The 70,757-nt window shown below is 44.9% G+C and overlaps 2 protein-coding genes and 1 long non-coding RNA gene across 3 annotated transcripts; all 3 read left to right on the forward strand.

Annotated features, from left to right (window-relative positions):
* The first annotated feature begins 4,328 nt into the window (after positions 1-4,328).
* On the forward strand, positions 4,329-17,350 carry AQP3 (aquaporin 3 (Gill blood group)). Its single transcript, XM_042862420.1, has 6 exons — positions 4,329-4,530; positions 13,031-13,157; positions 13,342-13,479; positions 14,269-14,387; positions 14,791-15,008; positions 15,687-17,350. The coding sequence occupies exons 1-6, from the start codon at positions 4,423-4,425 to the stop codon at positions 15,853-15,855; spliced, it is 879 nt and encodes a 292-aa protein (XP_042718354.1). The 5' UTR covers positions 4,329-4,422; the 3' UTR covers positions 15,856-17,350.
* Positions 17,351-21,567: 4,217 nt separating this feature from the next.
* LOC122175027 lies at positions 21,568-35,808 on the forward strand. The gene is made up of 4 exons (XR_006177295.1): positions 21,568-21,698; positions 22,060-22,117; positions 22,201-22,354; positions 35,663-35,808. It is a non-coding gene; the product is annotated as an uncharacterized LOC122175027 (long non-coding RNA).
* A 9,903-nt stretch (positions 35,809-45,711) lies between these two features.
* Positions 45,712-49,608, forward strand: LOC122175012 (phospholipase A2 inhibitor and Ly6/PLAUR domain-containing protein-like). Its single transcript, XM_042862386.1, has 5 exons — positions 45,712-45,870; positions 47,078-47,194; positions 47,432-47,581; positions 47,721-47,861; positions 49,269-49,608. Exons 1-5 carry the CDS (start codon positions 45,822-45,824, stop codon positions 49,490-49,492), a joined length of 681 nt encoding a protein of 226 aa, XP_042718320.1. The 5' UTR covers positions 45,712-45,821; the 3' UTR covers positions 49,493-49,608.
* The last annotated feature ends 21,149 nt before the right edge of the window (positions 49,609-70,757 follow it).

A 70,757-nucleotide genomic window follows, 5' to 3' on the forward strand; every position in this document is an offset into this window, starting at 1 on the left:
GGAAAGTTCTCGTCATTGTCCTTGACTCACACTTGGAGCTGGCTGGGTTTCATCCCATTTTTGTGTCTTCTTCCTTCAAGGTCTTTGAACTCTCCTGTTGTGGTGCTAAGCAGTAGCAGTGTCTCCAAGCCTTGACAGGCTCTGCAGCTCTCAGAAGAATGACTGTCTACACAGAGTAGCATATGGGAGAAGGTGCTGCCAAACACCCTATTTTGGGAGACCTCTTTGTAATAGCTTTCCTTTTAGATGTGTTATTAAAAAGCTTTCTTCTGGAGCAACTGGTACTTTTCCAGTGTACAGTAGTTCCTTGGTATGCAACTACTTACTCTGGAAAATGGCTTCTCTGTGGGAACAGCTTGTCATAAGCGATGTTTATTCCTTGTAAATAGGGACCAGCTTTGTGATGAGAGTTAAATCAGAGCAACAAGGAACTGCCATTGGCAACAGGCTATGTTCCTCAAAGTAACTCTGGGGGATTCAATCCTATGAAACTTTTCTGAATGATGTGATGTACGGAGACTCAGTTCAAGGTCACATTTTGGTCCACTTGGCCCTCAGCTCTAGACTTCATGAAAAGAACTTTTCACAAATTTTAAATATTTTTCTCATTGTTATATTGTAGTTCAAAGTCCAAACCTAGTTTTCCAGCTTCCACACCTCCCCTAGATGTCTGAGGAACCTAAATTAGAATTACAGTTTCACCTTAAGTTTCTCCAAACACAAACGCTGTCAACAGCTTTCAGCTCTGTAGACTGTTTCCTGGAGGAATTTCTCTGATTTCTAACTCATGAGAGAGTGCTAAGTAGGCACAGACATGAAACAAATACCTGGCTCTGTAAACCTGGAGATCCAAGTCAGGATGTTGAAACTATTGCACTCAACCCTCCAGTTAGAATCACTTATAAGGCTTACAAACTTCCTACTCACTCACTTCCTACCCTGCCTTGCTAGGCAAACTATAATTTTTATTTTTAATGAAATCTTTTGAACAGGTCACCATATTGCTGTCAGGTGGTTGATGGGAAGAAGGTGGTCAGAGGTGTCTTACAAAGGCAGATTTCACTGAATCCTGTCACACTTTGACCCAGTGACCTCTCTTGGCATAACGGCTTTTGCACCAGGTGACCCAGGCACCAGCACAATGACTGACTCATTGCCGATTTGTGTGATTCATGCTTTTCTCCTTACTGGATTGCACCACACATCCTGGAATGGATGAATGAATTTGGCTTGGAGAAGATGTGAAACCCATTGATCTGAGATTGTCCATTCAGCCGATTAAGGAAAAGTCAGGTTACTCTGTTAAACTAAATTTTTAATAAGAAAATTACACTGCTGGAGGCTGATTCAGCGCTTTGCAGAAGTCAAAGAGTTTACAAGTCTGAGTTCATTCTGTGTCAGTAGAGCCAGCAGGAAAACAGCCAAAGGGAAGCAGCTAGGGATCGAGTTCTTCCTTTAAAATTTCACCTGTGTCTCTCCCCTGGAGCAGAGTGAGGAGGGAAGGAGCCAAGCCCAAAACAAACAGCAAATGTGGAACTCATGTGTTGGTTTTGGATCACGTCTAGAAATAACAGCCTGAGCACAGAGAGTATCTCATGGCATGTAGCAAGGTTCTGCAAGAGAGAAAGTAAGGGAGTGAGAAAGTGACAAACATTATGGACAGGTTTTCTCTTGGACTGCAGCAGAAGGAATAGGTTCAGATCTTGCTTTATCTTAGCTACTCCCATACTTTTGGGCAATAGAAAATATTGGAATGGAAGACTGAGATTTACATAGTGAACTCAGTGGAACAATGTTGTCACTGATTTCCCTGCTGAGGTGAGTTTCCTTTTTCTCTTTGAGCTTTCCCCCGGGTAATCAGCGTTTTCCACAAATTAAAGCAATATATTGCTCTTCCAGTGCCTTGATTTTTGACGCTGTATGGATCAGAAAGGGTGGCTCACTCTAGTTCACTTGATGCTTGAATCGTGCCATTACTGACAATGGAAGACCCTTGCTAGGGCTTCAGCACATGTGGCAATAACACCAGGAGGTCAGGCATGACAGAGTTTTGGAAATTTACCTTTTTTTCAAATCCCTGTGCTGTGAAAGTGTGGTCTTGAATGTCCATGCAAGGCAATGCTGACGGTGTGGTCATCTTGCTATGCCCAACACTAGGGGATGGCCAGCAGCTCTCAGAATATTCTATGCCATCAGTCTTACTTCTGCATCCTTCTCTGTTTACTTCAACTGATTCAAAGAAGTGTGTCCGTACATTATCATAGAATCATAGAATGGCTTAGTCTGAAAGGGACCTTAAAGACCATCTACTTCCACCCCCCTGCCATAGGCAGGATTGCCAGCAGTCACCAAGCAAGATGGGCTTTTTTAAAAAAAATGTGGCTGCCAATGCACCTCTTACGTTGTTCTGTGCTTGGATTTTGTGCCCCTGGAATCCAGCTGTCCTGGTGTGGCAGGGAAGCTGCTGCCTTGGCGCATCTCCAGAATTGGCCCCTTTCAGGTCTCATTCACACTTTGATTAATTATTGCTTCTGAAAACATCTTCCACTTCTTCCAGCATTGCCTCACTATCTCTTCCTCAAGCTCTCAGTTAATAACCTGGCTCTTGGGAAAGCAATTGCATAAGAGTCTATGGCTCATTTTAAGTTGCCGGATCCTGGGCTGCGGTGAGTCACGCCCACAACGCCCTGGGAAGGGAATCCAATGCCACTCTCTCCAATTTATGGATGGAGAAGTTTTTGAGGTGTGGAAATGTACAGGATTTGCTCAGGGTCAGGTAGTGAGTCAGGCATAGTGGCATAATGTCGGAATGCCCATTCCATCCCAGCTCCTCAGGCTCTCATCTGTCTAGACTTTTCCATGTACCAGCTTTGATGCTGGTGTTACCACTATCTTTTGTCATTGCCCTGGGAGCCCAGACATCTCCTCTCCCTTCACCAGTCACGACAACATTTCTGTAGTCTTGAAAATGACTTGTTGCCAGTAAGGATCAGATGCTGCATGGAGGGGAACTGTGTTTCTGCTTATATGAAGAGCATCACATCTCCATGTCCCTGTTGTTCATCTCTTGGCTCTCTCTGGTCTTCCTGCTTGCTCCCAGCACAGTGGCCCTGTCCCTGCCATCAGGAAAAGAACAGGATCTAGGATCCTATGTAAGTAAATCTCCATAAACCTACACTACAGCGTCTCCCCACTGACAGTTCAACAAATGGCAAAAAAAAGCCATAGATCTTAGCTTAGGAGCTGCCAAAAGAAAAAAAAGAAAGACACCACAGCTTAATTTCTGGCTGTGGTGTCTTCTAAACCATGTCAGCGTTTAAAGCACAGAGGGGAGTATAAAGGAAGGTGAGAAGTGCAGGATGAAGTGGAGTGGTGGCCCTTCCATTCCTTGGGTGAGGCACAGTGAAATAGACAAAGACAAAGGAGAGAGAAAGGAGAAGTTGCTGACCTTGGCTCTGGTTGGCAAACCCCTTGCAGCTGCAGTTTGGAGGACCTCACTGATGTTGGTTAAAGCAAACCAGACCAAAGCCCAAAGAAATGAGGGATGTTTCCTGTCCCTGCAGTTGTGTTTGGACCTAAATGTTTCCCTGCATTTGATTCCTTGCACGTTATTGCTAGCTGCATTCCTGACTTGACTCCTCAGGCTGGCTGCGGCTCCTGTGGGGAATAAGAGCCAATTTATCACCACTCTGTTTTTCCAGCGGGAAAGCTGGTGGTTAAACAAGGGGAAGAAGAGAGGCTAGGAATCTGTGGTTTTGCAGAGGAGTCAAGGAACAAATCTTGGAAGGGGGTCCATCCATCCCATGCATTCACCCACTGCATTGCGTCAAGCCTGGGGAATTTTTACTGCTGTCTTAACAGAAACCAGACACCACAAGTGGCACACATCCTGCCAACAGCCCCAGGGCCACAGACGGGGACAGCTTTTCATCCAGGCAGTCTCATCCTACTGGTGGGCAGCAATGCCTCTGCCGTGCTGCGGTGGGCTTTAGAGGGAGTGCAAGCTGAAAGCTGGGTAGTGTGATACTACAGACGGGTAAAGATGTTGTTTGGTCCACAGGTTTGGCTTTTTGGACCTTGGTTAAAGCTGAGGAGAGGCAGTCACAGCCTCATGCAATTGGTGGGATTTGTGTTTGGGTGGATATCTCTGCCACGTTTAATTCCTCCTTCTGAAAGTCTCTTGCTCACCTACATGGGCAATAAGGACAAAGAAGAAAACAGCCCAGCCCAACTCATGCTGAAAAGGAGGAGGAAAAAAGTGTTTTGAATGGTGTGGAAGGGGTGTGGTCACTGGGTGGGGGTGTGTCAGGCACCGCAAAACTTACTTATAAGCAAGAGCTGCTCTGCTGGAGAAGAAACCTTGCTGAGGCTTTGTCAGCTACTGCTGGTCCCTGACACCACTGGGAGGACACATCTGCTGCGATGGGGAGGCAAAAGGACGTGCTTGCTACCATCGAGGAGCACCTGAGGATCCGAAATAAGTTGGTGCGGCAAGCGCTGGCTGAGTGCCTGGGGACGCTGATCCTGGTGGTGAGTCTGTGCTGGGGCGTGGGGACATCGTCCTGGTGCAGGGACTGTGCTGCTCCTGGCACTGTGCTGCTGCTGGGAATTGCAGGTGAATGAGCCCAGCTCCCGTGCAACCTGCCTGTTGGCATAGCCGTTATCCATACAGGATAACCTTGTGCTGTAGGGTGAGCGTTAGGGCTGCTGGCAAGGAGTGGGCTCTGCAGAGCTCAGCAGGTGTTGCAGAGCTGTAGTGTGTCTGTGTGTTCACAAAGCACAGAGAGCAGACTCAGCACTGGAGCAAGTGTTTTGCTAGAGATCATGCAAAACTTCCTTCCCCACTCTGCCTTGGGGTATTGTCTTGGCACTGAAATAGTTTAAGTGTTATCATCCAGGCAGTGAAAACCTCACTTTGTTTTCTTTGTGCATCCTGTGAAGAAGAAACAGGCAGAATTTAAGCTGTTCCAGCAAAATTTTTTACTGCCTGCTGCAGGTCCCCAAGGGTCTTATCAGCAGGGCTGCATGCCACCAGGACAGCCTGTGCTGGCAGCTGATCCCGCCTGCGTGAAAGTGCAAGGCTGTCACTCCCACTACAAAACACATCATTTGTAAATGATGACTGCAACAAAACTCTGCTGCCCTGTACTCAGCTGTACTGCTGGATTTCCAAAGGGACAGGATATAGGGGTAGATATCTTTGACGCTGAAGCCTGATCTGAGCAGGTAGGACAGCAGTGAAGGATAGGGATCACACAGTAGTGCAGCAACACTGCGGTGGGGGTATCTCATTTTGGGTGTCCAAAAATGCAGGACTATGCAATGCCCAATGATTTGGTGGTAGCACAGCCAAAGTGTGCAGGTGAAACTTCATCTGAAGTGGTGTAAACCCATGTGGCAGAGTGACTGTGGGTTTATGCCCTCTGTAACTGGTTGTCTGAGGAGAGCACTGATGGACTGAGGGACTGAGGGGCAGAGGAAGGCTGATGAAGCCACATGTGCTCCTGGGGGTCTGACACACTGTCTTGTGCTTTACTTATGGGGAAGAGGGGACTACTGAGTCTTGCACAGGGGGAAAAACATGACAATAAAATGCTACCACTCCTAAAAGAAAGCAGCTGTGCACAGTGCAGTGGCCTCATTTCCAGAATGACCCAGCTCTGATGATTTTCAGGATGTGTTCTGTTGGTTTCCTAGGGAAGAGTTACTTGGGATAAAGGCGATAAGAAGCTGATGGGAATGCAACCAGCAGAAGGTCTCTGCAGTGAGTCTCAGGATAGATGCAAGGTAGTGCTTGGGGGAAAGATAATGTCTCCTGCTAGCCAGGTTAGTTCTGTTAGTTCTACTGGAGAAATGAGGCACATCTTCAGCTGTGCAAGCTTTCAGAAGGGCTTGTGGTTAAAAAATAAATTATTCTCTCTGCTGACACAATTTTCCCCTATAGTCTCACTGCTTTGAGGCGGAGAGGAATCAGGGTGTGCTCAGAGCCCCAGGAAAGGTTTGGTCCCACTGCTTATCCAGACTCCAAAATGAGAGTGGGCACCATTAGCTTCAGGGAGCATCACACTTGCTCTGTTTTCATGTTTGTGTGCAAAAGCAGTTTCATCACCTTGTCCAGGACTCCCTGAGCTGGTGCCTGGGAACAAAGAAAATGCTGCTTTTATTGGTGCTCTCAACTCTGTCCCAGAGTGATCCAGGATCTCTTCAGCTCCTATGCAGTGGGACCTCTGTGCTGTATGGAAGCAGATGCAGAGGGAGAACTGGGAAGTCCCACGCATGTCGAACCCTGCCTGGCTGTTAGCATGGAATACAGAGAGGGAAGTTCGTTCCTTGCAGCTGTCCCAGTCTGTTCTTCTGCTAGTAAGGAGCTACATACTTTATTAAAAATTAAAATAAATATAGTACATATATATATAATTGCTCCCTATCACCCATATTCCTCTGTATCTGTTTTATTTCATCAATTGCCCTGAAAGCAGAAGCAAAAGCCTTGAAGTTGTCTTTTTCCTTATCAGAAGACCTTGATAGTGGATTAAGCCAGATAATCCCAGGATAGAGATCCTGATCCTGCCTGGAGGGAAAATGGACATTCCTATCCTGCAGAAGTCCCAACAGGCTGACCTGAGAATGAAAGCGTTCACTTGCAGCTGAGCCCAGCAAGCACCTCTTGTGGGCTTCAGAAAATGGAATCTATGAAGCTGCTTTTGTGGGATATGGTGTTGGCTGCATATGAATTTCTTTAGAACTAGGCAATATTGGGGATGGATTTAAGGCTTGGTATCATTCACACCAAAGTCAACTTCCTGAGTCCAATGTTTAAGGTTTGCAGCTTATTTAAGATTGCACTGTGTAATGTAGAACTTGTCCCGCTGTGGATATTGGAATGGCTTCAGCTTCTTCCCTCCTCCCCTTCAATTGCATAATGGCAGCTCTCTAAAGCTCTTCTACAGCAAAGCCATTTCAGAACCCCACAGTTCTTACCTGCTGGTAAGAGTTATAAAGGCAGCAGAGTGTTGCCTAAGAGAAAATACTGCCTTTTTGTTTAAGGTAAGAAAAATAATCCAACTAAGCAGCCAAACCTTGAAGAGCACAAAGGAGTTGCAGTTGAGTTGCTCTTGCTATGTGCCTTGCACAACAGAGCTACACTCTGTTGCTTGCGACCCTCCTGTTACAAGAGTTTAGCGCTTCTTCTGTTTCCTTTGATAGTGAAGATGGCAGTCCCCTTCCTCTCCCCCCAACATACACTTTCAGACATGTTAGGTTTGAACTTTCTATCCATGTCAGAAGCACCTCTTGCTGGAAATAGTTAAGCAATGCAAACACTGAAGGCATTTTCCGACTCACTTGCTGTTTGTGTTATTGCTGTAGCAACTCACTAAAGCGAGATTTCCAGCAGCAGGTCTCCATGCTTTCCTTAAAGGCTTGGACTGTTTGTCTTTGTCTGCTGGCTGCAAATACCAAAGCTGTCCCTGTTCAGTTTTAACGTTTGCAGAAGTAATTTGCTATTGTAACTGATTTCCAAGTCAGACTATGATTCACTGCTGCTGAGGCACAAGGAAGGAACAAAACAATTCCTAATTGCTTCTCAGCCAGGCTGTCCTGCCTTTGCGGCCAGGTGGGAACTCTTTAGAATCTGAGTGTGCTGCTAACCACAGAAGCCAACACAGTAAGGTGGCTGGGATGATCAAGGCAAGGGGAACCTCATCTAACTGCTGACACTGCTGCTGCTTTCCACCACCTCTTCCACCAGAAGAGCTCAGAGCTGTTTGTTAACCACCCAAACTATAGCCTTGTTGCTCCAGTGCAGGAGCAGGGAGATTTCTCCTTCGCACAGAGATGAAAGCTCAGGCACTACAACTTGCCCTGATGGGACACAGCTTTCTCCAGCAATGCCCAACACTGTGAGTGAAGCCCAGGTCTTTCCAAGAGATAAGGCTTCCTTATCTGATGGACATCAGGGATATCAGAACGTGTTCTTGCTTCAGTACACATGAGGACGGAACAAACTAAATAACATCTCCCCGCCAATGCCCAACTACTCTGCTGTAGGTTGCTCAGCTTTTTTTTTTTTTTCTTCACTGAGCTCTTTGAAGTGTTGTTGTAGCCCACAGTGTACATATGATGTAGCTTCCCTCAGCCCCTCTTATCTCCCCACTCCTGCTGCCTCACTTGGCTCCAAGACAGCTCTCGGTGCAGAGGGAGCTGTAACATTACAGACCATCTGAGCCTGGCTTTTGTTCCTACCGAGACTGGCTGGTAGGTGGAGCTGGTAGGTCCAGCAAGGCTGTGGAATATGATATTTCTCTCCTGTTTAGCAACCTCTAACTCACGACCCACCTATTTGTTCAAGAGGTGCTGCAGAAAGGCATAAATGTTTCTCCTTGCACTGCCCCTGTGGCTTTTGGAGGTCCCCTGGATGCACGGGCTTTGAGGCTGAGGAAGGCCCATGCACACTGGGCTCCTCTCAGGGTTCCTTCCCCTGGATTATCCCCAGGATCTGATTGCCCTTATGTCACCTTTGCTGTCCACCGGAGGGCAGCAGGGGCTGAGCCGCTCTTCCCATGCACTTGTTTGCTTGTTTTTTGCAGGCTGAAGGGTAAAGTTGCAACTCAGGTAATAATAGTCCTTCTGGGCTATGCCAACCAAGTTTTCCTGTCTTGATTTGGATCAGTTGGTCTGAAATCCAAGAACAAATCCATTCAGGCCTTTTGTGTTTGTTGAAGGTGTGAAAGAGCACCAACAAGGGAAAGAGGGCAGGAGAGGGAGGGAACCTGGCTGCTGTGCTGTCTTCTGCCTGAGTTCATGAACAGAACTGTTTTGGTCAGGATTTGTCCGTGAACCCAGTAACCCTTAGTTCTTCATTAGCTCTTTCACCATGTTTGTGTCCTTCAAGGCCCCCTCCTAAGAGCTGTGACTAACTCCAGGGCTTCTCTGCCAGGGAAGCTGTGGGTGGAAAAGCCACATGGCCTATCTCAACCACAACCTGGACGCAGGGAGGTTGAGTTTTTCTGAGTATGAAGTTACACCCAGCAACATGCTTCTGGCTATCTCCTCCCTTTTTCGACCCCTGGAGTCTTCCAGCCCCTTCATCCCTGAACCAGTTCAACTCACTGATCCTGCAGAACATGGTATGTTCCTATTGATTTTCTGCAGTCTATCAAGTTGGATCAGCTCAGGAGGAAAGAGGAGATGAGAAGCTTTCCTGTTGGCCATGAGAACCATTAGATCTGCTTGAGACAGTAAGATGAAATTAGGGAGCTGTTTTCCATTAACGTGGTTAATGGTGCATCGACCTCAACTCCTGGAAGAATAGCTTTTATATGTCTGAGTAATGGCTTGTTGCAATCATTTTATTAGTACTTAAAAAACACTTGTCTAATGGGTCATGGGGATAAAACAGCTGACGGCTGCATGCTGCCTTGTGAGGGACTCACCTGAGTTTTTGCTGGTTGAGATGTTTTTCTGGTAATGTAAAAACTATGTGTTGGCAGCAGATTATTAAAACCAAGAATGAAGGATCATATTTCCTTGGGTGTGCACCACTCATATCCATTGCATGAGCTTAGGTCCATGGATTTAAATTGAACAAATGCTGCTGTATTTTATATAATCTTCCTTGCCTTGCAACTCAAGCTAGATGCTCCTGAACACTGTAAGTAGTGGAAAACGAAGACTTAAGAAAATAGAATGGTCAGGGTATCCTGTCTTGTATGGCCTGAGAGAAGAAATTGGAGGGAAAGCTAACAAAGAGTGGAATTGGAAATGGCGCGATCGTAAGTTTTATGTCACTTATGTCACTTATGTGGTCATTTACCACAACCAAACAATAGGCACCTGGCAGCGCAAAGATTTGGAAAAGTGGATCATGCCAAAATCTGTCACAGAGGATGGTGAACTTTGAACTGTGTCCCCATGAGCAGCATGGTAGATCACAGTGACACGTGGCGTGCTTCAGGTATGTCATCCAGGCTCTAACATATCTGTCACTGCTGTCTTTTTAGGGGTCTTGAAAGATAAAGGAGAGTGTTACTGAGTTGATGGGATTTGTTCTGCCTAAATGTAGACAGGAAAGTTCAGAGTTGGCTGACCTGAGTGCTGACTACATCAGTGGGGAAAATGAGACCCTAAATCAAGCCACTTGTCTTGATTTAGATACCCATGTTGGGAGGCTGGGCTCCATTCCATAAGCTGCCATTTCTCCTCACTGCATGTGAAGGTCATCCAAGATGACTGTATCAGTCATAAAACAAAATGACTAAAGGTGCAAAATAAATCTCGCTGCAGGCTATCATATATTTTACGCTTATCTGATGATAGTAACTGTAGATTTTGCATCTGCATAAGCAAGGATTGGAACTGTATCCCTCTGGACAACAGAACCACCTGGTACATGTATCAAAGCTGCCCCTACACCTAGCATATGCAATTGTTTTGTTGGCTGCCACTCAGTGCTGCCGCTTATATCACATGCTCTCATGTAAAACTGTTTGTCACAAGAGCAGGGTTGAGCATGATTTGGATGTCATGTATGGGAATGCTTAAAGGACTCCATTGGTGCGGGATGGAATTGCACATAAGCATATCAAACCTCAAATTTGTCCCTAAATATTACCTTACTTTTTTATTTTAATCTACTTAGGGTCATTTTTTTTCTATTGTTGTGCTGAATTAAGCCAAACAAGAACTTAGGGCATATCTGATAAGTAATTGTAATGTTCCTGTGGAGTGGCTCCAGGGTGTTTTTGCATGGCTCATAGACTCTCTTCTGAGAAAAAGCTGGGGAGCTCTTGCTAGGTGTAGGATGGCAGAGAGGAGAATGGAGAATAGCCTCTTGGGAAACACCAGAGCTGGAATTCCTCCAGTTTGACAAAAGACCTTTGTGAATAAGTGTGGTCACAGATAGTGGAATGGAGAACTTGTGGTTTCTGTGACCAAAAGTTATGTGTGTCTGATGAACCAACCACCATCCACCTGCAGAACTGCGAGTTCCTTCAGAGTGAATAACACAGATTCCATCATCAATGGGAATAAGCTTGATCTAGTGGGTAGCAACCTTACCCACAGCAAGAGACTGGAAGTATGTGATCTTTAAGGTCCCTTCCAACCCAAGCCTTTCTGTGATTGTATTACTACAGTTTACAGTAAACTGAGGCCAACCCTACCAAACTCAGCTGCCTTCTGCAGCTTTTTCTGGGCTCACCTCCTGGTCAAACTGATATGCTTCATGGCTGTAGAGAGACAAACACCGTAGCCAAGTACTCTGTCCAAAACTCTGCCTAATGTGTGCTGAGACTCCTCTGCGAAGGAACAGATGTCACCCTGGTCATTAGCAAGTTTTTCGTTGCTCACTTGTAGCTATGCTTTCCTCATGGTTTGGACAAAGCTGGTAACGATAGCTCTGTTTGTTGAACAACAACTAATCTTTTCTGCCCTCGCACATGTGTGTCCTCTGCTGTGGTTTTCCAAGTGAGAGTCTTGGTATGAGGACAAGGAATGGGCTGCTATGTACCCAGTAGAAAGCAGTATTGGATATCACTTTGCTAACTAACGAGTTCTACAGGTTTCTTTGTTCTTCCAACAGAGGGTCCTGTGCCAAGAGGTACCTGAGTACAGAGTGTCCACCTCATGAGTCAGCCTGCAGCCTACTTGGCCACTCCTTTTCCAGCAGATTAAGTGCAGTGTTTTCTTAGTAATTCATCAGTCACTGAGGGGATGAACTAGCTGTGTTTTGGCTTTGCCCTTCAACTGTATTGTGTGTTGCTCAACAGGTATGTCCAGCATTGGCAGAAGAGGTGAAGAGATCCACTCCTGCCTACCTGATGCCTATTTGGTGGTTTATCCCCTAACAGCAGATACTGCCTTTGTGGCAGTTGAGTAATCTTGGAGTAATGGAATTTGCAGAAGCAGAACATCTTGATAGGTGGACAGACACAGGCACAAGTTCTAGGCACTAGCCTTGAGGATCTTGAGCAAGATGTTATCCCTGTCCTAGTTTAAGGATGCTCTCTGTATCTAGTGATGAGATAATCCCTGGTATACACTGAGAATCTGTTCAGGTTAAGCCAGTGGAAGATAAAAGCATACAGAAGATAAGGACTAGGGCTCCTTAAAATATATGGTGGGTAGTGGAGGGACATGGCTAGGCAGGAGGCATCCATCTGGATGAGTGATGAACCGAACAGCCAGGGGAAACTGGTCTGGGTTGATAGGGGTGAGCATAGGAAGTATGGCTTTTGGATGTGATTGGGAAAGGAAGAATTGCCCACTGAGAGCTAACGTCTTTCAGAACGAGCACATACTTCCTTTAGCAATTAGGCAACACTACTTATCACCCAACAAAAATAGGTTGTTACCCAGAGTGCTTGATGCTTGTTGGTGTTGCAGTGACAGAACAGTTTTGTTGCCCTGATCTCTTCCTACATGATGTTGCCATAGGAAGGAACTCATTGTGTTGAGGTGGTGTGGGCTGTGCTCAAATTGCCCATGGCAGGGAGCAAACCTTGGGGATGAGACAAGCATAGGTATCTCAGCTCAGGAAGGCAACCTCAATCCCTCAGCCATGGCTTGAAAGGAATGTCCCTGAATGCCAATGTGAACAATAGCCTTCTTCAGCCATGTCTTCATATCCACGCAGTAGCAAAACTGTGCCCTGCCAATCTATGTGCTACTGTGTCAGACAATTATTAGCCCTTTTTAACAGCAAGGAGTTTAGGTCCCTTATCTGAGCAATGATCCTTCTCGTCTACCTTTAGCCACCATACATTTGGATGTTTGACAAAGTTGTCCAGTCTCCTGGAGATGTGAAGTGTGAGCTGATGTATCTTTAACTTTCTTTTGGTCATGGATTCAGTTTACCAGCCAGGAGGCAGGCTTTCCTTGTGACTTTTCTGCAGCTGAATGCTGAAGCTTCGAGTTATGAGTATGCTGCAACGGTCCATGCAGGTGTAAGCAGAGCAGTCAAGAGTGTCGGTCAGCAGCTGGCCCTGGTGTAAATCACAGAGGGTAATTTCAGTCTGTTCTTGTCTTTCAGCTCTTCGGCTGTGGCTCTGTTGCGCAGATCGTGCTCAGCAGAGGGACCCATGGAGGTTTCCTGACTGTCAATCTCGCCTTTGGCTTTGCTGTGATGCTTGGCATTTTGATCGCAGGCCAGGTGTCAGGTATGTTGTGTCCCTGGGTGTGGGCTGGATTTCACTTGTGAGAACTTGTGATACTTGTGTAGGCCTACATGGCTGCACTTTCCCTATGTGGCACTTCTCCCATGTGGAGACTATTGTGCCATGGCTCATCTCTTGCGCTCAAGTTCTGTCCATAAAAGTGCATAAACCTTCTGTCTTTCTGCAGGTGGACACCTGAACCCAGCTGTCACTTTTGCCATGTGCTTCTTGGCCCGAGAGCCCTGGATCAAGCTACCAGTTTATGCCCTGGCCCAGACACTTGGAGCTTTCCTAGGAGCTGGCATAGTCTTTGGGCTCTACCATGGTAGGTGCAGAAAGCATGATGTGCATGGGTCTTTCCTGTCTAGATTACAGCATATCTCCCAGAAGTGTTGATGAAACAATAGCAATGATAGAAACTTTACATCTGTGCATTTCTCCAGAGTCATTTTATCTTCATGTTTTTTGTGTAATAAATAAAGACTTCACTTGGATTTTTTTCTGCATAGTCTAAATACTACTGTGAGACAGACTTCTAGCAACTTTGGCAGCCCTTGTCAGGCTGATTCTACATCTTGAAAAATAACCTGGAAATCCAGTTACTCATGAGTGTATTCCTCTTTTCACTGTGCTCCTTATTACAGCAGGAGATAAGAACTGATCACTCTGTTCTGATCAGGAAAATGTTTAATACTGCTAACTCCAGACAAAGCAGTGCTGCTGTAATTCTGTAGCTTAAACAAACAAAGTAATCAGCACTTAGCAATGTTCAGGATATAATGAAAGCTAAAGCTAGTTGGTGTTCCTGATGGAATGGCATGAGGAGAGTGTCAATGGGTATGAAGATACAACTCCTCTGTAATAACGAGTTTACTGCAGTATGGAATCATAAAAAATCCCGAGTTGGAAGGGAGACAGAAGAATCACTGAGTCCATCTCCTGGCCCAACACAGGACGACTCAAATTTAGTCTGAGAGCATTGTTCAGATTGCTCTGAACAAAATCTGAGATTTTGACTTCTGTTGCACCACAGGCATTTAGGCACCTTGTAGGGGGAATTAGAATTCAGATTAGTATTTACTGGCTCTGACTGGTGCTTTTTCTCCACCTCCAGATGCCATCTGGGCTTTTGGCTCCAACCACCTGTATGTAACAGGAGATAATGCCACAGCTGGTATCTTTGCCACCTACCCATCTCAGCATCTGAATGTTGTGAATGGATTCTTTGATCAGGTAAGGAGGAGCTTGGAGGGTGCCAGAACTTCAAGAGAGAGATTTTGGGTTTGTTCTGGCCCTCTCATTTAGTCAGAGAATGCATTGCAGCTTGGAAGCATGTTCTGGAAGATGTCTTCAGCTGATTTGGCTGCTTACACAGTTACTGATAGCTCTTCTGTGTGCAGGGAAGAGGTGTGGGCACAAAGGAACCTATCAGCTGCTAGGAGGAGCGTGTTCCATCATCCCTTTCCCAACTGGGCACTCAGTCTAATTCTGTATGACAGTGCCATGAGATGTTTTTATTGTAGCTTTTCCACTTTAGAAAATGAGTCCTAAAACCATGGAACTTCAGAAGAGTTAAGTAACTTGGTTAAAAGATCAATCTGGATTAAATTCTTCTTTCTGATTTTTCCTTTTACAGTTCATTGGCACTGCTTCCCTGATTGTTTGTGTCTTGGCTATCGTGGATCCTTACAACAATCCTGTTCCCACGGGGCTGGAAGCTTTCACAGTTGGCTTTGTCGTGCTTGTTATTGGAACTTCCATGGGCTTCAACTCTGGCTATGCTGTCAACCCTGCCAGAGACTTTGGGCCTCGTCTCTTCACAGCCATTGCTGGCTGGGGTACTGAAGTGTTCTGGTAAGAGCTTGCCAATGAAAACTCTGTGCATCAAGGGGGAAAAAAGTTACAGATTCAAGTAGGTGGTACCTGTGGTGCCAGAGAGAATCTTAGCACCCTTATGGTGTCTTTGGAATGTGTAAACCTCTTTACAAGACACAGTTTGCTCTGTTTTGATTTCTTAAAAAATCATAGAGCTACAACAGTTTCCAGCAAATTAATGAACTTGGGGAGGAAATCTCAGAGATGAGAAGCTCAGGTGCACCTTGAACATGATCTTATCCACTTTTTTTTTAATGGAAGGAAGTGCAGGTCCTTTGTTATATTTTGTTGAATCTGGAGAAAACTCAGAACTATATGTAGTAGAGGCTATGTGCTATAAAGGAGTACTTTCCTGCAGGCAGTAGGAGGGAAGTGAAAGTGCCTAGCTCAGACAGTGATGGTTTCTCTAATTTCTTGGTGGAGAGAGAGTTCTAGAAGTCCTGGAAACAGCTGCTCTGAAGTGCTTGTCCCCAGAACTTGCAGCAAGAGGCAACAACTGCCTTGGATGTTGCTGTGGACATAGGGTTGCTGTTGTCTTGCATGTCAATGGGGATGTTTGCAAATAATCAGATTTTGCATTATTCCAGGCTGAAACAGAAGTATCCTAATGCTTAAGCTGCAATTCTTAACCATGTGCATTTCCCTTTTGTTTTCCAGGACTGGTAAGCAGTGGTGGTGGGTTCCAATTGTTGCTCCTTTCCTTGGGGCCATTGCTGGAGTGATAGTGTACCAGCTGATGATTGGATGTCATGATGAGCCTTCTCCACCTGCTTCTGAGCAGGAGACAGTCAAGTTGGCCAACGTGAAGCACAAGGAAAGGGTCTGAGGAAGCTGCCATTCAGATGTGGCAGACGTTCATTACTCAGGACTGCAGCTGGTGAAGAGGAGGGAGGAGTTAAGAAGAGCTTCAACAAGAACAGGAAGAGTTTTTTTTCCTGTCTTGAGTTATTCTAGCCTTTGATTTTTTTAATTTTTTTTTTTTTTTTTTTTTAATATCCGTGATGCACTCACTTTAGATAGTTTCCTATGTGCCTTTTCCTTCCATGCAGTATCATATAATCTTCCCATACTTCTCGAAGGGGGTTGAGAGTTTTAGGAGACAGGAGAGAGGTGAGCATTGCTATCCAACCACTCCAGCATGAGCCTCATGAATCAGGAATCAGGGGCTCTATTGGGCTGCTTTGCTGTCTTGGCCTTTGAGCTTGGCAAACTGCTTCCCTCTGAACATGTGCCCCATCTGCAGAGTGGGGACCATGCAAAACATAAATTGTTTTTCTAGTGTGGAACTGAAATTCTGATATCCTGGGAAAAATTTGCCTGCAGTTCTATGATGGATCAAGTTCATGTTTGGTGTTGCTCCATAGTCAGTGACTTGACACCAGGAATGGACTTATCTACAATATTTTAATTGGCTAAAATGTTCATTTCTCTGATGAGCTCACAGAAGATTGTATCAATTCACTGATCCATGAGCAGAGAGTCAGAGCAGGTAGTGAGAATGCATTGGATTTTAATATAATACTAAGACAAAATGTTTACAAGCCACTGCACCCTGGTGTTCTAATCACAGTTTTCAATCTTGCCAACTCATGGAAGATAAAACATAGGAAATCCTTGTTTCAATCGGGGGATAACCTGGAAAGAAAGCTTGGCTCCCTGTAGCAGCCCTTCTTATTAATCAGCTTTGTATATAAATTGCAAGCAGCTAATAGCCAAGTTCCACTGAAAGCATGGTGTTGCTAAAGTTGTGTGTGTTCATGTAAGTTTCACAGTAGTATTTTTTTTAATAGAGATATATAAATGCACTCCTTAAAAAGCTATTACTACAAAACAAGATGGGGATCATTTAATTTAAAGATGTGTGGGAACTGCCTATTCTCTGACAGCTTTGAGATAACTGTTGGGTTTGCCCAAGATGGCCTTAGATTTTGGCACAGTGTGATTGGAGCATTTAGTTTTTTACCTTGCAGAATTGTGGGGGCATCCCTGGCACTCAGGACTCTTCTACCACATCTTTTCTGGTGAGGGTTTGGCTCCTATGGCACCTCTGGCTCCTATAGCACTGGTGTGTCAGAGGATGGCTGGCTCTCCCAGTGCTATACAGAGTGTTTGAAACAAGCAGTATCAGTTGTGAAAGAATTTGTAGGTCCCATGCCTCTGCATTAGAGAAACTCTTTTGAAGGCAGTTTCTTTAATGAGTGAATTCTTTGAAATATGTAACTTTGTACACATTTCCAGTCACTAAAACGATGTATTCTTTTTTTTTTTTTTTTTTTTTTTTTTTTGCCTTTTTAAGAAATAAAATGTTAATACCCACATTGTAAGATGTCAGCAGTGCCTGTTTTATTTTTAAGCTCTGGACAGTAAACTTTGCCATGGAAAGGAAGTTGTCAGGAACAAAAGCTTCCTCAAACCCCTTTCCTCTCTGCAGCCTGCATTAGCAAAAGCGAATTAACCCTTCAGGCAGTGTATCCATATGCACTGCTGGTGCTGTATTCCTTTCACTTTGAGGGTAGGTAGGAGAAGATGTAGTGCCTGAGCTAATTACTTCCTTGCACAATGTAGAGAACATAAGTAATGCAGACCTGAGCCCACTGCTCAAAGAACTGCACAGTCCTTCCTGCCTATGTGCTCTGTAAATGCAGGTGTTGTTCCTGATTTATGTCCTGCTGTGTTTTTCCTCTGTCAGCTGTACAGACTTGAAAAAAGTCTATAGCTTCCCACATAGTGCCATCTAAACAGTTCAGTGAGGTTGGATTAATGTGATTTCTTTCAATTCACCAACTAGAAATCAAGTGATTTTTAGCAAGAAATCTGTTTGTTCAGTATGCTCTGTCCTTGTCCCATTTCTGCTGCTTTGTTCCATTTCTGTCTTGAAAATTAATCCCTCAAAATCTGTTTAAAAGCCTTGTGTACTGTTGCAGTCAATTCACGTAGCTGCACTTTTCCTTTTTCTCTGTCCTTTTCTCACTCTTCCACCACTTCAGTTAAAATTCTTACTACAAACATGATGACTGTGGACTCCAGAATTGCTGTTTTTCTTTCAGTATGTACTCTGTACCGTTTCCTCCTGCTTCTATCTGAGCCTTTTTCTATAACTTTGCCTTATTTTTGCTTCAGCGTTCTATTTTGGAATCCTTATTAAAACTGTAGCAAAATACCAACCTCTTTCAGGTCAAGTCTTGACTAACTTTTGTCTTAGCCATGTTCCCACTGCGTAGGTCTTCTCTCTGGGGATCTGTTGGAGTGCCAAGTGCAGCTGAGCAGACCCTCAGTCCAAGCTGAGTGGATGGGAGCTAAGTAGTTTTATGTCCCTTTCCAAAAAGGAAAAAGGTTTTTCCAAAAAGGTCTTGCCCGTATTATCCACGCATGGGGCAACTCTTTGCTAACCCTGTGAAGAAAGCACTGCATGGGGTAGTTTTCAGGAACTGCTGTTTGAGTGTGGGGAAGAAAAAACAAGGTTAATTGCAGTCAGCAGCATCCTTGGCAGTAGGCTCCCTTAAGTTGCTGCAAATTGTGATTGTTTGTTTTCAGTTTAGTTGCCTAATGTTTAATTTTTGTCCTTTTTCTAATTTTTCCCTTTCCTGTGCCTAAACTTCAAAACAACAAATCATCGTTTTCTCAATACTGTGCCTTTGCAGTTCTTGGAGAATTTAAGACTCATCTGGCCAAATAACGACTGCTAGGTTTTAGGTCAGAAGAATTCCAACCATCAGGCTATTGAAATATACTTAGTATGTAGGAAGAAATAAATCTACAATTCAAACTATTCATGCTTGACAGGGAGAGTAATTAGTCACTAGAACAAAGATGCTGTGGAATGTCTATTGTGTGAGGGTTTCAAATTAAGATTGGCTGTCTTGCAAAAAGGTGTCTCACTTAAACAGCAAGCCCTTCTCCAAGAGCAAGTCCCTCTGGAGGAAATTCCCAGACATCTATATTACAGAAGGTCAAGTAGACAGGAAAGGTCCCCTCTGGCTTTAAAACCTATTTATAAGGAATAGTGGCCAGGAGTTCAATTCCTCTTGTCAGCTGAGTCTGAGTTCTTTGCTGCAGGTGCTGTAGTGGGGACAGGAGTAAAGCACTGACTCCTCCTGTGCTGCTTTTCTATCCCAAAGTGAGTTTCAGCTCTCATCTGCCAGCAGTGAGTACTGGGAATTCAGGAGCTGGCTGGCACGTGGCTGATCTGGTGGCACTGACCCAGGGCAGGTTTCCACTTAGGATCAAAAAGAATCAGCATGGACACTTCAGCTGCTTGCTCTCTTCCCTTTTCCCCACCACCTTCCCCTTGGTTCATGTCATCCTCTTCCATCCAAAAGAGATACCTGGTAACTCTATGAGAAAGTGGGACTGAGACAAGGTCACCGTGTGGGAGAATACCTGAAACTGTTTCAAGGCTGCTATCTCAAGACAGGCCAACGGAGAGGAGAAATTGAGGCTCTATTGTTGGACATCACTGGCAAGGACGAGGCGTCATTGGCAAGGACTGTCTTCTCTATGTCCTTGGCAGTTCTGCATGCTCATGTCATGCTTGGACTTCCATGAGCCCCAGGTTTCTGCCTTCATCATGTACCTCAAGGTAGAAAGCAGCCTTAGCGCACTTGCCCGGTTCTAGCACAAACTGGTTCTGGTGTGTCCAGGGTTTCTGAGCTTGTGGGCATCATTGTGAGAATCATTGAATCATTAAGGCTGGAAATGACCACAAAGATCATCTAGTCCGACTGTCAACCCACCACCACCACGTAGGAGCCTCTGTAGGCTTGTAGTTGCCTTCGATGTGTGTTTCATTAAGCCACCTTTTCATTAATTGTTTACTGTGGGGTACAATAAAAATCCTTCCTGGCAGCACAAATTCCATTCTGAGCAGGAAGTTCCTCTTCACTTTGCCCCATTCAGCTCCAGTTCAGGAGCAACAACTCCCATGAAGGGTTTCTCTGGATGCAGTGTGTACGTGAGGGAGAATGAAGGAGTTCAAGGCAAATGATGCAACCCAGCTGCTGTCGTGTGGCTTCTCACTGCTGCAATTCAGCTGAAGAAATGAGCACTGCCATCTCACTCCAGGGGGTTGGAGAACAATTATGCAGCCAGATGAGTTTATCAAAATGAAAATATTTTCGTGTGTAGCCATATAATGGCAATTAAAAAGCCACACTGGAAAGGAAATGTCAATAGCAGAAAGATGGGAAAGACACACAGAGAGAAACTCAATCGTTTTAAAGGGCAGTGGTTTTGTTTAAGAAGTAGCTGATACCTCCTGACAGCAAAGTTTTGCAGCACGTGTAATGTATTTAACCTTATTGAGTGAGAGTGCAGAAATGTATTTAAAATCCAGTATAAAAGCACAAGGGGAGAAACAGTGCTGCACACACCTCAGGAATGGGATTTGGATCCCAAATCCATCAATAAATAATTGAATCTTTACAGTTGGAAAAGACCTCTAAGATCTAGTCCAACTATCTGCCCATCTCCATTATGCCCACTAACCATGTCCCTCAGTGTGACATCTCCATATTTCTTGAAAACTCCAAGGACAGTGACTCTGCAACTCCAACCTTCACAGGCTTTGCTTCCTGGAGACTTTCGAGGACCGACTGGACCACACTCTGAGCAGCTGGCTGAGCTGTAGATGGCCTTTAAATGTCCCTTCTAACTCTGAGGATTCTGTGACTCTATGATATGCTTGTGTTGCTCTGCCAGTGCATGTGGCTCGAATCCCAGGGACCAAGTAGGAAACTCAGCTCTCTCTGCTGATCAGTGTGAAGGATGCCTGTTCCTCTGGGGCATGGCCAATGGGCATCATTTATCTACTGTCCTACTGGCTGAGGCTAAGTGACATTGACAGTGAAGAACAGTTTTCCTTCAGAGCCACACTGGGGAACAGATTGGCTCAGCTCATTTCTGCAGCACATTTCTTTGTCCAGAAAGAGCATGGGGATCAGCAGAGGACATAGGAAGAGTCTTGAAGCCTTCACATGATCTGCAGCTTTTTAGTTTGGGTGAGATCTCTCCAGCAGACACCTTTTACTTAATCTTGATATAGTTGCTCTTCAATGTCTGTCTGAGAGCAGATCTGAAGAGAAATGCCTATTAGCATGGCACCTCCCCAGCAGAACCTGTCCAGTTGGGGCTGACCCAAGCTCTGTCAATGGAGGTGAATGGAAGAAAATGAAATAAATGGATGGAAGGTGACAAAAAGAATAAGCTCTCAGGTTCAAGATGCCAACTAGCACAGACTAGCATAGAAATGTAATATGAAACATGCTGACTGAGATAGTTGTTTAATTGGTTATGGAATCATGGAATCATAGCATCGTTTGAACTTGAAAGGACCCTTAAAGGCCATGTAGTCCAATTCCCCTGTAATGAACAGGGATGTCTGCAGCTTGATCGGGGTGGTCATAGGCCCCTCCAGCCTGATCTTGACTGCCTCCAGAAAGGAGGGACTGAAGGATCATAAACTAGCTTAGTGCCTTGCCAGGGAGTTGCATACTTCCCATCTACCCCATGTTCTTTTCTTCTTCCTCTCCAGGATATGCACTTACTTCCTACTCATTTCTGCTGCTGGCCTGGAACAGACTGAAACATCTTTTTGGATCTGGAATATCAACAAAACATTCCCTGCTATCCTGTGCTTCGTATGTGTCTGCAGCTGATCATCGTGACCTAAGGGTAAGAGTCCTAGAACCTGGGGTGTGTCCTGCCAATTGCTTATAGACAGGTGAGAACACCTACCTGCCCCTGCTAGCCCTGCTGGCAAAGCTGTGGGAGCCCACAAGGAGGTAGCTGTGGGGTGAGCTGGTGCCCCCCTTGCATTGCTCTGTGTGGTGGCTGCTGAAAAGCTCCATTCCAGATGTAAGACATGAGACCCAGTACAAAACACAAGACATAGGAATGGTCAGGATGGAAAATGCATCTCAGTAAATACAAGTTAATAGGTGTGGCACACAAAGCCTCCTTTATCTTCAAGCAGCAAGATATGAAGTCAAAACTTACCACACCTCTAACCCATGTTCCCTTTCCCTGAGTCCAGAGGCTGCAAGAGAGCTCAGCAGATGTCAGGCCAGGCAGCCTAGCCCTGCAATGTCCAGGTGAGCAGCTGAACTTAAAAAACATGTCACGGTGATGAATGCTCTTGATACGGGGATGAAGACGACTGTGTTTGTGCCTCCAGGTAAAAAATGTGAAATGCTGAGAACCTCTATGCTGCCTACAGGGGATATAGAGCGGAGGGACAATTGCACAAGAGTGTTCATAGATCCAGCACAGAGAATGTGTGCAGGAGATGATTGTATCTGAGTCCTACAGTCCACAGCTGCAAGATAAAGGTACTGAAAGCTGGGGGAGGTCTGGGAGCCCATGACCCTGCTCAGGCTGACAAGTGGTAGTATGAACATTCAGTGAGCATTGGGTAAGCAGGAAAGAGGACAAAACAATGATATCCTCACCATCACTACTTTCATAGGGACTCCAAGCTCCGTTTCCTCTCCATGTGCATGCTGGTTCTGTTGTGCTAAAAGAACACGGTCAAGGAGCCTAGAGAAATGGTCACCTTGTGAGTCCGTTGTAGTGGGGGCTGAATTGCTTCACTGACTGTGTTAATGATGGGCTCAGCCATATTTCTAAATGGAGATATGTGGAGACATTTGAGGTGCCGGTCTCCCCCAGGCCCTATGTCATAGAATCATAGAATCACAGAATCGTAGAATGGCCTGGGTTGATAAGGACCACAATGGTCATCTAGTTTCAACCCCCTGCTATGTGCAGCATTGCCAACCACCAGACCAGCCTGCCCAGAGTCACATCCAGCCTGGCCTTGAATGCCTTCAAGGATGGGGCATCCACAATCTTCCCGGGCAAGCTGCAAGCCCTGTGTAGATGTATTAGGGTGTCCTCTCTCTGTATGACAGGGTCATATCCTGGAGATGATGGAACTTGAGCTGAATTCCTCAACCAGGAGATTATGGCTTGAGCAGGAGCCGAAACTCAACAGATCTCTATATTTCTATTTCATTTGTAGTAGCATGTCCATTTCCATAGAGACATAAGAATGCACAGGAACCAGACAAAAGCTGTGTCTGTCTCTGTGCTCTGTCTCCAGCAACAATCTCTTACACCTCCCTGCCCTCGTTAGAAATGCTGTTACAGGGAGCAATAAAAGGCATACAAATGAGGTGGCTTTTCAGTTCCCAAATATTCTTCTTTGTTTGTTTTGAGCTATAATAAAGTTGGTTGAAACCAACTTTCTTGAGGAGCCAGAGTAAAGCTGCATTTGCATCATAACTGAAAGGAGTTTGTTGGTTTATACTGGGAAGGGAAACCTCATCCTCTGTCCTAAGGAAAAATTTTGATGTAGTTTCATAATTAAAGCTTTCCTTATTCTAATTTCCTTACTGGAAGACATCTTCCTTGCCAGACAGGCTTGCATTGTTCTAGATGGTTTTTCACTGTTCCAGGTTGTATATGAGAGTACGGCAATTCCTTTCTGGATGAACCTGAAGGGAACCACATAGATGGTTCATCTTTCTGGCCTCCATCAATGGGAAATGGTCTCAGGTGGATGTTTTCTGTCAGATCCAGCTGCCTGGGCTATCAGAGCTAAAGATGTCATAGTTCAAGTGAATGCAGCAGGCTGCCTGGTGAGGTCTGCACCAGGATTCCCTGCCCTCTTAACCAAGCACAGTAAGGCATCTGTCACTGGAACTCATCATTTCACGTCAGGCTTTTAATATGACTGTGCACTGGCTCTGGCCATGAGAGGCAGATCCAGAGCATGGGGAGCTATCCTGCATGGCTAAGATCAGGGTAATACTTTCCATTCAGTATGAGTCACTGGGGCAACTTGTAGTAGCTGAATTTTGTGTCTTAGCTGGTATCAGCTCAGTTACTAAAACAATTAAATTTTCATTAAACCTCCTGGGCTTACTTGCAGCTTCTGAACCCCACCCAGCATAGAAGAGCAACTTTCTGTTGCCCTTTAACTTTGCATTCCCTTTCTTGTTTGCATTGCTTTAGGTACTCTCCAGCCAAATTGTTGCGTGACTGAGTCCTTTCCTCTTTTATATTTTGTGCTCTCTCAGGAAATGCTTACAGTGCTATTGGCCCCTCAGGAGGAAAGAAGCTGATGGGAGAGGAGAGGTCAAGCTAAGAATCCTGCTCTGAGTTGGAGTAACAGAAATAATAGCATCTGATCCCCAGGAGATCTACAGCTCAGTGCATCCCAGCACAGCTGCTACCCAACCAGCACATCTGGCCTTGGCCAGAAGAGTCTGGCTCTCCCCTCAGCCCTCCTGCATCCATAAATGATGTGGTCCGGAGAAGGGCTGTGGGATCACTGATTACCTCCTGTGCAAGCATTTTCTCTGGGTGACAATCTCCCACCTTCCCTCCTATTGAGGCTGGGTTTGCTGGGAGGAAAACCCATGGGACAGAAAGCAGCAAAGCAGGAGAGACTCTGGTCCTGAAGAAATGGTTCTTCTTCATTTCAGTTCAGTGACTTTAAAGCCTTGAATCCTATTCTCAGTGTGAGGGAATGGGTTTGAAGAATCAAAAAGAATCAAAAAAAGAGACTCACACAATGAGGGAGACCTCACTGTGGCCTTCCAGTATTTGAAGAGAGCATATAAACAGGAGGGGGAACGGCTGTTTACAAGTGTGGACAGTGATAGGACAAGGGGGAATGGTTTTAAACTGAAACAGAGGAGGTTTAGGCGAGACACTAGGAGGAAGTTTTTCACTCAGGGGTGGTGAGGCACTGGAACAGGTTGCCCAAGGAGATTGTGGATGCCCCATCCCTGGAGGCATTCAAGGCCAGGCTGGATGTGGCTCTGGGAGCCTGGGCTGGTGGTTGGCGACTCTGCACATAGCAGGGAGGTTGAAACTCGATGATCTTTGTGGTCCTTTTCAACCCAGCCCATCTTATGATTCTATGATGGTACGATTCTATGATCTCCCCTGAGCTATACAACCCCCGACAAACACCTAGGATTGAGTCCTGAATTCCCTTGCAAGGCATTGCTTCAAAGAGAAATACGGGGGTAAAAAACATTATGTATTTATAATCCAGGGAAGAATAAGTGGGAGCAGAAAGTCTCAGAGTGGCAGTCTGTGGGTCCTCCCTCTTGCAGGAGTTGTGTCGGGGAGGAGCGCTCTCCCTGTTAATGCTATAGGGCACGCCCGGCCCCTGCCAGCTGCCTGGAAGTGAGGAGTAGCAATGCAGAGCTTTCCCACGCTGGAGACCCTTTGTAGGTCTGGGCAGGAGCCTGTGTGTGCCTTCAAAGCAGAGAGAGCAGCAGCACCGCCCTGCCCCTAGGCGGGCAGGGAGAGGTTGTGCGCTGAAGATAGTGTCATGTACTACAGAGACAGACTGTACAAAACATTTGCTATTCAATCCTTTTGGTATTTTCCCTTCCCATGACCTGTTCTATGCTCAGCCCTCATATGCATCTCTTCCGTATTTCAGTGCCTTTGAGATTAATTTGTCTTCCATGTTTCATCCTCTTTCATTAGGGCATTCTCCCTGTTGCTTTTCTTCCTCTTTGGTCTTTTTCCCTCTGTCCTCCTGTTCCTTCTGCCTGGTAATCCAGCAGAGCCCCCGGCCCCTTGTCTGCCTATGGCTCACTGGGGATAGGATAAGCCGCTGTGGAACAATCCAGGAGCTGGGGCCACGTGGGAGCTGGGAGCTCTTGCTCTGGGCTACTATCCAGACACGTTTTGCTGAGGTGTCCTCATAGTACATTCCCAGCATTTTATCAAAGAGGTGACGCTGTCACGGGTTTGTTTATCATTTCCCTTCAGGGCATGGTCTCTTCATGGCTTCTTCCTTCCATTTTTGAGGAGGAAATGTTTGCAGTTCTGTCAGCCCCTGGGAGGAAAGTAAGTTACAAAGGGAGCAGGGCTAATGAAAGTTTTTTCCTGAGCAAAGGTAACACTGCTTTATGGTCACCTATGCCCTGAACATGTGGGAACAAAGCTCAGCACTCGAGGACACTGAGCGGGGAGCTAGTCACCAGAGGAATGAGCAGGGCATCAGGGACATGGCCATTGTGCAGAGACACTTTTGTCTCTGTTCCTCCAGCAGCTCCTCTCTCCACCACCCTTCGCGGTCTCTGACACTGATGGGTTCTTGACTCCTGCCATGCCCAAACCTTACGTCTCTGACACATCTCCTCCTCACACGCCTCCTGTGCACTTGCTTGGCTGTTTCAGCTGAGCTTCGAGCAAATCTGTCCTGCCCCTTCCTTCATCTTCCTCTTTTGTTGAATCACAGAATTGCAGGGGTTGGAATGACCTCAAGAGATCATCGAATCCAACTGCCCTGTGATAGCAGGCTCCCTACAATAGGTTGCACAGGTAGGCATCCAGGCAGGTCTTGAATATGTCCAGAGAAGAATACTCCACAGCCTCTCTGGGCAGCCTGTTCCTGTGCTCTGTCACCCTTACAGTAAAGAAGTTTTTCCTCACGTTCATACGGAACTTCCTGTATTTCCTTTTGTGCCCGTTGCCCCTTGTCCTATCACTTGGAACCACCAAAAAAAGCCCAACCCCATCCATATGACTCCTGCCCAACAGATATCTATAAGCATTGATGAGATTCCCTCCTCACCCTTCTCTTCACAGCCCCAGCTCTAAGCTTTTCCTCATATGGGAGATGCTCCAGTGCCACAGCCATCTCTGTGTCCCTCCACTGGACTCTGCAGTAGTTCCCTTTCTTTATGAACTGGGCAGCCCAGAACTGGGCACAGTGCTGCAGATGTATTCTCACCAGGACAGAGAGAAGGAGGATCACCTCCCTCGACCCACTGGCCATGCTCTTTTTAATGCATCCTAGGATACCATTGGCCTTCTTGGCCACAGGGGCATACTGCTGGATCATGGGCTCACTGAAGACAATGCCAGTGTCAGGGAGGGACACATGAAGGACTTTCTTTATATAGACGGATGTAAACCCCTGTCCCATGGTGCTCCATGCCATGGCTGTGACCTGGGGCACGCAGACCCCAGACTGGTTTCTGCTTTATTTATTCCAGCAGAAGATCTGTATCTTTGTCACTGTGTCAAGAAGACCTGCACATGTATGAGTAAAACAAAACAAAAAGAGACTCTCAGGGTCCTTTGAGAGGATTTGCATTTTGGGAGTCCTCTATTATTTTCTACTGCATCATCTTTTCCTTCTGTACCCCCTAATGTCTGCACTGTTTTGGGAACATGACAGAACACTGCACTGAGGAACTCACTTAAGAGCCAGGAGAAAGAATGTAAAATGCAACAAATGTTGGAAAACAAGGAAATCTTGTTTCATGATGTGAGTCCTTGCTACTAATTTTAGCCTTCTATTATTCTCAAGTTTGGTGTCATTGATGTCCTGTGCTGAAAGTGGCAGATAGGTGACTCTGGGGAAAGATGTGGGTTGCAGATAAGCTCTTGAATATAGCTTGCAGCACAGGTTATAGACCAGATCCTAGTCCTGGATGCTGAGCTAACATGATATTCTTCATCTCATGTTTTTGCCACCTGTGCTTTCCATGAAGAGGGAAGTTAGGATCATAGAACAATTAAGGTTGGAAAAGATTGCTAAGATCACCTAGTCCAACTGCTGACCCATCACTACCATGGCAACTAACCCACGTCCCTGAAGATACCCACACAGCAAGTGGTCTCTCCTGCAAGGTGTGACTTTGCTGTTGGACACCTGCAGTGAGGAGATGACTTCTGCCTGGTTTTCTCAGGAACCCAGGTGCAAAATAGCTTGTTTTTGATAAGAGACTCTGGATCTCCTGAAGCCTCTGGGAATTGGAAAGATGAAGTAGTCACATCACTGTTGTATAAATCCTCCAGGATAGTACTGGAAAGCAGTCAGCTGTGATAGCAGGGCTGTAGATTTCTGAAACATTTTTTCTTGGAAAATTGTCATAGAATCAGAGAATCACTGAATGAATGGGGTTGAAAGGGGCTTCAAAGAGCATCCAGCTCCAACCCCCTGCTGTGGCAGGGTTGCCAACCACTAGATCAGGTGCTATATCATGTTGCCCAGGGCACCATCTAGTCCTCCAGTTTAAAATGGAATTGATGAAAATATGGCTGGGCTTTTCAGAGTGAAAAAAAAAAACAAAACCTGCTTTGGCTAAGCAGGTTACTCTTTCATGGAGCTCCAATCTGGTTAGATACAGTCCTCTCAGTATTCAGGTGCTGATTGCTGTGGTTCAGTTTTTATTCATTTTCCCCTATGTGGAAATACACACATGGTGGGGAGAGAAGTGAAAAGGAAAAGAAGAATTAGTGATAGCAGCTTTTCAGTAGCTCTGCAAAGAAAAACCTCTCATGGATTTCTTTCCTTTTACTAGGTAAGGAATTTATTTTACTTTTAGCCCTAAAAGCCAGAGCATAAGCTAACTTGCCTACCTTTCTGCTCAGCACCAAGCCCTTCCCATTCTCAGATCCTCCTGGTTGTTTCGGGGTGTCATTTGCCTCTCAGGCAAACCAGACTCAAATACTTAATCTTGATTCATTGCTTTTGTCAGCACTGAAAATTGAGCTCTGTGTGTCTGTGCTGTTACTCATTGCTGAGAAGGAGAAGATAATTATATTGGTATTTCTGGTTTTGAAGGAAAATGTGTGTTGTTCCAGGGAGTAAAAAGCACTGGTGCAAGATCCAGATGCAGACTCATAACCACACGCCCAGAACCTGGAGTTGTTAGATGCCTGATTGTGTATCCTTGGTGCCGTTCTTATCTTGCACGTTTTTTCGTCATCTTCGTTGTTCTGTCTCTCACGAGAAATGAAAAATGAGCAAGGAGGACAGGGATAAAATCTTCAAGGCCCTGGAGAACTTGTAGGTGAATCACATCAATTCTCTCCAAACATGAGGCAAACACAATGCTGTCACTAGGAGAGACGCTGGAGAGGTTATGCCAGGAAGAGGCTGGTTTTGTGGGAAGGATTAAATGAAGTGAAGGAGCAGGGTGGAGAAGGAAATTGACTTTCTTGATGCTGCTTCCTCACCCAAGTCCTCTCATCATCCTTCATAAGGGATGTTAGGATGTGGTGTTGATGGGTCTCCTGTGCCTGTTATCCCAGGCATAACACAAATAACTTACAGTTTGTGCTAACACGTGGTTAGTATAAGGAACACTGCCGTCCACAGGAAAGGCAAAAGCCACAGGTACAAACCTCTTCTCTTGGGTGTGGAGAAGGTGTTTATTCCACACTTCCCATTACCAGATGCCCAAGGCCATGGCCTCAAAGCTGCACCCCCAGAATGCTTCATCTCTCTGCGCAAAGGACAAAACTGTGGCCTCCTCTGCTAAGTGCTTGGTCTTCAGGTGTGTTCACCAGCCCCTAATTCACTTCGGCCAAAAGACCTCAGGTTTGTAATGAGATGCATGCTTTGTCTAGAGATCATCTGCAGTGATGCCTATGGGTAGCTACTGGCTGACAGTTGTGGGTGTCATTCAGTGAAGATGTGGGATCTGGTGTAAGTTGACAACTATCCTTTGTTCTCTGCCATTCTCCCCGCCGCTGTGTTTTTCACTTTCTTAGTTGATCTTTCCTTTCCTTCTTTGCATTCAAGGCTGGACAAGTTTCCTTTTGGGGCAGCTCCCTATCTGGCTCTTGAGTGTCTTTTATTGATCAAGCTCCTGAGGTTCCAGAGACCTGTGGAAAGTGAATGTGACATGCAAAGCCTGTGCCAGAGAGCACTGTGAGATTACTTGCACTGCATGTTCCAGCCTTGCCAAGGCAGAATGCCTCCTCCCAGCATGGCTTTGTGGGTGGCTTTATGGACTGGACCTAGCAGCTAGAACTGATCCCATGGGAGTCATTACCTGGCTCCCTCTGTGCTGAACTCGAGAGATGTGGGCAATCAAGCTTTTTGCAGAATTTTCCAATTTCCTAAGAAGCTCACATTTGGCTAAAAAGTGTAAAAATATTGATTCACTCTACTGTTAATTGTTGCCTATCCAACCAGAGAGGCTTTGAGATTCCTCCTTAGCCTTATTTTCCCTAGATTATTGCCAAAGTGTTTGTCTATTTCTTCCTTCCCTCTTCTTTCTGTTTTCATAATGCAGAACAAGACAGTCATGGATGTGGGCTTTGCTGTACCTCATGGTGTTGGGGGACACAAATCTCTTCCACAAGGCACTGAGAGCTGAAGGATCAGCCTTACAGGCAGTGGTGTTAACCACTGCAAGGAGAAGGGCAGAGGATGGGAGGTTTTCTAGGGATCTTTTGAGTGAACTGCCCCATGAGTAGGGAGCATGGAATAAAAGATGACGGTGCATCTTTGAAAACCAGTAGGTGATGTTGAAGTCTGCCTGTGCTATCCAGGGTTGGGAGCCTGCTCCTCTATGGTAACCACTGTTGGCTTCCCAGTGGAGTTCAACTGGCTGAAGGAAGTGAGTAAATGTCTTCATGCCTGAAATAACTTCCCATCACCTCAGTGTCTCATAGACCCTTCCAGCTCTATGCTCAGTCCTTGGCAGTATAGGCATAAGGTCCTTGAAAGTGCTGCCAGGATGGGTGCTACCATGCCAAGTCTTTGCTCAGCTTCTATGGCACCATTCACCCACAACTGGCTTTTGTTCTCCCAGCCATGTTTAGACACTTTTTCTTTGGGAATCTGATTTGGAAAAACATTTCTGGAGCAATTTTTTTTTTTTTTTTTTTTGACCACTGTTTTTGTCATTGCTTTTGGTCTGGTTGGACTCAGGCATGATGAGAATTCAGATTTCTTGATTTTCTTTCCCCTTTGATACATCCTGGGCTACAGACATGTGAACAGCAGTAATAAAGACATTACAGCTTAATGAGTTGTGGTGAGCTGTGTTGTCCCAGCCCATCCAATGATATGTCAGTACATAATTTGTAGCTGTCTGTTTATCTGTGGATTCACTACACCAATAAATGATCTGCTATTCCTGGCTAAGGCAATGCTCTTATTTGGCTTACACTGAGTAAAGGTGTTGGATGAGAAACCCACAGTTTGCATCTTGATGCTGTTCCAAACGGAACCAGAGCCACTGCAGGTCACTGGCTTTGTATAAATCAGAGTACAGCTTCCCTGGGGCCCCTGGGGACTTTCCCTAATCTTACTGCAATTCAAAGAGCTTTTCGGGCTAACATGTCTTTTTCACATTCTATTTGCATTACGTGCACATAGCACAGTCCATACAGGTGAATAAAGTACAGCTTGTAACACTTTCGTTCCCTGGACTATTGTGATATCATGGGCAGGAGAGAGCATTAGCACACCCATTGGACTGCCTTCTTGGGGTGACAGTTAATTCAACAAGAACTGCAATGTTAGTCAAGCTAAAGAAAAGTAAATAAAGAATTTGTCTACAATAGCCAAACAAATAGAAGAGTTGAATAGGCTGGAGGAAAAGATGAATAAGAGAAACTCACACTTTGTGCAAGTCATCCCGAAGTTTGCTTGCATGAACTTTCTCACTATCCCAGCATCTATTTCTCTACCTACTCTGTTGCCTCTCTGCTTATGCAAGCTGCATCAATTGCTCAAGGGAGCAAATGCAGATCTCAGTATTCATTTTCCTTTTGTACCCAGACCCAAGGCCAAGTTACATTCAGATTCAGATCTTGCTTCCTCTCTCTGCAAATGACCTTGATCAGGAAGAAATCTTTTCCCTGTGAAATGATTTAATTTAAATTGTTATCAAATTGGTGGGGCAGGACACTTCTCCCACACGCAGCAGCACACGTGGCTCACGACAAGCTTTGGATTAAGACTGACACAGTAGTAAACCGAGAGTGATTTGGCAGAGGGTGACTGATCCCTAATTTAGATTTTGAAGTCTGCGGTCATTCACTCATACACACAGTGTACTACACAGACAGGAGACTTGCAGTTAGGACTCTACAGATCTGTGTTTGGCCCAAAATACAAACTTAGATGGTATCTTGGATTACAGGTGGACTACTCTTGGTAGTGGTGCCAGTCTGAGCACTGTCTGCCACAGATCACTCACATCTGTTTCCAAAATGGCATGGGAAATTTCAGAACTGACCTGTCTGAAATCAAATCCCAGACAAATCTGACTAATTTCTCAATGAAAGCAATTCCCCGCTGGTAAGCTGATGAGAAGATAGACTGCATGAGTTTTGGTCAGAAGAGGTCTCTGGGATCTCCCCTCCAGCCTTCTGCTTGGACTAGCTGGGCTATCCCCAGTGCTCAAGCAGGTTGGCTCTGTATTTACTTACCCACCTCTGTAGCTGCCCTTCAACTCATTGTTGGCTTTTATCCCCTTTCAGCCTCTTCCTTGCTAGACTGAGCAATCCCAGCTCCCTCACACTCTGCTAATGGGACTGGTGGTCTGTATTCCTTGTCCTGGCAGCCCTCCCCCATTGTTATTTCTTGATATCTCCCTTGATTTGGGTTAGACAACACAGACAGAAGATCTCACTGTCCTGGCACAGTCCAGTATGAGGTTTGCCAATTTGAGGTGAGGCTCATATTCAGCCTGACAATAAGGTAACGTGACTGTGGGAAGAGGGCAGGAGTGTTCTTCATCCATACCTGCTCTGATGATGGACCCTGCTCTTCAGGCTCAGCAGACTGATAGTGTGGGTGCACAGCTTGCACACCAGATGTGGCTCATGCTGAAGGACAGCTTTTCAGCTATTTGTGAATAAATAACCACAGCAGCAGACTCACACTCAAAGAGATCTCAAGGAAAATCCCAATTGCTTCACGAAGAGAGGTGTCTTAACCCTTCCCTCTGATTTGCTCCTCAGCACAATGTCCCAGAAGCATGCTAAGGAAAATGTGGGAAGCACCATCATTATACACGATATCTATGTTGTTTGTGGTCTGTAAAGATCTCACCAGATATCACTGAGTATGTTTGCTCTGATACCCTGGGAAAATTCCAGTGCAGTTAATTGCCTCCTGTCTAATTCAATTCACATTTAATAAAGTGGCAACATTCAAGCTAAAGCCTGCAGGATAGATGAGTGGTGGGAATCAGAGCTGTGCAAAAAAAAAGATTGGGAAGAAGAGGTACAAATCCATTGCAAATCAGTGTTTGCAAATCAGGAAAAGACTCCTTCCCCTGCCCCAGAAAGTCCAGGATCAATTCTTCTTTTTCTGAGCTCTGCCAGCCAGAAAGTGTGGGAAGAAATACTGGGATGAGGTTCTTCTACAAGGTTGAGGCCATAAACCATCCTGGCATATATTGTGCTATGAGAGATGCAACAAATTCATCTGCAAAACCCTTCACTTGCAAACGTTACAACAGAGACTCCCCTGTTCTCACCAGACTGTTGTATGTGTTATATGGACCTTTATTTTCATGCTGTCACTCATAGAGAAAAATTTTTAGCTTTCCAGCTCTCAGGGAGAGCACTGATAGTGTGAGCATACAACTGTTTTGAAATGTTCAGTCTCTGCATTGCAGACCTGACACCATTTGCATCTAGTGTCCCAGATCTGCATATTCAGATCTTATCTGAAGCAGAGGGGAAGCAGAAATACTGTCAGGATAGTTGGAGATGGGCATGCAGAGGGGTAAAAAAGTCCATCCCATCTTAAACATGGCTAAGATGACACTTGCTGTTGTACTGCATATTCCTATACAGTCCTGCCTTCCCAAACATAAGCTGAAGTTCTCCCTGGAAGTGCAAAAGGAAAAATCTCTGCCCTAGCAGCAGCTTGCTCCAAGTTTTTTGAGATCATATCTACTGTGTTTATTAGTTTTCTTAATAAATTGGCAGCCTTGGTGTGCTCTGAGCCAGGTACATTTGCTGAAAGATTTATCAGAGATCCTCCAGGCCCAGATAGGTCAAGGCGGGGTAAGAAGACAGTAACAACTGCTCCATATCAGGATCTTATCTTTGCTTTTAGATCCACGAGGTGCTGCATGCAGGCAAAGAGGGATACATCTCCCTTGCCTCCGGCATGAAGTTGTACCACTACAATTCATCTACTAAATGTAAAATTAGACAACTCCTCAGCGGTCTCCCAGTGTTGACATCCTCTGATTTTCTCCCCCATGAGGCACCTGGCTTCCTGTTGCTTATCCCATTGCCAGTTGTCAGTCCTCCCCTGCCTTCTTTCCAGAAATCATGCCAAGACTGTCACTGCTCAGACAATATCTGTCCCAGGGCAGGCATTGCCTCTGTGAACAAGACAACCTATGAATTGTGATGGAAAATGGATGACACTCAGCCCACTGCTTGGCTGCCTTGGGATCATTCTCCAACTTACGTCCAGTCCTGAAAATCCAGTCATCACCCCACTGAAAAACAGCCACTTAGATAATCCTCAAAGCAAAAGTGCTGTCTACCCACGCAGCTCTGGACCTCCATCTCCCAGCTCTGTTCTTCTGTAAGAGAACAGCTGCTTGTGAATTCCTGATGATGGCTGGAGTTAGTCACCCTCTAAAGGAAAGTTCAGAGCCTTCAACTGATTTCTGAGCCCTGAGAACAGACCTGCTGCAGGCATTTTGTCTCTGCAAATATAGGAGGAGAAAACAGAGTAGGACACAACTAGATCATTCCATTTCAATCCAAATTGAATCAATTACTCATCCAACCATGCTCTTCTTGTTATGCTCTTAAGGGATATTCTCACCTAAGTGATTTCTGAGCCAGAGTCTTATTTAGAGGGTGTGTTATAATTCAATTAGCAAGCTGGAACAGCTCTCCCTGGCAAGTTTGAGGTATTGAAAGGAGCTTGGCTTCACTGGATGAAGATAATTGGGGAGATTGGATGAAGGAGAAAGAAAAGAGAGGAGAAAGCTGGTTTCATCTAGTTGTGCATACAATATGAAATGTTAAGTAATCATGTATCTTGTAGTAATGATTCATCTCAGAGATGCCTTATGAAAATTCTAGGCTAGTTGAGTCTTGCAGTCATGCTCTAGGCTGAAGTAAGGAGAGTAAACATCTCTGGCTTTGAGGTCTTGTTAAATATTGTGTAAGAGAACTGAATCCCTTCTCCCATCCCACATGGAGGCTAACTCTGGAGGTATCAGCCTGCCTGCTTGGGCTCTCAAAACAGCAGGAGCAGTGACTGCTGGTGGAAGGCATCCTTGAAATTAGATGTCTTTGGCAGTGGAAAACGTGGGGCTTTGCCAGCAGACTGCTTTTGACAAAGTCTTATCTTGCCCGACGTAACCTTGGCATAGCCCAAATATGAGTTACATTAATAAGACATTTCCTCTGGGGACCAAATTGTTTGGATCAGTACACTGGCCTTTTGTCAGATTACAGAATTTTAATCGCAGCATTGAGTGTTTTGTTTTGTTTTGTTTTGTTTTTTTTCATCTTTTCCTCATCCTCCCTCATGGAAACCCATTCCTCTGACTGCAAAAGTATTGTAGTTTATTCCTTAATAGTCAGCCCAGCTGAGGAGAGGAGCCAAAGTTATATGCACTTTGTGTTAATGGCAGAATGTTAAATAAGCATCATGTTTTTAGATTTTTATTATTATTATTTTTTTCCAAGAACGTGTAGAAAGCCAAAACCTAGAGAGCCGGAGGCATAGGAAGGTCTGTGAAATTGAAATCTCCAGTTGATTCCTGGAATGAGGATGTCTTCTCATTTATTTGGGTATCCAAGTGTATAGTGACTTCAGTTCAGTCACGTATGACAAGAAATTAATCTTCCTGCCTTCCTTGCAGGAGGAGCACTGAATTGATGTTCATGATGGAGATGCACGTACCTCTGGAAGGATGAACCTGGGACCACACCAGAAATCCCACCAAGAGCTAATGATGGGAATGGGATTTGTGCTTCCACAGTACCAGGTCTGGATGCTGATGGATCATTCCACAAAAGGGATCTGGAGAAAACCAGGTCTGAGTTTTGAATAAATTTCAGTTCATTTAGCCAGAATGCCTAATATAGGTGTTAGGCAGCAGGTATATTTTCATACACTCCTGACCCAGCATACACCACATTGAAGACAGTGTTAACAGTGTAATTCCCTGCCAACATCAGCCAAGCTAAACCTGGGTTGCTGCCACCTTGTCCTCTCTGCTCTGTGCCTGCCAATAGAAAGAGCTGGCTTTCTGCCTACCCAACTCCATCTGCAAGAACCCTTCAGCTCTGACAGAACAATATGGGAGGAAATATCTATTCCTTGACCCAGAAAAAAAGTCAGGTCAAGTTCTGTATTTCTGCAGCACTTCCCACCTTGTTCATAAATATCAAGTCTTGGTGGGTACAGACCTATGTGGAACACAAAAGCTATTCTCTTGTCAACAGGTAGTATAAAAGAGATGTGTTTAGATTGGTGTAGCTGTAGCAAATCTTGCATTCTGCTATATGTCTTGCCACACCTGTGCATGGCTTTCTGACCAGGAGAGCCTTCTTGCTGTCATCATAATGGGATTGTTACTGCAATGGGGATGTCATGGGAACAAACATCATAAGAGAAGGTAGCAGTAACACAGAAGGATTTCTTATGCTTTCTGACACCATGAGCAAGTTAGCATCTAGGAACTGGTCTTGCCTCTTTCTGCTTGTACATACAGTACTCACATCATATCATCTTGTGAATCCATGATCTTAATAACTTTAGATTGTCTGGTGTAAAGAACCTTGTAGAGCCAAGGAGAAAACAATTCACGGGTGCCCCAGGCTCAGATAGGACACAGCTTGCATGCTAAGACTCACACACATATGTGCCATCTGAAATGCTCCACAGTATCTGAAAAACTGTCATGTAGCTGTCAGACCTGATGCAGGACCTACAGCTATCCCATCACAGCAGCTTAGCACAGCAATTCAAGGGAGCATGCAGCAGATAGCTATGTTTGAGCCCTATCTCAATGACTATGTTCAGGGTTCCATACCGTCCCATCACTGTGCTGCCTCAAAACTGAACACTTCTCTTGATCTTCAGCTTCAAAACTGGACAAGCTTGTGCTCTGGAAGTACAGGTCCTACTGCTGGGGTGTGCAGACTGTACACCATCTACTTATCAGAATGCTTGCATATGTCTGCCAAAGACCTAGCTTCTTCTTTGCTCTTGCTTTTCTTTAAGCCCTTTTTTGCCTGTGTACATGGATCTGCATGTGCAAATTTTTCACTGCTGATGTCACCTTCTTTTCTAAGGACAAAACTACATTCAGAGCACTCCTTCGAAGTGTAGCTGCATTTGTAATTAACTGATCACAAAATGATGGTTCTTCGTGCTTCTGAGCTTTTTGCTTACTTGTGTTACCTGAGCTCCCAGTCTAAGTCAGACAGGCAAGCAGTAATGAGAGAAGAAGCATTCCGCAGTGTTCAGTCTAATCAGAAACAAGTCCTCAGAAATTACTCCCTGACCTGACACTGAGCTGTGCCCCACAGCACCATCAGATCCACAGTTAGGAAACTCAGTGGCTTGGCTGTTCTGAACAAATTTTGTTCCTAAGATAACGTACAGAGATGGATTCCAGGTTTATTCTTCAATCTTTTACTTCATCTTCCTGCAAAAGTTCAAATGTGAAGATGCTGAAAACTTTCTTGACATAAGTTACGTTAAGGATTACCTCTTGCCTTGATAGGGAACTGCCCTTGTCTCTTATAAGCCTATAATCCCTATTTTACATACTTGCCTGTCTTCTTTCACATTTGTTTTGATTTTCATTCTATCTCTGCATAATTTTCATTTTCATACATTTCATACAACTAATGCAGGAATTTCCCATGTCTTCTCTGTATGGCATTATTTTTTCTTTACTCATTATACTGCATGATTAAGTTGTAAAGCAAAATTTTTTAATTTGTTTCCATAAAACCTAATGTCTCTGGGGCAAGCTCATTAAACTTCTGTGGTTTCCCAGATGATTCTTTGAGGTCTAAAAGACAAAAAAAACCCTCCATTTATCAGTATATTACCCATATCAGGTATATTTATATCCTAGGTTTGAAGATGTGGGGCAGACCAATTAAAGACCATGTCTAGAGGGATTTTGCTTGCACCTATGTCACTGATATGTTAAGAAGCTTTTTAATGGGACATGTGTTTGTTGTAAAACTTTCATTTTATATAAACAAATATTTTGGAAAGGGCGCCAGGACGTCTTGCATTTTGACTTGCTGAAATCAGTATCTTCCTGGCTGGTGTAGTAGAGTGAGTGCCTAAGTGTGCAAATGTATTTATTACCATATATTACCATAGAGAGAGCTTTTTCTTTCTTGCTTCTTAGCCTCACAACAAGCTTGGAAATAGAAATGCCGGTTCACATTGTTTTGGGCTGAAAGGTAGAAGCCAAGAGGAGCACTGTGTACATGGAAGATTTTGACTGTCCCTTTCAAGTTTGCCCATCTTCTTTTGCTCATCGCTATCCTCCAATCCTCCTAGCTGGTGACAAGCAATGTCAGAGTTACTTGTTGTGTTTCGTGGACAGCTCTGGACACTGGTCACCACCAGCTGCTATTGGTCTCTGACTCCCTGACCACTGGTCCAAGCAGAAGGGACTCTCCAGTGCAAGCATTTCTGTGCCACGCAGCACAACTCCCTTCATTTCCTGTGGATGCTAGAGGTCAGTACACCTCCACACCCGATGCGCTTGCAGGAACTGAGCTGACAACTCTACATGGTGTGTGCCCCAAGCTGTATCAGCTTGTGCTGTGCTAACATAAGCTCATCCACCCTGGGTTCTGTGGAGATTTGGCTGGATCTCCCTCTCTTGCCGTTCACTGTTTGCTATTTTTGAATATTTCTCTGAAGTTTGCTGTACTACTTGAACATCCCACAGTGTTACAACTTGGTCAAACAGTTATTTTGCCTGAGGGCCACCAATGAGCATAATTCCTCAAGAATGTATAAGAAAATGGAAGGACAAGGAATATTTTTTCTTCAGCTCTTGAAAACAACTAGACTAGTAACAGTTCTTGCTTTTTGAAAGTGACGGTTGACTAGAAAATCTGCCTGAACAATGCAAGCTTTGAGCAAACCTGCATGACACTCATCTGGATGATATTTATCACACAATGAATAATGTTGGATTGAAACGTGATGGAAAAGATGAGCATCATTTTGAAAGCTCCGAGTATATCTCTTGGTGCTGCAGGGCATGGCTTTCTGGGCTTTTCCATGCACAATGTGTCACGCTTCATAGTAAGCAATGGGAAAAAGGAGGCTGAAGTGATAAGCGCACAGCACCTGGACTTTCTGGAAATGTCATGTGTGTTGCACATACAGGCAAAATCCTGCAAGAGAAAGGAATGACGTTGACAGAGTGAGGTCACACGTCTAGGAGATACAATAACAAACATTGTAATTTAAGTTCATTCAGTTCCCAATCACTTCAGTTTAAAAGCAGGTGGGAAATGAGGTTTGGATCTTCAAACTTCAAAGGCCTCAAGTACAAGCAGAGCAGCTGCATCTGCATTATGGTTCAAAGGAAATCCTGCATGCAAATACCTCCCACCATGGGGAAGGGCTGTTGCCACAGTTTAGCCATTTGTCTCAGGCCTGTTGGAAACGCGTACATTATTTGATTTTCTGACTTGGCTGCATCTGCCCTTTCCAAGGCATGTCTTACTCAGCCATGACTACTACTCTTCATGATAAGATCTTATTTCCTGCTGGTGGGACTTGGTTAGTAATTAACTGAGTGGGAAGAGAGGGGTGGGAAAGTGATAAAGTCACACTTTTAATAATAAGGGCAATCAAGGGCAAAATCAAATCCTTTTACCATTGCACATCTCCAATTTACCAGTAACTCATAGTCTGCTCTAAGGAGGCTTCCTGTGCCAGAGCTGTCCAGATGTGAGCAGCTGACTGATGGGGAGAGGGAGTGGTTGAGTAAAGGGATGAATAAATCTTTGATCAGCCCATAGATGCCTCCTCTCCAGGTTGATTTTGGCTGGCTCCATTTTTGCCTACAAAGTTCGGCTTTTAGAGGAAGATTGTAAATTCCCCTTCTATTCATAGCTTCTTTCACAAATTCCTCTATGATGCAAAATGCAACAACCTGTTCTTCATGGGACCTGGGACCTTCATCACCAGGGTTCAGTTTTATAGATGGGGGATTCCTTTTACAGAAAGTGGAAAACAAGGAGGCTGTTTAGAAAAGCCAGAGTCCTTCTTGTATGTTAAGTCAGGGTGTTGGTTTTCCAAAGGGTAGAGTGGACACAATTTGCTGGAGTGCACACCTAAAAGTGATCCCCAAAATGCTGAATTTCTATTGCATATCAAGGGCCTTAAACATTGCTATTAATAATAAGCAAGATGCATGGCCATTAGTACTGTATTACAAGAATTTCCCTCTTACATATTCATTATGTGTTGACATCAGCCCATGGCAGAATTAGCTTTATCAAATGGACCATTAAAAGCTGCCTCAGCTGACAGCCTGGATCTCTCCTAGCAAACAAGCTCTGCTGCTGGCAAATATTTACTAAGTCATGTGCTGAAGCTGAAGAGGAGGTTGAAATATGAATGCCTAATAAAGGGCTTACATTTTATATCAGCACCAGTGGATGTGATTAAGTAGTTGCTGCTGTCTTGATTACTTTGAAGATGACACTGCTGATCATTCACTTAAGAGCAGACAGCTCATTCATCATATTAACATGCATGCAAATCTATCTTCTTTCCAGGATGTCTGAAAAGCAACCAGATTCACTGGCAATTATTTCTGTTGAGAAGATAATTTCTGGCCTGGCTACAAAAAATTCATCAGTGTTAATGTGGTTGTTATCTTAAATAGTATAGGATCAAAGGTATATTAAAAAGTCCCTGTACTCCTGTAAATGCCCATTGGATTGGGCGCTGGCTCTGAGCTGCCAGAGACCATATTTCCTCTTGGGAAGCTCATTGCTGTTGCCACCCCTGCCTGAGATCTGCTTTAGAGTGTGGTTCCACCCCATCCCCCTGCTTGGTACCCAGTTGGTAACAACAGCATCACTTTCAAAGTGAATACAGGGCTGTGCATAGAAGAGTCCTCTTGGGAAATCAGTACGCATCGATTAGCACCCTGTTGCTGCTACTCCTTCCAGGCAAATGCTAAATGCTGACAGACCAAACTGGGACTTTAAGCATTCATATGTGCTACACCTGGGCTGCTCCCATAGGACTGGAAGCAGAGCCATGAGGCTGCATCTACTGATGGGCTTTTTCTGGGGAAAAAGGTAAATTTTGAATGGCTAGCAGGACATGGCATATGGTCTGGTTGCTGCTCCCACATAAGCAGAGACGGCTCTGTTCCTGTGAACCATCAGGATGCCTCTGTCCCCTGCTCCTGTTCCAAGTGCTGATTCTCAGTCAGCACTTAGGTGGGAAGAAACAATAAATCCCCACCTCTCTAGTCTGGGTGAAATGCTGTGAGGAAACACAGATGAGGCACTATTTCTTGGGCTGTTCAAAAGTTCCTAATCAGGAGTAGGAGTTAGTCTCATGTCCCACCACCTGGCTGCATGACTAATCTGTGCAATTAGAGCAGAGAAAAATGATTGTTAGAAGCTTCTTAAGTCTATAGCCAACAAGCAAACAGTGGCACTCCTCTTACTCTTGTCCTTTGAGATGGGTACACTAATCCCTGCATGATGTGGCTAGGGTATCTGCCTTACATGTCCTTTTCTAGTGAACCAGCTTGGCAGGCTTTGCCAGTCTCACTTACTCCACTGAAGAACAAGAAATTGACACAGAAAATTGATGGGTTTTATTCTTCTTCCAAAACTTCTTTATTTTATGGGCTGCAGATGACTTCACCATTGAAGTGTCACAACGGATTGTGGCTCTGTCCTCTTGTACCTCAGATAAAGGGAGGCATAAGAGAAACTTCTGCTCTATCCCACAGAAACTGTGCCTATTTTCTACTTCTTATCACTGCTTTTCTTGCCTCTTCCTAAGCTTTTTTACTTAGGTTTTTCAGCTGTGATGCACATCTGATTCATTAGCTTCAAGCTTCAATGACATATCCTTATGTTTGGGCTCTGAAACCCACTGGCATTTTCTGCCACAGATCTGTGTGACAAGTTAACATGTGAGTTCTATCTATGCTGCAGCCCCTCAAACTTCCCTGGCCTCTGCTTCACATTCCTGTAGAGGTGCCTATCAGTTAGTCATCCTCTTCTACTTCTGTAAACATGCATATGCTGCAGAAAATGGGCCCTCCATGCACACCCTGAAACCATCAGTGTATAGAAGCCAATGTAGAACCTTGAGAGAGAGAGCACCTAAACCATTGCTCAGCCTTAAAGCAGGATTCCATCAACTAAATAGTTCCCTAATTATTATTTGCTCAGCCTGTTCTCCCAGGCCACCCAGGAATCACATCTTCCCTAGGCAATCACCATTTTCACTGTTACAAAATTTCCCCAGTGTTTCAACTAAGTTGCCTATGATAGATTCTCTTATGCTGCCGTTGGCTTTGCAGATGTATGGAGATATGACCAGGTGTTCCTCGTTTCCACCTTGTCTCATTTTCTAGATCTATTGCTGCAGATTGTGGCTACTTCTTGGTGCAGTTGATTTCATCTCTAAAAATGTAGGTAAAAAAGCTGTGGTTTCACACTTTCCCTTCATGAAAGATGGGAAACAGGTGAGTTCAGTGTAATTCAGTGGGGCTAGTACATCTATGTCATTCAGGAAAATCTTCCCAGGCACTTCAGCAACCATTTTAAATGAAAGGCCATGAAATAAAAATCACATTACAGAGCCGCAGGCACTCATTGCTCTACTTGTATTTGCAGTCCCACATGTAGTTGAAGGGCAGGAACATGCTGCTCTGGGGATCCCAGCTTGCCTGGGGGTGGGGTTTTATCCACTCTGAGGAGTGAACTGTGGTCAGAAGTTTGGCTTCATTATGACTCTCCTGTGGCATGAGACAGTTTCTGAGTCGAAAACAAAATTCAGAGTGAGGATGCTGCTCTGCCTTGTACTCCTGTGATGCAAGTTTTACAGACATTGGGAGAACTAGGCTTTTATCCAGGGTAATTGCATGAATTTCCATGTTCATAGTGCTTTAGCTTAGCTGAGAAGAAGCTTCACCGTAATGTTTAATGTAATCGGAAATAGTATAAATCACTTTTCCTCTGAAAAGGTTAGTTCCAAATGAGAAAAGCAGACAATAAGGTGAGTGGGAGAAACACCACATCAAAACAGAAGAATGAACAGAAACATCAACTTGATTTCATTCTATGATAAGGTGACCTGCTTAGTGGATGCAGGGAAGGCTGTCGATATGGTTTACGTCAGTAAACCCTTTCAGTAGCCTTTGGCACTGTCTTCCACAACATCCTCATGGAGAAGCCCACTGTTTGGATGGGCGTACACTCAACTGGGTGAAACACGGGCTGGATGGCCAGGCCCAAAGAGTTGTAGTTAATGAAGTTAAAACCAGTTTTTGGCTGGTCATGAGTGGCCTCCCCCAGGAGGCCTCGGTACTGGGACCACTCCTATTTAACATCTTTATTAAGAAGCTTGATGAGGGGATTGAGTGCACCCTCAGTAAGTCTGCAGACGACACCAAGTTGGGAGGGAGTGTTGATCTGCCTGAGGGGAGAAGGGCACTGCAGAAGGACCTGGATAGACTGGATCGATGGGCCAAGGTTAACAGTATGAGTTTCAATAGGGTCAAGTGTCAAGGCCTGCATTTTGGTCACAACAATCCCAGGCAACCCTACAGACTCAGGGAGGAGTGGCTGGAAAGCTGCCTAACAGAAAGGGACCTTGGGGTACTGGTGGGCAGTTGGCTGAACATGAGCCAGCAGTGTGCCCAGGTGGCCAAGAAGGCCAGTGGCATCCTGGCTTGTATGAGGAGTGGTGGTGAGCAGGACTAGGGAAGTCATCCTGCCCCTGTACTTGGCACTGGCGAGGCCTCACCTCGAGGGCTGTGTTCAGTTTTGGGCACCTCAGTACAGAAAGGACATGGAGGTGCCGGAGCAGGTCCAAAGAAGGGCAACAAGGCTGGTGAAGGGCTTGGAGAATGTGCCCTACGAACAGAGACTGAAGGAACTGGGGCTGTTTAGACTGCGAAAAAGAGGCTGAGGGGAGACCTTATTGCTCTCTTCCAATACCTGAAAGGTGCTTGCAGTAAGAGTGGGGTTGGTCTCTTTTCACTGGTGACAGGTGACAGGAGGAGGGGAAATGGCCTCAAGTTGTGCCAGGGGAGATTTAGGTTGGATATCAGGAAACACTTCTTTACAGAAAGGGTTGTTAAGCACTGGAATAGGCTCCCCAGGGAGGTGGTTGAGTCACCATCCCTGGATGTGTTTAAAAGCTGTTTGGATGTGGTGCTCAGGGACATGATTTAGCAGAGGGTTGTTAAAGGTAGGGTAGCACGGTTATGTGATTCTATGATTCTATCTGTGATTTTCTCTATGGAATTGCAGGAAGTCTTTGGTATAGTGTGGTGCTGAGGTAGAGAACAGTGCTTAGCTCATCTGTGCACCAATAGGAAACCTCAGCAATTAAACCCTCTCAGCTTTTCATCAAACATCTAACTACCAGGTTCATGGTGAGAGGTTTCTCTGCTTCCTGGCACTTCCCTATGAGCAGCCCTTGTCTTGGGCTGGCACTGTCCTGGGCAACAGGATGGATTGGGTGAGATCTGAAATGTTTTTGTATCTCATATCTGTGAGTTGTTACCCACTTGTGTCTGTGGTCTGCATGTTCCTGCTGTGAGTACTTGTTTGGATGTATAGATGTTGCTACATCTACATCTAGGGGCCAGATGATCCCAGTACTCTGATGTGCTACACAGCAAAGTTTGCTTGGAGCAGTATCTGGCCCAAGGAGCTTACACAACAGCCAGGATTGGTAGCAGGACATAAATTGCTCCCTACTGTCCCTGCAAAAAGTACTGAAGGACAATGAACTAATTGGCTATGACCTATCTGCTCAAGAATATGAGCAAAGAGGGTATGTTCTGGGTAGGAAATGGTTTTGGTAAGGCAACACATCCTGATAAAACTGCATAAGGGACAGGGAACGTTTGGGCTGATAGCAGTCTGGCCTCAACTGCTTGACCTTAGCTCGTCACTGGATCCCAGGGCATGGAAGTAATGCTGTCACCAGGCTGTGTCTGGTGACAGACACATATACAGCTACATTGGTATTTCCTCTCTGCTGAATGGTTTGACTTAAAGGACAAAGGAATGATAGAAGAATTTTTTATCAACTTCCACTTGTTTAATATAAAAACCTGCACCCTGGAGGTCCCACTCTGCAGCTCTGACATATTCATCCCCAGAAAACCCTGATCAAGCCTCCTCCAAGGCATATACTGGCAGTCATTTTGCAAACAGAAGCTGCATGCCAGCTTGGAAGGGAAGTTCACTGCTCTGCTGCTGTCTGCTTTACTGCTGTACTCAAGGCATGAGAGCTCCTGATTGCCTGATGGGAAGGAAGATGGGAAACCAGCCAGCAAAAACTCAGCTGCGAGGAAAATTCCTGACTAGCTCTTGCTACATTTTGCTTCTTTGGGCCTGCTGGAGAGAGCACAACAGGGCTGTTCAAATGGTTTCTTCTCCTTCATTCATATGTATGGCATAGGCTGAAGGTTGTTTAAACAAAGTCTGAACTGCAGACATACCTGACAGATCCCAGGCAAGCCAGCCTTTCCCACAGGCTGCATACTCTACACTGGGGAATGATATATAGCACTTCTTGCACGGAGGAAAAGGCAGAAATATGGTTTAAATGAAAAAATAAATTGCATTTCACATGCTGTGTGCTACCAGTACTCCTTGATACGCTTCCACAGCTACGACTTCTGCATTTGCCACTTCCTCAAATCACTGACATATCCATCACACTCTGGTTTATAAAAGCCTCTGTGGTACATAGCGCTGTGTTTAGCAAGATTTGTCAGCTCCCTGTCCTTACTATCTGTCAGCATGAAAGTATTTCTTGGCTTCAGCTTTCTCCTGACTTTTCTAGACTCAGGTGAGTATTTGCTGGGTCCTGTGGGGCTGCAAGACTTAGAAGAGGTCTGGGGATGGGTGTTGCATATGGAGGGATGTTCCTGGCATCTGAGGCATGGGAATCCCTCATACGAAGTTTGATATGGAGTGGGGTAAGCATTAGTGGGCTTGGGGTATATCTGAGACTATGAGTCCATATGTGGGTGAAGGTGGAGGTGTTCACAATATGAGCTGGCTATTTAAGCTTCCATGGTGGTCAACAGCAATCCAAGTGGGACAGTCACAGGAGTGATTTGAGTTACTCTATGGTAGACTTTGGTCAGCTGAATCAATATCCAGCCAACAGTGACTGCAGATTCAAGGGATTGGTTGATTTGCTCATGCCCAGGATCACACAATTTTAATTTAGACACCATATGCTACCTCAGCTGTCCATCAGTTCTGCTTGAGAAGAGTATTAGTCTTGTGGAGGTCTTGTGTCATATGTGCAGACATCATGGCTGCTGCAGGGTGCCTTACATGGCACCTGAGTGTTTTGGGGAACCAACTGATGCCCTGAATGCACTGATCTACATGCTGAACCTTTGGGTTCCATTTGTTGTATCAAGGAGGTTATGTTGTTTGTTCTCTCTCCATAAACTCTTTACTCCTTCCTAAGTTTCTCCTACTGACTGCCTGATACTCTGGTCTGCTTAAGAAGTTCTTGTCCTGAAGCAGTAGATAATCAGTAAAGTGGATTCCTCTAATGTCTACAAAGAGATATGTTGTTCCCAGTTTGTCCATAGCACAGTAACTGCTGGCAGCCCCTCAGTCACCAATTCCTTGAATTCCCTTGCTCACTGCAAAGAGAAGATTTGGGGACTGCAAATCCAGGGACACTCAAACGCCCTTGTGGACAGAGGGATTTGTAGATATGCTTCTCTTAATATCCTCAGCAAAATCAAGCAAGCATTATCTACTAGAAGACAAGGCATGCTAGCCAGGTATCAGTAGTTAAAATGCAAAATCACAGCTCAGATAGGCTTCCCTGCACTTCCTTATATTCAAGATCATACTAGATAAAATAATAATAGGAAATAAATGCAAAAGAACCCACGTAACTGGAAAAATAAGAAAAGAGAAACATGAAAATTGCTGATCAAAAGCAAAAAGAAAAGAATAATAGATGAGAGGGGAAGTGAAATCCCTCATGACTGCTGCTCAGAAATATGCCTTGTTTCCTCATCCAGGAACCATGCTTCAGTGTGAGGTTTGTCACAGCATAGGAAGAAGCTGCTATGGCCCCATGGAAACCTGCAGTGGTGATGCAGACACCTGTGGCATCATTCTGCATGAAGTTACAATAGGTAGGTGAGATGTTTGCTGTGCCTTCATCCCTTTCCAGTGAGAAATTCCTCACTGGAGTCTCAGATGTGATGACACCATGCCTATTCATTTGAGGGGATCACCAGTGTCACTGGCACTGCTTTTGGGCTGTGTCTGTCAGGTCCTGGGAAGGCTGTTGAGCAGTTGCTGCTGTAGGAACCAGATGGAGGGGAAGGGAGTAACATGGTGGTTAATGATTTGGTGCTGCCCCATTACAGGGGGGATGGCAATCCCTTCATTGATCAAGACCTGTCTGCCATCCAGAATTTGCCAGATGGGCCCAGTCACCATGAACTACGGGAAGGTGAAAGCGAGGAGCCTCTTGGCCTGCTGTGTGGGTGATGCCTGTCGGACAGCGTCTGTCTCATGTGAGCTCCCTTTGGCTTATCACCATCCCTTTTCTGCTCGCCTCTTACCAAGGTCAGGCTTTGTACGCTAAGCCATCGCTTGGCTCCTCACTCTCCTTCCCTTGTTAAAACCAATTGCATCCTATCTCTTTCCTCCCAGTGCCGCCGGAGAACAACATGCCCAATGGATTCCAGTGTCCCGCCTGCTACAGCGTGGATTCTTTCCAGTGTGGTAACGAAACTGTGAACTGCACTGGATCTGAAAGCCAGTGTGTTGACCTGGCTGGCTTAATGAATACAGGTAGCAGTCTTTTGCTTGGGGCTGTCTGTCATCTTTTTTGTTTAACTAGCAAACCCAGTTTAAGAGGGAGCAATACAGATAAATTAAAAAGGGGTGACAAGTGTGAAGAGAAAAATGAAGAAATTCAAAGCTTAAAAGGGGCGTGCTTAAATATAGTAAAAGGGCAAGGGTGTGCTTTCCTTCCTCTTTTCCAGTAATAGCTGGGATCCCTTGTAGTATGGTATAACTGAGGTAAAGAACTGAACTGTTGTCATGAAACAATTTGATATGTGGACATAACCCCTGAATTTGCTGGCCCCAGCTAGGGTGCATGAGGATGAGCTTGGATTTAAACCAGTCACCCAGCTGCTGGAGCTTCAGGTGAAACTAATGCAGAGCTATCAGCTTCTTTATGCAAACAATAGGAATGAGAGAATCTGACCAGGGAGTTAGGAACCCAGCATCAACAGGAAGATTGCTCTAAGCCTGTTTGACCTGCTGTGTGTCCATAGCCATAGGCAGTTAGGTAATTTCCCACAAAACTGCTTGGAATTGTTAACTGACAAGGATTTTCTTCACAGATGTTTAGTTTGGCCCAGCAGGCTGAAGCTTTGGGGAAAGTATTGTTTCCAGAGTGAAGAAAAAAACAATCTAGTTTAATGAGGAACTGGGAGTTGTTGACTTGGGATAAGGTTGTCTGGCTTTCCCCAGGCTGAATTTCAGGTTACTTCTGTGTCCAAACTGCTGGCTAGATGTGGATATTTCTGTGATTACAGCACTTTAAGGTCTATCTATCACGTAGATGCTCTGGTGTTGGCAAAAGTTCCAGGCTCTCCCTCAGTGGGTATACGTGCAAGACTTCTCGGTTGCTTTGGCTAAATGATATAAGGCCTTAGAGACAGACTTGCCTAAATGCATGGCTCAGCCTGTAATTCCTTTGAGACTTCTCAATCCTGGTCAAATTTTGGCAAAAAAATAAGTCATTCATCTCATATTTCATGAAAGGGTCGAAGTGAGAAGGTAACAATGAACACTGGGACTACTGTATCACAGCTCTCATCTCTCTAGGTAGCCAGGTGAGATGTGAATGGAAGAACTGAAGATTACTCCATAAAATACAACAATTTAAAAGCTTTTCAATTTTTAAATGGCAATTGTTTAAATTTAAAAAAAAAAAAAAAAAAAAAAAAAAAGGTCTTGTTCATCAGTAAGGAAGAAGAAACCCTAAACATTTTGTGTTTCTAGTCAGTGAAGGTAACCTTCAAACTCACTCAGTAGAAGGGAGCAGGCAGGAATGGGCTTGGAGCCAGCTGGATGTGAAGAATATGCAGTACGTGAGGTGAACATGGGAGCTCCAGTGGCCAGGGAGGGAATAGCTATGGAGACTGTTTCCCCTGACCTGTGGAATGTGCTTCTTTTGCTGTGTAGGTGGACTGACTGTGAAAGCTGCCATGAAGGGATGCACCACCATTTCTGAATGCAATGCTGTAGGAGACAGTAAAAACAATCTGGGGATGATGGACATTAAAATAAAGAGGTTCCAATGCCAACCAGCTATTACACTGGAAATGCTGAGTTCTGGGCTTGTCCCTTCACAAAGTCTTTTCTTCCCTGCCCTATCAGGGTTCATCTTGGAGAAGTTGCTTTTCTGACTCTCGCTAGGACTGGCTTAAGCAAAGCTTGTCACAGCCAGTGGTTTGCTCCTGTTTGATGTGGTATCTCTTGTGTGCAGATTTTGTTTTCAGAATAAAGACAGTACTTACACTTTGTTTATTTTCTTTTTTATTTAATCTGATTTAAAGCTACATCTGTTCAATTGTGGTTGGTTCTGTTATGTTCTTAGAGTGCTCTGACCATAATAGAACCATGGGAGACTGCATGAGGTGCCCATGCACCGCACAAGCAACAGAAGCTCTCAAAATAGCACTAGAATCTACTTCCACAGACTTAGGACAAGTCCTCTGCATTTGGCCAATCACTTTTCCAAGCTCTGAAGATGACTGGAGGTGAGCTCCTGGGAAATTCACTCTGACTAGAAAGGTAGCCTGCCCTTTTTTGCCTCCCTTATATCCTATTTTCAGTTGGATGCTTGTTTTCCCCAGGCAGACCTGAAGTATTTCCATTTCAGAGGGGAGTCAGTGATCCTTTGCTACAAGCAAACTGCTCCTGGCAAGAACATTTCTCCTTGTGGTTGTTCTTTTTCCCCTACTAGACACTGTTCTTTTCTATTTTAGTTTTCAGGATTATCCAGAATAAATGTTTACTTTAGGAAGGTTTCATAAATTAGGCAGCTTTCTATGGTGATAGATTGCTGGGAGTCCAACTAATGGAAATTTGTAACCAAATGCCTACTTCCCTTCAGATGGTCAAACCACACCCGTTGTTGGCTTAGCCTCCCCCCTTCTACGTGGGTAATTCCCACTAAATGGCTCTTCTGCTCCATTGCCTGTCCTGCTGGCTTTCCTCAGGTTGGTCCCACACAAAGGCACCTAAGAAAAACAGCGGTGGGCAACAATTCCATATCTGGGAGGTAGCACGGGCTATTGGCAAAGGGATAAAGCAATGGGAGTGTTGGAAGATCATAGAATCATCTTCACGGTCTTCCTCTGGACCACTCCAAAAGTTCCACTGCTTTCCTGAGTTGGAGGCACCAGGCCTGGATACAGTACTCCAGATGGGGCCTCATGAGAGCAGAGAGAGAGCAGGGGGGACAATCACCTCCCTCACCCTGCTGGCCACCCCTCTTCTGATGCAGCTCAGAATGCAGCTGGCCATCTGATCTGCAAGCACATACTGCTGGCTCATGTTAAGCTTCTCATCTATCAGAACTCCCAATCCCTTTTCAGAGCTGTTCCCAATGAGTTCTTCTACACATATCTGAGATTGCCCTGACCCCAGTGCAACACCTTGCACTTGGTCTTGTTGAATCTCATTTGGTTCACATGGGTCCACTTTTCAAGCCTGTCCATCTCTGGATAAAGTCCCTTTCTTTTATTGTGTCAACTGGACTACTCAGCTTGGTGTCATCAGAAAACTTGCTGAGGATATACTCAATCCCACTGTCTTTGTCTTTGGTAAAGATACTGGAGGGCACAGATCCCAAGGCAGACCCCTGAGGGACACCACTCTTGTCTGGCTTCCACCTTAACATAGCACCACTGACCACAACCCTCTGGCTGTGATCATCCAACCAATTATTTATCCTCTCAATAGTCCACCCCTCAAACCCACATTTTTCCCATTTTGAAATAAGAATGTGGTGTCCAGGTAGATGACAACAGTTGCCCATTCTTTGTCCACCAGCTCTGTCACTTCATCAGTGGAGGCCACTTTGGTCAGGCATGATCTGTCCTTGTTAAAGCTATGCTGGCTGTCTCAGATCACCTCCTCGCATGCCCCTTAACATGTCTTGCATAAGGATCTGTTCCATGATCTTCCCAGGCACAGAGGTGAGGCTCACTGGCCTGTTGATCTCTGGATCTTACTTTTTCCCTTTCTTAAAAATGAGAGTGATGTTTCCCTTTTTCCAGTCACTGGGGACTTCGGCTGATAGCCACGATTTCAAATAAGATGGACAGTGACTTGACAAACACATCAGTCAATTTCTTCAGTACCCTGGGATCCACGTTCTTTGGTCCCATAGGCTTGTACATGTTCAATCTTATGAGCTGGTCTTGGACTTGCTCGACTCTTATAAGTGGAAGGATTTTGCTCTCCCGAATGTTACCTAACGTGAGAGACTGGGGTCAGCGTTTTTCTATCAATTTCCAGATAAGTGAATCTTACTGGAAAAGTATTGACTTTTTTTGGGGGGGAGAAGGCTGTCAGATTAATAATCAAAATGCATGATTGCATTTGTCCTTACGAGCTCTGGCTCATGCTGCAGTGTTTAAGACATGGAGACGTGGAGTAGCAGTGATCAGAAATGGAATTTTATCTCCTAATCAAAACTGTGTCAGAAAGCCCTAAGGAAAGCCTTGGTTACTCAAACAAGACCATAATGTGTGGCAGTACTGAGATGATTACACCTAGACATATATGCATGAATACGTATGTGACCAGTTTTTAACATGCAGCAAAGGGACTGACTGTTCTTGTAATTTACCCCTCCCCTAGACTATATCTTCTTCCCAAACATTCTGAAACTCTTTTCTTTCTAATAGTCTCATCAAATTAATTGGGAGAGAATTTCACATTATCTATTATAATAAGAGGGTGTGAATCTGAGAATAAAAATTATTTTTTGGGGTGGAGAGATAACTTAAAATACAGACTTAATGCAGGCAAAAGAGTCTGGTTAGGCTCAGTTAATTATTTTCAGAGGCAGTGCAGTTATGGTGTGGGTGTCAGAGAGAGAACACAGCTCCCCCTTTGCTGTGTAACTGCATGCTGATAATGGAGCGATTTGCTCTTACAGCATTTTTCCAAATCTGATAACGCTCTGGAATTAAAAAAATTCTCTATCTTTTTGTGCACGTACATTATCCCTGAATGCATCTCCTGCACGTTCATGCAGAACGTTTCAGTGTTGTCTGTGGTCTGTGGCATCCCCCTGTAGCAGGTCTTAATCCACTTCAATGCTTCAACCTTTCACTCTCTGTTTGTTCCACTTTGACCTGTGATGTTATCTGGACAGAAAAGCTTGGTGGTTTTGTTTAGCCTGATCAAAACTTGGGTGAGAAATGTCTAGAGAGCCATGGAAAAGAAGAATATGATGAATATGCTTGGCTCCTACACTTGGCATAAGTCTTTTTGGATCATGAACAACAGGAGGCCTTGATGAGACTGTTCTCTGAACTGGATAGCTCAGTAATAGAGCTCACGGCCATGACTGTAAGCAAAGAGGCTACAGCTCTAGAACAGGTGATCTGCTGAAACCTCTTAAGGAAAAATAACAAGTTGCTGAAACAGGTCAAAAATAATGCGGTAAAATTATGGCTACAAGCCAGTGACTACAAGTTATCAACATAGCAGTCAGAGAAGACCATCTCTGAGCTATTCTTGCTGAAGCAGTTGGCTGCCCAGAACTTATCTCCCTTTGGTTAGGGTGCTTCTTGAGGATACTTCTCAAGGCTGAGATTCTTACTATGCCTGTTGGTGGGTGAAACTTTAGTCTTTAAAGCTACCTGTTTATGCTAGAATTGAGCGACTTAATGCAGTATGTTAATCACTGTGACTCTTGCTATCGTAATGGATTCGTGCTATCAGTCTACTTTCTATATTAAGCCAATTTGATGCTATATCACCAGAACTGTGCAAGTGTTGGATATCTCCTGTGCCAGAGGAGGAGGCAGATAGTTTCAAAGGGTTGAGAAGCAGCTCAATTTTGACTTGTAATTCAGTGTTGTGGCGAACAACAGTGTTGCAATCTGTGGCTGCATAAATGGGGGAACGAGGAGTGGAAATAGCCCTACGTCTTTATGATTGATGTATCAGTGCTTGGTCCTGATCCAGCACCCACATTTTGTAATGGCTATTAAAAACAGCATGAAATAAAATGCCTCACAGTGAAAATCTTCTGCTGTATTAACAGGTGATCTTACCGAAAAAGGAGATAGAATGGGAGCTTGTTTACAGCCTGTAAATACGACTATATGGAAGAAAAAAAGATCTTAAAGTGTTCTTTTATAAGGAAGAGCACAAATCCAAGGGGGAAAAACCTCTGTATCACCTCTGTCCATAGATTTCAGCCCTTTAGAGAAAAAGGTACCACCAACTTTTGATATGTGTAAATCCAGCGTGAAGATCTTCCAGAGATGCACGCTTTAGTGGCAGGCAGGTTAGGGGCATTTCAGACAGAGCTGGTAGAAATATGACAGACTGGAGAACAGAGGAAGATGATGAGTTAATGAGCCTTGCTGATGTCAAGTCTGGTTCCTAGTGAGAGAGATGAAGCTGGAGTGTGTTCAGATAAAAGAAACATCAAAGGTGGAAAAAACCCTAGTGGCACAGATTTCCAGAAACTATTCAAGCAATGAGACCTTGGTATCTTGAGCAAGGAGTAATAAACACGATTCCCTATAAAACAGTCACTGGGTGAATATGGGATGCTCCGTTGTTCGCAGGGTTTAACTGAGGGTATGAAGCAGGGAGCAGCCCTGGTCATAGGCACTGGGGAGGGGCAAGGAAAGTTGTGGTCAAAACCCATCATAGTAAATGGAATGGTTCCTGCTGATTTTACTGGGCTTTGAAAAAGGCTTTAGACACCAAACTGGGTTGTTTCCATCTGTATTTTCTCTCTATAATATATACAAACCCTACTCCCACTCAGACGTGTGCGCACTGACGTGTAAATATCATATCCTCCCTTAGATTTTAAAGACACTTCCACTAGCAGACATGTGAGATGTGCAGCTCTGTATGAGGCCTGCCTTACCCGCAGTACCGTCTGTACCAACAACACCTTTCATCTCTCTTTGCATAACAAAGAGGACTCAGACCATTGTTTTTTCTCCCCTGAGGAGAGAATAGGGAATATTCTCTATCTCCTGCCCTTCTCCCACTCCCCTCTGAAGCTTCTGATCTTTCTCAAATAGTTGAGCCAGTAGGAAATCCCAGTGGCAGCAGAAAGACAATCAGTGACAATCTATGATGGACATATGAATGTGCAGTATTTTGTCCAGTAGGTGATTTTGTAGGGGGAAAGGGAGAGAGAGGATATGGGTTGCTGTTTGACCGAAGCAGCTCTGAGCACTGGGGAGGTGTAGGACAGGGGAAGCTTAGGCCTGTGTCTGCACCATGTGGGGAAGTGCTTATCAGATACTAAAATGCTTTGGTCCCTTCTTGACAGAGTATCTAAAGTTGGGGAAGATTTGCTTCCATTTCCTGGGAAGCTTTTCTGTGCCAGCACCTTCTCACCAGGATCTCAAGACAATGGAGCCTGACACATTTATCTCTTTTTTTCGGTCAGAGCACAGTCTGGGGCTGTATTTGCAAAGGAATGTGAAGTGTTGCTGTTTCTTTTACATAATAACCATGACTCTTCATTAAAAAGAAGTTTGTCCAGTAATCTAGGCCAGCAGGTCCTGTACATGTTTGTGGGATTCCACTTCTTCAAAGGCAAAATGAAGACAAACAGAGTGAACAAGCAATCTTTCTTGCAGATAGGACAAACATTTGTTTTGCTACATGCCAGAGACTAAATGATTTCTCCTGACTCTTTCAGGAATTGGGGCCATCTGACCAAAATGATCTTCTGCAATGCGTAATTGTGTCTATCTGAGCACGCCACCAAAGAACTGAGTAAATACAGCACTTGGAGATCAGATTCTATCTCTGTCAGAAAACATTACACTGCAGGTTCCAATTTGTACGGAGGGACTCAATTGTTGTGCATGCCTCATAGACAGTTCCATAGGCACAAAACGTTAGATGTAGAGGTTTCTATCCCCAGGCTCCTGTCTTTTCTGGGGCACAAGAATGCAATTGCTTCATAGCCCGCTGCATTAAAGAATAAGGCTAGCTTTGCTTCCAAAGCTGCATGGTCTCATCTCCTTACTCCTCACAAGCCTCTACCAGACTGGTAGACCAATGTTCCCAAACCCTCACACATATTTGCTCTTCTCTGGGCTGCATATTGTTAAGAAATACATTTGGTTCCCACCTTTATTGATGTTAGAGAGAAGGCATCTCTCCCTCTCCATACATATCTGAAACTATGTTCTGAATCTTGTTCAGGCTCTTGGGAGTTCTTATGTGTGACTGACTGAATGGAAAAAAAAAAAAACCCTTGTTCCTAAACTGCAATGACATTTAAGTCTTTCCAAGCAATCACACCTCTATGTCTTACTGGTTATAAGGATGAGTGCTGATGTTCAAGTCGTTGCTATGACTGGACATTTGGTTGCTGCCATTGGGTACGCAGCCTTTTTGTTTTAGGACACTGCAGTTCATAGGAAGAGAAAGTTTCCTCCCGCAGTTCTATAGCCACACTTCATGTCTGATTTTCTCCCCATGGAACAGGCTGTTGGGCCTCATTTTCAGAAACCTGTGTTACTGCATTGAGGAATTCAAATTTTCTGTTCCAATAGAACCAGGTAGGAAATATCAGAGCACAGAATAAGTTTTCATATCAGGTTTTTGCTGGAGACCTTCTGGGATGGTGTGGGCTTTCCAGAGAAAACATGAAAACTATTGGCAGGTGATTGCTGAAAGAGTAGTTGATTTTGGGCTCTGTGTAGATTGAAAGGAGCTGTGAGTTTACAGCTCCAGGAAACTACAAAGCGTTTTGCAAACTTCAGTTAAGGACCCATCTTCCTGGATTTCTTGGATCCAAAGAGATTGATGCAATTTTGGAAGAAGATTGTAGGACTTCTTTCTAAAATCTAGATTCAATGTGGGAGCTTGTTCATGTTGAGGGAGCTCATTCCTCTCTGAAGAGGTAGACACATTAGTAGGGAGTGTTGGAGGATGCCTGTCTATCAAATCACTTTAAGTCTGAGGGTATGCTTAAGAGGTCAGGCATCTAAGGTACCATTAACTTCACGTGTGTAAAAGGATGCATTTAAGACTTTTTAAAAGGTTAATTTCCCCCCTGCTCTTTCTACTGTGTTATTGAGTCTATGGTGGGCTACTCACACACAGCACAACTGTCTGACATACTGTGTGGTTAGCTAGAAGTTTTTGAGAACTTTTTTTTGAGAAGTTTTGAGTTATACCAGAGGAGGTTTAGGTTGGATATTAGGAGAAACTTTTTCTCTCAGAGGGTGGTCAGGCACTGGAATGGCTGCCCAGGGAGGTGGTGGAGTCACCATCCCTGGCAGTGTTCAAGAGGCACCTGGATGAGGAGCTACGAGAGATGGTTTAGTAGCTTGTGGTACTGATAGGAATGGGAGGGTGGTTGGACTGGATGATCTTGCAGGTCGTTTCCAACCTTGTGATTCTGTGATTCTGTGAGAAGTGTGACGTGATGTCTTCACTCTTCCAAGCAAAAATGGTCTAATGCTATACTTGTGGTTTGATTTAACTGCCATCTGATCTCAAACTTTTACCAGGTTTTGTGGTCTCAGACCTTGAAGGCTCAAGAAATTTTTAGACATTAGCACAGAATTTTTTTTTTCCCTAAAATGGGAGTTGAGATCCTCAATATTCATGTGATGGCAAGAGCAGTGTTCTAGTAAATGCATAATGGTATTGTGAAATTCATCCTATTACTGGAACTGACCGTACTACAAATTACACACCAAAGTTCCAGGAAGCTGCCAAAACTACTAACAGGTACCACTTGCCATGAATGTCTGCAAATTGAAAGCACATGGTGCTTAGGGCAGTGATGACCTACAGGAAATAGAAAAGCAATGTACGGTAGAAGTAGACCTGGTCATTAATGGAAGTTATTCAAGCATCTCCATTTCAAGCTTGTCTTCTCTCCAGTTTTATTTAGAAACTCCTGCTTGTGGGCTCCATTCACATCCCCTGGTGGGAGAGGTTAATGGGCACTTGTGACAGATAGCTGTGGAAATCTCTGGTTCACAGCCAGATGGTTGAATTTCAGTCCCTATAGAAATCCTAATCAGTCTGCATCAGAAACAACCTGTGCATCTTGCATGTGTCTTTCTCTGCTGCCTTCTGTAAATAATTATTACTTTTTTTCTGGGGTTTTGTGGCCAGTTAAGCAAAAAAAGAATGTCCATGAGTAAGTCAAAAGTCTATGAGAGTTAGAGACAGAGGCAACAAAGGGAGCCTTGTTACTGTGGTTTATTGCAGGGTGCCTGATCAACCAGAGCCTGCTGATGAAACCTTCTTCCTCCAGCTACAGGAGGAAAGTTTGCAGGCTCTCATCCTGCTGGGGCACTTCTATCATGATGCCTGGCAGAAAAGCAACATAGTGAGCTGCAGGTGATCCAGGAGGCTCCTGGAATGTATCAAGGCTGACTACCTGAGCCAGGTAACAGAGCCCCATGAGGGGTGATGCAGTGCTGGGCCTCTTTCTTACCAATGCTAGTGAACTGTCTGTTGACATCAGGATTGGAAGCTGCTTAGGCTGTAGTGACCATGCAGTAGTGGAGTTCACACTCTTGAGGAATATTGGACAGGCAGAGTAAAATTAGGAAGCTTAGTTTTAGGAAAGCGACATTTCAGCTCTCAAGGGAATTAGTCAACAAAAACCCCGGGGAATTTGTCCTTAAGGACAAGGAAGTGGAGTGGAGCAGATCTGGCAGATCTTTAAGGAAGCTTTCCTTAGGGCACAAGAGCTCTCCATCCCCACGTGGATAAAGTCAGGAAAGGAAGGCAAGAGACCAATGTGGATGAATGAGGACCTGCTGTTCAATCTGGACAGCCAGGCACAGGCAGAGGGAGCAGGGACAGGTAACATGGGTGGGGTAGGGATGCTGCCAGGCTGTGCAGGGATGGTGTCAGGAAGGCCAAGGCCCAACTGGATTCAGCAAGGGGCATAAAGAAGAAAGGCTTCTATAGGTACGTCAGCTGGAGAAGAAAGTCCAGAAGGGCATACTGCCTCAGTGAGAAATACAGGCAGACTAGTAATAACAACCAAGGAGAAGGCCTACATATTCAACAACTTTTTTGCCTCAGTCTTCACTAATGACTGCTCTACACACAACCCTTGAGTGGAGGGTTTGGAAGTTGGGAACTGGGAGAGCAATGCTATTGCTGGTGTAAGCAAAGATCACATTCACAGAATCACAGAAATCACAGAATCACAGAAACCACAGAATCACAGAAACACCAAGGTCGGAAAAGACCTACGAGATCATCCAGTCCAACCATCCACCCATCACCAATAGTTCTCACTAAACTGTGTCCCTCAACACAAAGTCTAAACATTCCTTGAACACCTCCAGGGTTGGTGACTCCACCAGCTCCCTGGGCAGCCCATTCCAGTGCCTGAAGAGTATTATTTCCTAACGTTCAGCCTAAATCTCCCCTGGTGCAGCAACTGCCTGAGGAAGATGAGCATCTGTAAGTCTGTAGGTCCTGATGAGAAGCATCTCAGAGTCTTGAGGGAATCAACTAATGTGATCTCCAAGTAACACTTGATGATATTTGAAAAGTGTAGGTGGTCAGGTGAAGTCCCTGATGTCCAGAAGATATCTGGCATGGCTTCCCAAGGGCAGGTCCTGCCTGACCAACCTTGTTGCCATTTATGATGGTGTGTCAGTGGACAACATAAGAGACACTAATGTCATCTATCTGGACTTTTGACATGATGCCCTATAACATCCTTCTCTCTAAGTTGGAAATACATGGATTTGGTGGGTGGACTGTTTGATGAATGAGTAACAGGTTACAAGATTGTAGTCAGAGTGGTGGCTAATGGCTCAACGTTCAGATAGAGATCAGCAATGAGTGGTGTCCCTCAAAGGTCAGTGCTGGGAGCAGTGCTCTTCAATGTCTTCATCGATTACTTCCACAGTAGGGTCAAGGGCACCCTCAGCAAGTTTGAAGATGATAGCAGGCAGTGTGGTGTAGTTGACATGCTCGAGGGACAGGATGCCATCTTGAGGGACCACACATGCTGGGCAGTGCGCCCAGGGGAACCTCCTGAGGCTCAACACATCCAAGCGCGAGGCGTCGCACCCGGGTCGTGGCAACCCCCGCTGCCAGTACGAGCCGGGGGCCGTAGGGACAGAGCACGGCCCTGCCGGAAAGGACCTGGGCATCCATCTCAAATGACTGTGATTTGTGATGATGATGATGGGACAGAACATCCAGAGGAAGACTCTGATGCTGTTCAGGAGAGTCCGGAATAGAAGGGGAAGGATTGATGGGATCACCGAGGTGTGTGTGATGCATTCCCAGTGCATATGTATCCCTTCTCATACTTGAAGGGACTTTTTACATGATCTGATAGTGATAGGGCAAAGGGGAATGGCTTTAAACAAAAAGAGTGGAGATTTAGGTTAGATTAGATGGTAGGAGGAAATTCTTTTCTAACTTGTTCCTATTATTTTATTGTAAATTAAGTTTTCTTACAATCTGTTTAACTCTGATTTGGAAATGGGTTGTAAAACATGGACTTCCATCTCTGTCTTGGCTCAAGACAGTTGTTTTCTCCTACACTGAAGAGTAGCTTGAAAACACAAGGATGCCTCCTCTTGCAGTTTGTCTGTAGTGAGCCTCTAACAAAGATACCTTGTACATTTTTCCTTCCTCATATTCTCATTTCTGCTGACAATTTTAAGAAATCTGATTTTAGTAAGCAGCTAATAAGTAATTTGGTGATCATACAACTTTGTTATGCTATGCCACTAAGATACAAATGGCTTTGGGCTTCTGGTGATTACTATTATCATTATATTTTACTTATTTAAAGAAAATTCAAAATACTACTTCATGTTATTAAATTCCTTATACAGCATCACTTGACTCTCTAGGAGCTAGAGGAGGAGCAGAATTGTTCCTGGTGCAGGATTCAGCAAGAGACAATAAAATGGTACAACAGAAATTAGCAGAAGGTGGAATAGAAGCTATTTTTTTGATGTGTCTTGTGGAGAAATGAAGTGACTGCAGGCAGAAATCATGACCTCACATTCTTGGCAGGTTAGATGTTAGTGAAATGGAGGCTGTGGTCCAAGGAAGTTGAAAAATAACTTGGTGAATTTATTAAAAATGAAAACAGCCAAAGAGGAGAGTAGAAGGACTGAAGTAGAACGATGTGCCTCATCCAAGGCCAGAAATTCTGGTGGTTTTGCAGAGCAGGTACAGGTTCCAGTAGCTAGTGCTGCTTTCAGACTAGCCCGCTGAACCCCGTTCAAGTCCCCGGGTACCAAGCAGGAGTGTCTCAAGTGGTACCTTGAGTTCCTGGGTCAAAGCTACATTCTCAAAGAAGAACTCTGAACCTGTACTAACTGGAGGTTGGTCAAAGACAGCAAGCATTGTACTTCCCTATGTATTAAGTGATTCCTCCCTTGCCAATAATTTCAGCTCACAGCTCTCAGAGAGGAAAAAGAGCTTGTGAGACAGCTCACTTTGGATGAACTAAGGGCTAAACTCTGACAAAGCCAAAGAAGTGATGGGTGTGCATATGCATGTGTAGATACATATTGGAAGTAATTGATAAGTTTGTGTAAAGTGATGACTGGAAAAGGCCCAGAAGGAGCATTTTGAATAGTTTCAGTTCTTAATACGTTGGTTTAACTGTCCAAAATTTTGGCTCTTGAAGCCAACTATCTGATGCTGGTGTCTTTCTTGTGAGTAAAAGTTGCCCTATGCATCCTCAGACAGGTAAACTGGGTAGAAAAAAAAACAGAAATGGGTAGACTTGAAAGGGAAGGATTTGGGTGGAAGTCATCTATGTCTTTGAAATCACTGTGCGGAAAGGCTTCCTCAGCACTGCAAGTGGTTTCTGACTACTCGCCTGCTGTGCGGAAACAATGTTATGGGCAAGGAGAAAAACGTTACACTCTCACAGATTCAAAAACTTACTATTAGCTTAATTGAAATCTTAATGCAATCTAAACATAATAAACTCATTACTAGCCCAGTTAAAGTAATACTAATACTTATAATCCAGACTAACATAGAAAAACCTCAATAATAATAGCAATCAATTTACTACTATCTAATCTCCCTCTGTTGTTGTTGTTGTTTCTGTTGTTTTGGCTTTTTTTAATGCTGTTTTCATGTTTGGACACCCTTTGGGGTCTAACTGTTGCTGTTTCTCATGGGTAGGAGAGAAAATGAACCTGCTGACATGTACTTCACTGTTAGCTTTCTCCAGCGACAGTCTCACCACTCGAAAGTTGAACTGAGAAGTGTCTCTTTGATAGGATGTATTTTGTTTCCAGGACTCAGGATTCTTTTTCTGGTTCTCTAATTTTTTTTTTCCCCGTAATTTTTTTGGTCTTTGAAACAATGACTATATTCCTTAATTCCTACTTGTCTTTATTATTCGACACATTCGTATCTTTGCCTTCAGCTTTCAGTCTCACAGATGTCAGAAGAGAATTGGTGCTGCTAATATTTTTTCAGAGGTGCTTGTGATGGGCAGTGCTGGCAAGCTTCCCCTTGGGAAGCTCAGTTCAACCCCAGAAAGTGTTTTCCCCACTTGCATTAACATGAAAAATAAGCCAGATGCAAATGCAAAAGAAGTTCTGTTTAATACACCTTCCCCGTAGCACACCTTGTGCTTCGCTGTGCTCGCTGCAAGGGCTGGCTCTGTTCGAGATGCGGTTGTCCGAGGGGATCAGCGTGCCCTTGCTCTCCTCGCGTTCGCAGGGCAGGACGAAGCTCCAGTCCCACGCTGCAACAGGTTCCTGAAGGCAGGAGCGGTGCTGCCACCTCTTGGAGCTGGGAATAAGGGACGAGCCCGGTGCTGTGGCGCGCGTGGGAAGGATGGGATGGTGTTTTGCTCGTGTCTTCCCCGTGTCCTGGTGAAAGAAAACCAGAGACTTGAAACAGGTATGATTTATTTCTTTGCAGGCCATGTTTTGAAATTTACTTATGATGTGGCTCTCTCCAGTCTCCAGGGGCAGCGGTGAAATAAATGTCACCTTCCCAAAGCTTTTACTGCCTCAAAATGCCATTAAAATGCTTCACTGCTATACACATTACTGTAAATACCCCCATAAATGAAAAGGTGGAAACCAGGATGTTCTTAAATTACATTAAGCTCTGACTTGCCTTCTGTGTAGCTAACATCATTGTTTTTCTTCCTCTCCTTTGCTATTTCGGTGCTTATCAGCATAATATCTATGTATTACCAGGAATTCATTAAACAACAGCTGTTATGTTTAGTTCTCATTCAGCTGAGGGGAGCGAAATGTTTTTAATGAAATGATTTTGTCCACAATCTCTTCATTGGACTGAGTTGGTCTCTCCCTTGCTTTTTCACAGAAATGCACATGCAGATGCACATGCAGAGCTCTCCTTTTATGCTCAGGGAGGTACAGCAGAAAGTAGTAAGGTTCTTGATAGCTGTTAGCTCTGGGGTAAGTTTGCAGTGTGGCTGCCCCCACACAGACTCTTCCTTTTACACAAGGGGAAAAAGTTCATCACTGCTCAAAGGTACTGGAGGAGAGATTGTCGAGGACAGCCTTCATCCTGCCACAGATGCTCTCTTTAGATAGTTTGCGCTCCTGCTGTCAGGATCCTTTGAAACAAGGAATTAGGGTGATTTTCTATCGTATGGGAAAACAGCAGCAGAACATAAAGTTGTTCTTGGTAACCCAGGGTTCAGGGAGTGCCCAGCATGGTCAAGCTTATCCATGCCTGTGTAAGCGTTGAGCTATTTTGGGAGTGATGTCTTGGAGTGCTGTGTTTGAGGTGGAGAATGGAAGACGCCTTTTCCCACTAGCATATCCTCTGCTCCACGAAGGAGCACCATAAAATATTACTGGCAGTTTCTGAATTGTGAGGAGCAAAAGTCTGATTTGGAGCTGCTGGGTTCAGACCCTCATGGTACACAAGACTCTGAATAGTGCAAGTTTCTTCAAAATTTCTCACTGATTCTCTGAGATCTGTGCAGCAAAGGAGATCACGGTTCACTGCAATATGTAATCATTGGTGACAATATCAGGACTGATAAAACTGGCAAACCAAAGTCCTTGAAAACAGCTTGTGAGTGCACAGCAGCATGACTGATAGGCAAGAGAAGCTCTCCAGAACGATCTGAGTTCAGTGAGGTCTGGGATGGCAATTTGATGGAGTGCCAAGGAGCCTGGAGATCTCACTTAGTGGTAATCACCTCATGGGATTGCACAGTAAAACTGTGAGGGGATAGCATGTGCCATCAGGAAGGGCTGTGTAAGGGACCTTCCCCAGAGCCCAAACCCACAGCAGCACACTTCCTGGAGTACACTGTGGCTCCTGCAATATGCTAAGACCAAGAGCTCATCTCATGCTGCTTATGTTCATTCACTTGTAATGGGTGCAAATATCTTTCTGCACATCCTCCTTGGTGTAATTCACGTCATCACAGGTGGTTATTATAGCAGTACCTCTAGGCTCTGCTTGACTGCAGCAGACCTACAGAGGAATTAGGAGAGTTCCTCATTGCTTCAAAGAGCTTGTTTCAACCAGTTTGAAAAAGGATGATACAAAGGAAGAGAGCAGATCCTCTGTCCAGTCACAAATTCTGTTAGGTGCCTTTATGCCCTTATGCTAGTAGAGAGAAGGAAGGTTGAAGAATCTCAGTCACAAGATTTGTGATGATCACTCCTTCACTTCTGTGGGTTTTTTTTGGTGTGTGTTTTTATTTTGTGGGCCTTTGTGTGTGTGTGTGTGTGTGTGTGTTTGTCTCAGACTTCTCTGCTACAAATGTAGAAAACCTGTGCGCAGAACACCAAGGTGCTTTCCAGCCTAACTTGTCTGAACAACATTTCCCAGTGGCAGCAGGCCGGTTCAGCCTGCAGATGGCAAGGAGGTCTTTGCAGCAATTTGATTCGTATGTGTGAAATACATGTCCCCTACCTTTGCTTCTGGACGTGGCCTGGCTTCCCAGCCAGTGTCAGATGTACACATAGCAGGACATGGACATGGGCTGGGAGGCTGAAGTGATAAGGCTCAGGCGTCCTGCTGTGAAGGTCCCTGCCTTTGGACACCAGGCCAAAGAGCAGGACCTCATCCTGCAGCACTGGGCAGCCAAGGCTTGTGTGCTGAGCTGCTGTGTGTGCAGTGAATGACAGCAGCGCTGCAGGATCTCTGTGGTCTGGCTACTGGCTCCCAGTGGGGGCTGAAGGCACCAGATGTGATTTACAAGCCCTCTGTGACCCAGGACCTCTCCCTGCTGTTTTGGTTACAGCACTGCTGTCCTGATCTGCAGATCTCCACCTGCTAAGTTCCTAAACGCTGGAAGCTGTAGTGCTCTGCTCCAGAACCTGAAGGAGTGGGGCAGGCACAATTCTGATGGATCTGTCACATTTATTGTCCTTCCTTGTGCCACAACAGTGGCAGCTACTGCACAACAGTGCCAGCAGGTTGGCCAGAAAGCAACTCAGGAGGAAGTATGCAAATGTTTTTCAGAGTGCCTTCATTTGCTCTCCAGTGATGATCTGAAAAAGATTTTTTATCGTTTTATTAAAGAGGAGAAGGGTGTGAGGAGGGACTGGACTGGAACAGGGTAGTGAGTCTGGTAACTATCATGCAAGGCCCACGTCACATTGGTCAATCATTTACAGAAGCCATGAAATGATACTGTATGCCAGAGAGAGTACAACAGCCAGCTTTATGGTATTTTCTGTACACAGCCATTGACTGATTCTCCAGCGGTGCATTCACACGGCATTTTTTCCAGATCTGATAATATCCTGGGCTCTAAGCAACTCTCCTATCTACCTAGATTTTTTTTTTCTGAACATATTTCATGCACCTTTGTGCATAACATAGCATTGCTGTATGTGTAATTGCCTATTTTAGATCTCTATCCGCTGTTTCTATCCTTTGCTTACGTTTCTCTTGGCTTATGATGGTATCAGGTGCTGAAAGCTGAGCAGGACTGATTGAGCAGGACAGGTCAGTGCTTGAAAGGGAAACCTCTGATGAAAACTGAGTACTGTGGAAAGTGCTGACAGCACCTGGGGAGGGATGCAGTGCTCTCAGACAGACAGATGGTTGGGTGGTTCAATGAGCGTGGGAGCGATGTCTTCGTTGTGTAAGATAATGACTGGTGGTCATCCAGGTCACCACACCAGCTGACAGTGGAGGAAACATCTATGGGATGTGGAGTTTTCTCCCAGGCTGTGGGCTGCCAGCTGGCAGGGAGAAAGCCCAAAGTGTCAGGACAGCTTTAGCAAAGGATACATCTTCATTCTAAGAAAGAGATGTCTACTTGGTTTGTATTACACCTTATGAGTTACTAATGCAGACGTGAAGACAGACTACTTTAGACTTTGACCCTGGAGCACAGATTAGGGTTGGCCTATTGAGAACTTAAAGGTGATTATGACGTATTAACCTCCGTTTCTTCGTCTTGATTTAGTTATCCTGTTAGCAAGCCTGAATCAACAAACGCAGATTGTGAACATACTTTTTCCTCAATGCTGACAACATAGAACAAAACATGTTTTTGTCAGTGCTGGTTCATTTCTCGTTCTGCACTGATGCTGATCAGGGAAGGAGTTCTTTCATCACGTTGTTGCTGATGGGAAAAAGGCATTTGTGATAGGTATTTTAGTGGTACTTCCAAACCACTCAGGATCCAATGAATGTGGTGTGGTTGTATGATGCAAATAACTACATGGAGTGTAAAAAGCATGTTTGAAGAAACATGTCTTCAGAACCCAGCTGTATCCAAAACAGATCATCTTGAGCTTAGGCATCTCCTATATATGATAAAAAAAAAAAAATATATATATATATATATATATATATATATATATATATATATATATATAATATAGACCTATATATGATAAATATATTTTATCTCACAAAATTGCCAGTCGTAAGATTTTCCCTTTGTTTCTTCTAAGGTAGATGTTGGTGGAGGACTGAAAGACTGGAGCACTGGAACAGGCTGCCCAGGGAGGTGGTGGAGTCTCCTTCTCTGGAGATGTTCAAGACCTGCCTGGATGCCGACCTGTGCGACCTGCTGTAGGGAACCTGCTTTGGCAGGGGGGTTGGACTCGATGATCTCTGGAAGTCTCTTCCAATCCCTACAATTCTGTGATTCTGTGAAAGATGATAAGGAGAGATTGTTCTCATCCTGGGGCTGTGCAGAAGGGACAAGTGCAGGTTGGGAAATGGTGCCTGCACATGCTCCCTGCTGTATTAGGCTGCTTTCGCCTGTGAAGTACTGTACAAATGCCAGAGGCAATAAAATATGAGAGGAACAAGAACAAGTCAGTTATTTACTGCCCTAAACTAGGGCATGATTATTCCCCATGGTGAGTTTTCAAGTCGTTTTTGCTTCTTGGTTGCTTTTAAATGATGCATGCAATGTGACTTCCTCCAGCTCTGGGGCAGGGAGGAGAGATTCCAGACAGTGCAATAGTTCTCCCTCTTCTAAAATTTTCATAGAATCATAGAATCACAGAATACCTTGGGTTAGAAGGAACTCCAAGGATTGTCAAGTTCCAACCCCCCTGCCACAGGCAGGGCCCCACGTTTCCCAGGGCCCCACCCAACCTGGCCTTGAACACCTCCAGGCATGGGGCATCCACAAACTCTCCTGGCAGACTGTTCCAGCATCTCACTGGTCTTGTAGTAAAGAACTTCCCCCTTATATCCAACCTAAATATTCCCTCCTGGAGCTTAAAACCATTTCACCTTGTCCTATCACTGTCTACCCAAGTAAAAAGTTGATTCCCCTACTTTTTGTAATCTTCTTTTAAATACTGGGAGGCTGCAATGAGGTCACCCCGCAGCCTTCTTTTCTCCAGGCTGAACAAGCCCAACTCCCTCAGCCTGTCTTTGTAGGGGAGGTGCTCCAGCCCTCTGATCATTTCTGTGGCTCTCCTCTGGACCCTCTCCAACAGCTCCAACCTTCACTGTGTCTAAAATGCCATTGAATTGTTGCACTGCCCTAGGCAATACAGTAAGTGCTGTGGCTACTGCAGGAAGCTTCTCTGCTGGCCTGACCTGTTGCATTGTTGGAAGCATGGTCACATCTGCTCTTCAGAGGCCTTTGACCACTGGCCTCACCATGATGAGGCAATGTGCTGGAAAGGAGAAGAGAGCAATATGGTGGAGCTGATGGCAGAAGCTGATGGGAACTCTGGCACAAAGCTAGGGCAGGTGCTTCCATGAGAATCACGCAGCACTCTGTGCAGCAGCTCTTTTCCCTGTCCCTATCTGAATGTCTTTTCTGCTCCCCACAAGCTGATTCTGAATGAGGTGGAGTGGTCACCCGCTGGAAAAGGGGAACCGGGCAGGGAGAAGTGACTGTCCAAGACTGATGCTGGTTTTTCAATTTCTCAAATTGACTCCTGAGGTCAACTCAGCGATTCAACAGCATGCTAATAAGAGATGTTGATCTTCTGTTCCTGTGACCAGAGTGATGGACAGCCTTTTCCAATGGGCACCAGAGTCAGCAGGGCAGTGGTCATACAGGCTGGTTGTACTCATGAAGTAGTTCTTACATATGATGGAAAGAGAATGTATGAATAGAAAAAAAAAAAAGTATTTTCCTGGAGTTATTTTATAATCTCCAGTAGTTCACAACTTAGACACCAGCAGAGGAGCACGTGTGTTTAACAGCCCATGATGGATTTTTCCCTCCATGACTTTGTGTAACAATCTTTTGGTCTTTTTCTTTTTTCCTTTTTTTTTTTTTTTTTTTTTTTGCATCCATGACATGTAGCAAGGACTTGTGCACATTGACTGCAAATCCCACAGCACAAAAAGCAGTTTGAGCTTTTTGTTCAGTAGCCTCAGGATAAGTAGGCAAAACCATGTTAGCATAGCATTACATTTTCTGGTAGACTGTATGAATCGGAGCAGCTGATCTTGGAGGTGAAAGCTCCAGCCAGGCATCGCTGTGGCTCATCTTGCAGTTTGACACATTAATTTTCAGGGTGAAGAATTGATATCTATAGGCTCACAGACCCACTGTGGTTTGGCATTGTGCTGGCCTTGTGGCAGACCTGAAGGCTGTGTTGGGATCAGGTGCCCATCACATCTGCATAAACCCACCCTTAGATGGCTCCAGACAGCCGTCACACGTACACACCAGGAGAGGGGAACAAAGCCTCTGCCTATCTCATGAGTTTATAAATCAATATTTTGACCTCAGGAAGATTCCTATGCAGTTACAATTGCAAAGGTAGTACACAACAGTTACTTCTTCACTAGGAAATATCTAATATGAAGGTGTGTGGGCTTGTGTGTGCAAAAACAAATGGGGACAAAAAAGACAATCTTTATTATTTGCCATGGGCAGGGAATACCTGTGGTGCATGCAATGGCTGCTGTGCAGTCCCTGTGCTTTGTAGAGCAGACTGCATGTTGGTGCCTTTGCTCAGTGAGGACTGGTTTGTGGAGCTGTCAGTTTTGCTGCTGTGTAGGACTTGTGCGGGGAAACTATGTGAGTCAGGACAAATAACTTATTCTTCCAGCTTCTGTGGCTTTCTCTGAGTAAATGCATTTTCATGTAGACTGATGGTAAACCATACGGATTCATCATACCTGGCTCTACTTTTCTGTCTCCCAAAAGAGCATGAGAGCAGCCAAAGGGCAAGGGAAAGGTGTAAGGATGATGGGGTTAGGCCAATATAGAGCCAGACCTCCACTGCTTTACAATGCCTGTAGAGCTCCTTGGGGTACTGGGAGAAGCTGGGCAGAGTCCAAGGGGATTTGTGCATGTCTTCAAGGAATTTGTGGCATCTCCTCACTGTGATAGTAAGAGCTTATCGGGGGTTTCCTTCGGATTCCTTCACGTCTGTGCTGCCAGCAGCCCTCCAGGCTGGGGCAGATGTGAGAAGGCCACCTTGGCCACCCATTTCCCAGGCATTCCATCCCTATGGAGATAATAAAGACAGATCCCTGGTGGCAGGCATTGCTTGCTACTGGTGTGAGTCATGCTGGCACTGGATGGTGTTTGACACTCTGGTGGGTGTGATAAAGGATAACATTTTCTGCTGCTGGCAATAAGGGGCCTAGGGCTGTTAGGACTAAGCTGCATTTAGGTCTGACTTCAAAACAAATTGGTTCCTTCTTCTCTCGCAGTCTAATCTTCAGTTTCTAATTGAACTGCAAATTCCTCAGAGCTGAGCATAACCAGAATCCATGAGACTCTGCCTACATGCCATCCTGCCACCTCCCAGCACTTTACAGTGTATTTTATACATGAAAATTAGTTACAGAAACTCTCATTTCTCTATCCCCAAATGAAATACAGCCTTCGGCAGAAGAAACCAGAAGTTATCTCCATTTGAAGGTGGGGAGTCCTGCAAAATGAGTTCAGTTTCTTTGGGCATAGGTCAACATGATCTTACTCCTAAATGCTTAAAATCTGAGCTGCAATGTGGGCTCTCATGGACAACACCAGTTACTTCTCACTCCTCATTGAGTTCAGTGAGTCTCTTCCTCAGCCTGCATCTTTTCACCTTTAATCTCTGTCTTTCAGAGCATGGGCATTCACAGGAAAAAGCCAGGTTCCTCTTATCTCCAGCACTGTGATGACCTGTGAACCTTGTGGTTTTCCTGCTTCAGATTATCTTCAGATTGAAAACAGAACTGAGCTGAAAGCTCAGCAGGAGTGTCTGAATCCTCAGAGCTCACAGCTCTCTGCATGGGGCTAGGGGAAACACTGCAGTGGGACCAGGGTGAGCAGGGGCTGATGGCACATATAGGGACATAATGTGAGCCTGACTCTGAACAGGCTGGGGGGATACAGTGTGTGTAAAGCATGAGCAGTGACTGGGGGATGACAGCAGGAGATTATTTGGCATGACCTCGGCTGAAGTCCTACCTAAGTCTCCCGTGGACATCACTGATGGTATCATGATACCACTGGTACAGGTGTCCCTGTACCCTGATTTCTCTCTCTGTTAAAACATGGGGTGTCAAAGGCTTTGTCCAGGAGGAAACCTGTGTGGTCACACAAATCACCATGCCCTACAGCATGTAAAAATGACTCAGCTCTGTCTGAAAAGCCAGACAGAGAGCAGAAGGGGATGGTGGCCCACCATAGCAGAGGGTTAAGCAGGGTGGGGACAGAACCTTGATGACCTCTGCTTTGTTGCCCAACAAGTGGGTGAGCAGAACTCCATGCTACCCCTTCCCAGACAACCATACTCACTCCTTGAAGATCAGTGGCAATCAAATAATTCCTCTTCTGCTGACACAACCATCCTGCAGATTATGTCTGGATGAGTGAGCTTTAGCAGTCTGGGGCACGGAGGCTCTGACCCCCTGGCACCATTCTCTCAAAGAGTGAGGAGAAGGGCTGCACACTGGAGCAAGTTCCCACTCACATACAGCCACATTCCTCTGTCTTCAATTCTCAGCCCTGCCTAGCATGGTAAGACCTGTTCTAGTTTTATACAAAGGGGCCCATGATGAGAATGAAAACAGGCC

This window comes from Lagopus leucura, unplaced genomic scaffold (genome assembly GCF_019238085.1).
Source record: "Lagopus leucura isolate 7727_CA_CO unplaced genomic scaffold, USGS_WTPT01 Super-Scaffold_650, whole genome shotgun sequence".
Classification (NCBI taxonomy): domain Eukaryota; kingdom Metazoa; phylum Chordata; class Aves; order Galliformes; family Phasianidae; genus Lagopus; species Lagopus leucura.

Bases quoted from the DNA above. Each gene is read 5' to 3' on its own strand.
- AQP3 (XM_042862420.1), top strand. From the start codon at position 4,423: ATGGGGAGGCAAAAGGACGTGCTTGCTACCATCGAGGAGCACCTGAGG. The intron at 4,531-13,030 runs GTGAGTCTGTGC...CTTGTCTTTCAG, and splicing joins TGGGGACGCTGATCCTGGTG to CTCTTCGGCTGTGGCTCTGT. The intron at 13,158-13,341 runs GTATGTTGTGTC...GTCTTTCTGCAG, and splicing joins GATCGCAGGCCAGGTGTCAG to GTGGACACCTGAACCCAGCT.
- LOC122175012 (XM_042862386.1), top strand. From the start codon at position 45,822: ATGAAAGTATTTCTTGGCTTCAGCTTTCTCCTGACTTTTCTAGACTCA. The intron at 47,195-47,431 runs GTAGGTGAGATG...GCCCCATTACAG, and splicing joins TCTGCATGAAGTTACAATAG to GGGGGATGGCAATCCCTTCA. The intron at 47,862-49,268 runs GTAGCAGTCTTT...TTTGCTGTGTAG, and splicing joins GGCTGGCTTAATGAATACAG to GTGGACTGACTGTGAAAGCT.